Source organism: Marmota monax, unplaced genomic scaffold (genome assembly GCF_021218885.2).
Source record: "Marmota monax isolate L192 unplaced genomic scaffold, Marmota_monax_Labrador192_F-V1.1 WCK01_AAM20220418_F8-fsc00011, whole genome shotgun sequence".
In the NCBI taxonomy this organism is placed as follows: domain Eukaryota; kingdom Metazoa; phylum Chordata; class Mammalia; order Rodentia; family Sciuridae; genus Marmota; species Marmota monax.
In genome coordinates, this window is record NW_026693082.1 from 5,069,928 (window position 1) to 5,142,016 (window position 72,089).

A 72,089-nucleotide genomic window follows, 5' to 3' on the forward strand; every position below is an offset into this window, starting at 1 on the left:
TGCTGGGAGTTAGTTGGCCAAGGACTCTCAGGAGCAGATCCAAGTGACAGCAAAGGAGGCAGGAATGGGGACCTGGGGGCTGTTAGGACGCAGTCATTCTCTGGGAAGAGCCGGCATAAAGTGAACTGGGGCAGACGGGGATGGAGAGGAGGTGCTCAGTGGGCCAGTACCTAGGAGGAGGAGGGGTGGTCCACCAGGAAACATCACTGGTGCTCACAGAGCTCTGCACTTGGGAAGGACTGTGACGGAAACAAGGGGAAGAGGGAGGTGAAGAGTTGGGTTTTGGCCTTGGAGCACGCAGCTTAGTTCCATTCTGTGCTTGGGATAAGAGCACAGCACCAGAGAGTGGGGGCAAGGTGAGGAGGCGGTTCCCACAGCGCCCCTGAGCTGCGTCCCCAAGCTGACCACATGGGTACTGGGCCACTAATGGTCATGAGGTGCATATAGGGCATCTTCCTGAAAGGTCCGTGATGGCTGTTATTTTATGTAAAAACCTTCATTATGAAATTATTTCAATCATTACGTGTTTGATAAAAAAGAGAGAGTAGACTGCAAAATTCATATAAAGTTTAAAGTACCACTCCACATTCAGGAAATTTCCAGTTCAAGGTAGGTGACTGCCTTGGACCAAGAGACTCTAAGAACTGGGCTTTATTCTCCTCTCTCCTCCAGACACTTCACGTAAAGGCACGAGAGACACGATGGCTTCCCACCCCAGGATGGCCACCAAAGGATGACTAATGGATGTGGGTATAAATATTCCAGTTCTCCTGCTCCCTGGCCAGGATTATTCTGAGCTGTGTACACTCCCAGGATTAGACTGGTGGCTGACGGTGGTGGCTGACTCAAGAAGTTCACTCCTTTGTCACACGGCCACCTTGCTCATCCTCCATGAGCCACTTCTGGTGTGGGGCTGGGGGAGAGATCAATTTTAAAAACTACTAGATTTAATAGGAGAGTTTGGGAATATAAATACAAAAGTCTTGTGAAACCCAGACACCAACACCACTAATACCAGTAAGAGAGTCTGGTTTTACATGGGTAGCTGTTCCTTGGTTATCATGCGAGAATGATTCCAGGAACCACAGAGATAGCCCAATCCCCAAATACTCAAATCACTTATAAAAAATGGTCCAGTATTTGTACACAACTGTATACTTTAATTAATCCCTACATTACTTACAATACTTAACACCATGTAAATACTATGTAAATGTTTGTTTTACTGTTTTGTTTAGGAAATAACAAGAAATGTGAATGTTCAGTATAGATGTGATTAAAACAATCTGGGCTAGGCAGTGTGTGGCCTGGAGCCCCAGCTACTCTGGAGGCTGAGGCAGGAGGACCATTTGGGACCAAACTAAGCAATACAGAGAAACCCTATTTAAAAAATTTTTAAAAATAAAAAAAAGGACAAAAAGAAGAAGAAGGAGAAGAGGGTGGGGAGTGCGGGGGAGGGAGGAGAAGAAGACTCCAAAGATACAGAGGGCCAACTGTGCATGTGTGTGTGGGGGGGTGTGTATGTGTGTGTGTGTGTGTGTGGCTATTTTCTTTGTAATAATAAGTACTTAAAATAAAAATCTTAGAAAAAAGCCATGTATAATAATGACAAAAATCTATGAAATCTTTGCTAACAAATGTAATAGGACAGAGGCCCTATGTGAAGACCCCTCTGATGGCAAACTAACAGGCATAAAACAAAAACTGGATAGAGGGAAAGATAAAGCAATAAATACTTTTAAGGAAAATCCAGAGACTATGCCTGACATTCTTAGAACAAACCAGAACAAACATGTGCTTTTAAAAAAAAAAATTAGATATTTGACAATGTTAAAAAAAAACATGCTTTTTTAAAGTGTCAAAAAGTATCATAATAGAGATTGCTAGGGGGACCACTAACTAATTTGGAAATATGTTTGCAATGCAAATAACAAGGACCAAGATCCATATATAAAGAGTGCTGACAGCTCAACAAGGCAAACCAGCCACTGGTAAAATGAACAAAGTCTAAACTATGAGGCTTATAGAAAAGAGTAGCTAATACTTTTTTGTACTTGGTGTATGCACCACTCTACAGACTTTACATATTTTTTAAATATTTCAATAGCTCTATGCAATTTTATGCATAATTTAAATTTTTGTATATGGGGAAACTGAAGCACTGAGAAGTGGCAGAGCTACGATGTTAAGCCAGGTATCTGGGGTTTTTTTTTGGGGGGGGGGGGCAGGCAGGAGTGTGGAGGTCTGGGGATTAAACCCATGGCCTTGTGCGTGTGATGCAAGCACTCTACCAACTGAGCTATATCCCCAGCCCTCCAGGTGTCTGTTTTTGGTGGTGGAGTGGGGAGTGCTGGGGATCAAAGCCAGGGCCTTTTTACACTGTTATACTAAATTACACCCCCAGTTTAGCACCCAGGATATGTGCTGACCTGCCAAATCTAAATGTCCAAAAACTTGAAATGTTGTTCAAATGTGACTGTGGTCAGGGAAACAAAATAAATAACCACAAAAAAATTCCCCCTTTAAATCCATTCAACTGGCAGAAATTATGAAAGAACATAATTACCAATCCCTCTCAGATACCCTGGGAAAGAGAGTACTCTCTGTATTACTGGCAGAAAGGTAATTGTAACTGCTCTTTTAAGACTGTTTGAAAAACAATCTAGCAGCACTTACTAAGGTTTTTTTTTTTTTTTTAAATATGCATTCATTATGAACCAACAGCCTCACTCCAGGGGAATCCAGCCCACAGACATAAACTCATCAATTTGAAGACTCTAGCTATAAGGCAGCTTTAACACATCCGCCTTTTTGGAAACAATGACTGCTCATCAGTAGAGAGAAAAATTCTGAGTGGAACTTCTTTCCAGTAGTTTTCTGGAAACTTCTCCAGAGATGCTGTGCACATCTCTTTCCATCTCCACTGCCAACATGTTTGAAGTTTGAAATTAACCAGAGTGGGAATATTTAGGGCACAGATAGTAGCAAGCACTTGCAGTCAGAGCTGGTAGCTATATATTTACCAGCTCAAAAGTGCCTCCATAAAATAACATAGTCATTAAAAAAAATCACACTAAACCAGTTAAAGTCTTTTCATGAGCTTTCATTGAGTAAAATAAGACAAGGATGCGTACTATTTCATTTTTGAAACAAACAATGAAGGAGACTCTCAGAGGAGTACATATGTTTATAAATATTTGATGATATGAACATGAAGGAAAGCATAAAGGATACATAGAGAAAGGGTGACAAGTGGTAGCGGGGGAGTAGAGGAAAATATTTGTAAAAAATGATCTCGTATTTCACTTTCATACACATATATACATGTATGCATTTATTTTAAAAAATCAAGAAAACGAAGACTAAGCTAAATTTATACCCAGAGATTTATAGAGATATTTATGCTCTATTACCAAATGAAGAAGAAAGTTGCAGGGCCATAAGTTTGGAATGATTCTATTTTAATAAAATGAAATAAACTCCAAACTCCAGTAAATGTGTGCATTCACCTGCAGATGCTTATATGAGCCACATAAAAGCTTATAAGTATAAAGACTCTGGATAGCTCAGAAGGGTAGGACTAAAAGTTAGTAATGGTGGCATTTTTCTTTTTTATGTCTTTGAACTGTTTGAACTACTACAGCCAATGGGTTATACTTTCATGATTTGAAAGACATCAAATTGAAAAAAAAATCCTAGGGAAAAAAATGCTCCTTCGCACACATGATCACCTTTGCCCCACCTGCCTATGTAGGAAGAACAGACACTTTGATCTCCACTTCACTGTTGAGGAATTGGAACTCAGACATGGTAATTGCCTTGCCCGAGACCCCCGTCTCCTATAGTGGTCTCTTGGCCCATGCTCCAGAGGTCCCAGCAGGTACCCCAGAGAATATGGCAGGAGGCAAGCTGTAGCACCTGCAGAAGGTGGCTGCCATGTTTGGATGTTTGTCCTCTCAAAGTTTCATGTGTTGGCAGCTTGGTCCCCAGTGTGGCAGTGGTAGCAAGTGTTGGGAGCTTTAAGAGGTAGTGGGGCCCTAGTGGGAGGTTCTTGGGTCAATTGAGGACCTGACTCTGGAAGGGACTGTGGGACCTCAGCTATCTCTGGCTTCCTGTTTTGAGTTATAATCTCTCCCTTGCATGTGCTCCCACCATTGCCATCCTCCATGATGTGATGCAGCCAAGAGGACCCTCCCCAGAGCCTGTGCCATGCTACTTTGAACCTCCAGAACTGTAAGCTTAATAAACCTCTTTATAAAGTCAGCCTGCCTCTGGTATTTCGTCGTAGTAACATAAAACAAACTAATACAGTGGCCAATGGTATCTTCTTGGCAGAGACAACTACAGTTGGGAATGAACCCTGCCTCTGACATAAAACAAAGATGAACGCACAATTATCAATATTTACCATGGGTAACTAAGAAGACTGTTTGTCTGACTTGAAGCACCCAGTGTTTGCCAGTGATCTTCTTACATCATCTGGGCCTTCTCATGGGGCTGTTCTAGGTCACATTGCCAAAAGAATGCTCATAAACATCATCTGCTGTGGGGAAGAGGGAGCGGTGCCTGATGTGTCGTTTCTCCCTATCAACAGTGTGCCTTCCTAAGCCCTTTCTGCTGGCTCCACAGCAGGGGATCAAGGTGAAGACCTTGCAAGCCCCTACCTGCAGGAAATCCTTGAGGCCCGGATGTGGGTAATGTTCCTTTGCTGTATCAGCATCTTTAACAAACACACACCCTGTGCTTACTTGAGAGATGTCCAAGTCCCTGAAAAACTAAGTGAGAATTGTGACATGGTCAAACAAACCACAGCGGTAGCTCCAGGTGGAATCAGATCAGTTGGCTCTAACTTTCACATCTTATCATCCTCAATGGAAGTCAGTGCACGCTTGGCTTTCCTGGCAAACTTGTCTTTTTTTTCCCCCTCCTGTTCTGGGGATTGAACACAGGACCTCATACATGCAAGGGAAACACTCTAGCACTGAGCTACATCCTCAGTCTTTTTAAAAAAAAAATTTTTTTTAATTTTTTTTTTTTTTTAATTTTTATCTTGAAACAGGATCTCACTAAATCACAAGACTTGCAATCCTCCTGCCTCAGCCTCCCAAGTATCTGGAATCAGAGGTATGTGCCACTATACCTGACTCAAATCCTGTCTTTTGAAGATGGATTGAGAATTCTGTTTAGAGGTTCAGAAATGTTCTTTCAATATTTACATTAAGTTGGGTGCCTTTGACCAAGACTAATGGGTTTTAATAGAGCTAGTGGTCAGAGTGAGTGGTGAGCCGAGCCCTGGATTTGGAGACCATATATCTGCAGACAGACGCAGCTGTGTTGCCCACTGTGGGATCCCAAATAAGCTAGAACAACTTTGTGGGTCAGAGTCCCGAACGGTAATATAAGGACTATAAAATTTACTCTACCTCCCCAGTGGATCATTGTGAGACTCAAACTAGAAAATTTATGAGAACCTGCTTTGCAGACCATAAAGCACTTTAGACACACGAGGAGTTGTTATTGATTTGCTATGTCATAGGAAATGAGAAGCCTCCTCCCTGGGGCTCTCTATTTTAGGAACATATGAAAAAATACATATACATATACATATACACATGAATATACGTCTTCAATTGGGAATCATTCATGGTCGATTCAAGTTTCCTGGTAAATCTTTTTGCAATATTGAAAGAAGAGATTCTGTTGATAAATGTCCAAGGAGCGGGGGAAGTAATATTTGCCACCAACAAATAGGAATTTTTAAGTGATGCCTTCTTGACCGTAGTTACTTCTTCTTGACACTATGCATATGCCTTTATTTCCACAATGTTTTCTCCTTGTTTCTTAAACGAGAGCTTTGGGAACAGGCTTAGTACAATGTGTAGCTGGAGACTTTCAAAATGCAAATAAGTCTTTCAATTCAAAGTTCAGAATATTCTCTAAATTTAAATGAGATCCACTTAAAATTTTTGGAAAGCAATCTGGCTATGATTATTAAAATTAAAAATAATCATCTTTTCGGTTATAAATGTGGCAGAGCATACGATGAGGCTAATGTTCCCTGCGTGTTTCCCCGGGTGCCAGGCCTGAGGCCATATTATACGGGATCGTATCATTTAATCCTCACAAGTCAAAGAACAGGTATATTATTAGTTCTGTTTTGCAAATGAGGAAAACTGGGCTACTAGATTCAACAAGATGTCACTTTTCCCCCAAATGTGTTCATGGAAATGTCATTGTTAAATGAGTATCTGTTAGATTTAGAACACTACCAAACCCTGGCAGATAGAGAACCCCAGAAGAGCTGTGTTCTGTGCCCACCAGACTCCATGCTAGACCCTTGCCACAAACTCTCCGGCCCCAACTTCCCACTGCCCTAGTGGTTCCCAGAGGAGGAATGAGGCTCAGGCAGGAGGCAAGCTAGTATTGTTGAGGCTGTTGATGACTGCCAGACCTAGTGCAAGGCCCTTGTCAATGACTTCCTCCATTACCCATGAACAGACAGGGCACAGAGAAGAAACTTTAGTGAATTCATATTGTAAACAAACACATGGGGAAAATGGTCAGCGTCCCGAACAATAAAAAAAAATTACAATTTACAGCATCCATGAGGGACCAGCCTCCCTGATCACATTAGCCAAACAAAGTTAAATGCCAGTAGTAGTGACTTCATGCTGAACTCCTTTATTTGTATATTGCTGGTGACATGTTTATGACCAAATGCGGTGAAGATGTGGAATACAAATGGATATAAACTCAAAGATCATCCACGCACATGAAGGGAACACAGCGAAATGAAAACAGCTGTTGTGTTAGGGTGGAATGAAGTTTTTAATCTCTCCAATTGTCTTCCCTATTTTAGAATATTGTTTTTACAATAAATAAAATGGGGAGGGAAACTGAATTTTATTATCCCGTGGCGCCACATAGGGTAGAGGGTTGCCTTCCCGACTTAAATAAATCTTGGATATGACCAAGCAATTATGAAGAAAACCAAGATTCAGTCATTTGAAACTTCTGCCTTCACCTGGGAGATGGAAAGTAGGCTCTAAAGCATAGAGTTTTATGATCCTCATTCAACCCCGTCCTTTTCTTGATGAAGAATAGAGACCCAGAGACAGAATTTTTTGTCAAGGTCAAACAGTTCTCTGTGAAGCTACAGCTGACACCTGTTGCTTCATTTGACAAAAATTCCATAAAATGAAAATGCATATGCTACTTTTATTAAAAACACCAAAAATTCAGCAAAGAATGGATAGGTCTTGCCATCCAAATACGCAAGCAAGTATGTCCCTAGGGTCCACTCTGGGACTTCTGGTTGGGGCATACCGGCCGCCGGTCTCAAGGCATCAGCTTACTCTAAGGCAGTGGTTGTCACCGTGGGGTCCCTGGGCCGCATCCATATCACCCGGGGACTTGTTAGAAATATGAATTCTTGGGCTCCGTCCATGGTGAGGTGAATCATAAATTCTGAGAGTGGGGTCTAGCAATGTTGTTTAACAAGCTCTCTGGGTGTTTCTGATGCAGGCTAAATTGAGAACCAGGCTCTAAGGCGGCGCATCTCTGAGTTCAAGGTGCAAAGGAATCCCATGGGGACCTTGTTAGCCTGCAGGTTCTGATTCAGTCTGGGGGATGGGGTCCGGGAGCTGCATTCCTAACAAGCTCTTAGGATGTACCAATGCTGCCCCTTTGGGGACCACACTGGGAGTCACAAGATTGTCCTAAAGTTGTGTGCCCATGGTAGATTGTGAATGAGCTCCCCACCTGCCTAGATTATGAACCTCAGCCCTCTGTGTCCTTTCCACTCAAAATGTGGTCCGTAATCCACATTCTGGGGATCCTCTGAAGCTTGTTAGAAATGCAGAATCCCAGCTTCCACCCCAGATCCCTAGCATCAAATCTTCATTTTAAGAAGATCCTGATTTTAGTTGGTAGGGAACATGAGTGACACTGCTCCGGGAGATCACCTGATGTGAAGGGACAACCAATATCTTAGAGCCAGTCACCTTCATCAGACGGCCTCGTGACCTCATGCCAATGCAGCTTAGAAATGTTGTTCTCCCTACATTTGGAAATGGCTGACAGCCCAGGTGGGAGAAGTGGGGAGTGAGAGCCTCACAAGACAGAAACCAACAAAGGGGGGCAGGTGGAAGAGGCTGGGGGACAGTAGTCCTACAGAAGCATTTTTAAATGAAAGAAAAGTGTTTAAAAATAACATTCCCTCTCACCCCAACAAAAACAAAATGACAACTGTTGTGGAAATGTTTCCAAACTGTACAACTTCACCACAGATGAGGGAGTGGTTGGCCAGCACCAAGCGTCCCCTCATTACCTCCAAAGCCTCTCCTCCCATGTCCACCCTGCTCCAGACACCAAGGGAGAAATGCAAAAAGTACACAGTCTGAAAAAAATGTTTTCATTAGAATCACTTTAGATCAAGCGCCTTCTGTATGAATTTCCTATGGTTTCTATAACTATCTCAAGTTGGTGAGTGGCTTAAAACAACACAAACTCATAATCCAACTGTTCTGGAGGTCAGAAATTCTAAAGCCACAGTGTCTCTAGGGCTGTTTCATCTGCAGGCTTTAGGGGAGGATACACTGATGCGCCTTTTCCAGTTTTATTGGAAGCCTGCATTTCTGGCTCATCTTCAAAGTCAGCAGCGCAGCATCTTCAAATCTCGCCTCCCTTCAAGCTCTGCTGCCCTCCTCACGTCTCTGACTCTCCTGTCCCTCTCTTTCCTTTATAAGGACCTAGAGATTAACTGGGGCCACTCAAACAATCTGGGATCTTCTTGGGAGAATTTTACATCTGTAAAATTCCTTTTGCCATGTAAAGAATATTTTGTTCCCAGGCTCCAGGATTCCAGTGAGGACATCTTTGGGGAACGGGGTCATTATTTTTATGTATGGTGCACCTGCTTTGGAAAGCTCCCTTTCATGGGTCTCATGGTAAAGGATCTGCCTTCCCAGGGGGCTTGCTGGACTCCTGTGGACCCTGCCTTCGAAAATGGGAAGATAATGTGTATGTCACTGCCTTGTTCAGAAGGGAGGACAATACAGTATTTCCTGTCAGGTGTCCCACTGTCAGCAGGACTCAGCTTGAGTTATTTATAGCCACAATGGCCTGCCTTTTACATTAATGTAACCATCTGCATCGAATGCATTTTTAAGATAGGCTCTGCTGAAAGCCAGGCTGGGGTGGCCTCTGTTTTGTGGGATACCATGACTCACAGGGAGAATATAATGAGACCTAATGAGTATGATTATTTATCAGGCCCAGCTGCCCCCACCCCCCCACACCCCACCCCCATCTTGCCAATGCCAGTGACATCTGAAATACACTTATTTCAAGAAGCTTCCATTGGGGATCACCTTTTCTTGCTTGCTCGAATGAATTTAGAGCCAGTGAAGGGTACCAGGGGACTGATAGCCATAGGCCACCCCATAGCTTAGGAGTCAGTCAATGAGGCTTCCAGCTGCTCAGAGCACTGTGACCTTGAGCAGGAAGCATGTGGATTCTGGATTCAGAGCCCCCTCTAGCCGCTGGCTGGTCTTCACTGTAGCTGATGGAGCTCCTTCTGGGAAGGAGAAGTAAGGATAGAGATGGTCTTTGAGGCCAGGGCTAGAAAACATCCTTATTCCCTCAGCAAACTCAGATAATAAAAGCCCAATCCCCAACCTCAGGAACTTCCAGAGAAGAAAAAGAAAACAGCAACAGTCCAGGGTGGAAGAGCCGCACTAAAATTAAGTAAGGGATGTTAGGGACACAGAAGACAAGCCCTCCAGCCTCAGAGGCAACACTAGAGCAGGAATAGAACGATGAGGAGGAATTAACCAGGCCAAGGAGTGAGGGCCAAGGAGGCTTTCTGGGCACAGAGAGAAACAGGACACAAAGCAAGCTCTGGGTAGGTATTGGCTATTAGCGCCTGTGCTGTTGCTATTATTAATGTATTCTCGCACAGAAAGGGCACTGTTACCATGACATCGAACAAAACCTAGTGCTTACCAAATGCCTTGTCCATGGGCTTTGAATACGGTAGCTCTCTCCTCTGATGCCCATGAACACCTTACGAAATAGCAACTCTCAGCCTATCAGAAGGAAACCAAGGCAGAGAGAGCTGAAGACCAAGATAAGGTGACCAGAAGAGGCAAAGCTAGGAGGTTCTTCTTCACAGCCTGATTCCAGAGCCCTGGCTCACAGAAGATTAGCTGTTCTGAAGCTCTGAGTCCCCAGTGCCATGGAAGATACACATGGGGCAGGGGGCAGCACAGTGCAGGACACGGTTCCGATTGTTCCCTGGAGAGCCATGGGACTTGAAAAAGTCCAATAGGGTTCGCCTCTATTTCTGGTGAGTGGCAAGCTATGGAGGGAACGAGGAGCAGGCTGGTGGCAGGAGGGGACACCATCAGGCCCTCCCCAGCCTCAACTGCTCTGTGCTGCAGTTGTAATGGCTCCAACGCTGTCCAATGAGCCGAGCCCCTGGCTTAGACCACACACCCCCCCCCCAGCAGCTCCCAGACCTTTCAGACCACAGAAGCTTTCACTTTCCAGAAGCTGCCCCTGTGTAGAATATCAGGCACTCCCACAGGCTAAGAGTGAGGGTCCCTGTGCCCTGTGGCTCAGGGGAGGCCTGGCTGCCAAGTCCACTGCAAATAGTCCAAAAGGAAATGCTCTAGTGGCCCATGAAGGGTGGGAGACAGAGCCGAGAGCCAGGGCCTGGATCCCAGGATACATCTGTAGATGTTTATCAAATGAGCCCCACATGGCTTCTCCTCCTCCAAAGCTCTTCCTTTGCCATCCCCAGATAAGCTCCAGCCAACAGCACTGGCCCTGCCCGCCCCAGGCCGTGCAAGACCTTCAGGTCCTCTACAACTTGGCAGCAATTCTCTTCTCTCTCCCATGGATCCAGCTGGGGCCCCTCCCCCCAATGCCCACCTTGTCCCTTCAGCCTTTTGGTCAGCAAGGATGAGGCACGCGACTACCCTAGGACGAACTTCCTGTCCACACAGCTCAGCTGGGTAAACCGGTGACTTGCAGAACATCTTGGCTCTGACGACCTGGGTGTTGCAAATAACTGAGGCACACACGCAGGCTGAGGCCAGACTGGGGAGGGAGCTGGGAGCATTTCAGGCCATTTTGAAAAATCATCCACAATCAACTTCTTGGCCTGAAATGACCTATGAAATAAAGATTCTTGGTGATATTTGAGGGAACATTAAGTGCTTCAGGCAAATTATTCCAAGTACCCTGCCAAGTATCACTAGCTGGGATTTTATTTTCTTAGTTGTTGTTAGTTGTTCTGATTGTGCTTCAAGGACACCGAAAATTGAGTTAGACTCCTCAGTCCTTAATTGTTGTCAGTAGCTGTGATTAAGAACCTTCCGTTTCAAACCCTGGCTCTACCACTTGGTGTTAGCTCGGTGACATGCTTGGTCTCTGTTAACAGAAGCAACAGTGATACTAACACCAGCAGCCTGCTGTGAGGGGGTCAAGTTAGTTATTACACACGAACCCTAAGCACTCTGGCAGGTGCATAGTAGGAGCTGTGGGTTTGCTCTCTCGTTACTATTTTTGTGATACTCTTCTCCTTCTCTGATCTCTACTTCCCTTTCCCTCTCCAGAAAACCAGTCTAAAGGGTTTGATATATGACCTGTTATCCTTGTAGACAGGCTTTCAAAGTCAGAATTAATTCCAGGCCACAAGTCACAGCTAACAGCCAATGGTGCTGTGTTAACAATTCCCACGAGCGCCGTGTGAATTATGGAGAGCTACAGTGATCGCCATATTCCGGGATAACAATTCAATTTACCCATAAAATAAATTCTTTATAGGTCGATCATTTTTATTGATGCTATATAAGTCTGAATTCTAAGTTGCAAGCTCTAGAAATTGATCCTGCCTGAGAACCTCACAGAATGCCCAACAAGAGGGTGTCAGGGACTCTAATCCAGACTATTTTACAAGGATCTAGGCTAAAAAAGACTCCATCATCTTCAACATATAACCTTGAAGGTTGCCCAGGGCATCAACATTCAGAGACTGAGGAAGAAGGTAAGAGAGGGGGTCATGTGTGGGAGGTCTTATTGGTCTGCCCTATGAGTGGCTTCATGCCATTGGCCAGGATTAAAGCACATGACCGAATAGCAAAGGGGGGCTGGGAAATGGGTTAGTAGTCAGCTATGAGTCTTTGCTACAGAAAGCAAGTATTTGGCCTTTCAGTTACCCAGACCCACGCGGGAAGGAATTCCCTTACAAAAGGGTCTCAAACACTCAGCAGCCACAACAGATGACAAATGTCCAATGTAGACATTACAAGAGAGACTTGGGGATCTCTCCTGAGGTTGCAATCAAGATGTTGGTGAGGGTTGCAGTCTTAGCTGAGAGTTGATTAGAGCTTCTAAGGCAGTAGAGGAGGAGAGGTACCTTCATTTCCCCCGGCAGACTTCTGCTGAGCGTTCCCCATCCTCTGTTTAAATCATGTGTGATTTACAGTGTGACTTATTCACCCAGTGGCTAGGAAAGTTTTCTGGCATTAAAACTTTGCATATAACTGCCATATAAAATGATCCAGGATTTGCAGTGACAGGTATACTAGGTCATCAGCATTAGAGTCCCTCTTTTCAGGCTTAAAACCATGTGTCCACCCACAAGTCACAAACGAGAGGTCCCAGGACTGTGCGAGTTTTTACTTTACTCTTAGAGAAAAACCCCTAAAGAGCTTTGGTGACTACAAAGTGAATGCATGTCAGTAAGTGGCTGCAAGACGCCTTGAATCATGGGATATATCAAGGGCTTTGGTGTCATTTTAGTAGGAGCCTCTCTCCATGCCTGACCACGGGAGGACTGCTGAGGGCCATGTCACCTGCCAGGTGGACATCTCTAACCACTCTCTCTGGGTTCTGGAAACATGGCAGCCCTTGCTCCTTCAGGTCTCAGGCAGTACCAGCTCCCTCTGTTGCTAGCCTTGGAGCCTTCCCCAATTCTAGCAGGTTTCTCTTGAGCCTTTTGTGAAGAGCCCCTTTATGAAACATTCCTTGATCTGTCCTAGTACCATTTTTTTTCCTCTGCCAGGACACAAGCCTGTCAAGAAGACACTTACCTTGGACATGATAAAGTCATTCCAACCCCTGTTCTCCTATTGTCTTGAGATCAATCCAACACACCCTTGGTGCCAGGGTGTGATCTGCTCCAAACTCCCTGTCTTCACTCAGGTGGGTTTTGAGCGGTGAGCCCTGGGGGTCTTTCTTGCAGAACCTGCATGCTGTGTTTTTCACCTGCAGCCTCAAAAGAGGTTACAAAAGTCTAAACAGCCTTCAAAGACATTGAAATTTGCGTTCTCACTGTCATGTTGAGCCCTGCATTTTAGCAGAGCTGCTTGTTTGTTCATTGGTTCATTCATTCATTCATTCTAGTTCGTGTTTTGTGGGCACCTACGTACCGGGCATTACTGTAGGTTCTGGAAATGCAGCCATTAAAAAAAAAAAAAAATGTCTTCTCCGTGGAATTTACAGTCTCCTTTGGTTTCAGGGAAACCTCATGATTCAGGTTCGCTGCTTTAATACGATTTATTTCATTTCATTTTTGTGGTGCCAGGAATTGAACCCAGTCCTTCGCAGGGCAAGTGCTATCACTGATCTACACCCCAAGGCTTTAAATGCCATTTTAAAGTTCAAAGTGGTGTGATCAAGAGGTGCTTCCTGTTAGGATCCCCTCCCTCCCCCACCCACCCCCACACATACTGGGATCGACAATGGGCACATCATAGTTTCTGGAGTCTCAGATGAAAGCGGATGAGGAGTCTCTGGGCAAGGAACACCTTCACCCTCCCAGGCTGATTCTGCTTATGACATTAAAAGATCCCAGGAGCAACAGGTGTGCCCATGGACACGGGCCTTCCTTCATCTCCCAGTGCACTGCCCCCGCCCCCCACTGTGGCACTCCTGGAGGGGCCGTGTTTTTAATGTGTGTCGCTCATCATCGACAAATGTCTTCACCCCCACATGGTCTTGAAGCACCAAGGCCTGGGGCTTAGAGTGAAGGGACAGAAGTAATTCCCATTCTCAGGATGCTTTGCCTGGACAGAGGGGGCTCTCGGCTGTCTCGATTGTTTCACTCAGCAAGCACGAGGCTTCCGGGCTTGGGAAGCGCATGCTGTCAAATGAACCGAGTCAGGCTCTTCCGCATTCCCTAAGGCATCCCGCCAACACAGGGCTCTGTTTCCAGTACAACCTGGATTTATTTCTGCGTGGCTCCCAGGGGGGCCTCTTCTGCTGACCTAGTCCAGATTTTAAATCCCCCTGTGGCTGCAGAGCCACACAGATGGCTCCAGCCCCACAGCAGCGGGATCTAAATGGGTCAGAAACTTGAGGGACACCGACCCCCAGCACTCTGGCTGTCCCTACAGTTTCCTTCCTGGTAGAATGCAAGGTTGGACCTGGAGATATGGAAATGACAATGGCTTTGGTGGACAAAGCATCTTGTCAACTCTTCCTCAAAGCTATGCCCTCTGGGGCAGGGACGACTGGGATCCATTGCTCTATTACTCCACACATTAAGGAATGCCTGTCTTCTCATGGGTGACATCCACGTGATAGGTAAGCCACTTGCTCTTCCTTCCACGTTACAGTTCAGACCCAAAGAGCCGAGGCATGGCGAGATTCTCACATGGGATGGAGTGATTGGGTGGGCGCACCAGCAGGACCACAGTCTGGGTTGGTGAGAAAAGCCAAAAAGAAGAAGGGGGTCCTACCACCTGCCTCGCTCTCTCGCCTTCACCAAGGTTTCCAGCACCTTCTCTCTCATCCTCACGGGCACTGTGTCCACCACTTAAAACTGAAGGAGGGGGAGCTGGGGCGTGGGATAAGAGTTGGCAGTTAGTGGGACAGAGAATCTGTTTGAGAAGATAAAGTCCTGAAGACTGATGGTGGCTATGGCCACACAACAGTGTGAATGAGCCTAATGTCACAGAACTACACACTTTAAAATGACTAAAATGATAAATTTGAGTATTGAGGCCCCAAATAGGGGACAAAAAGAAAGAAGCTATTGAAAAAAACACAACAGCCAGGAGCAGCGGAGCACACCTGTAATCCCAGCTACTCAGGAGGCTGAGGCAGGAGGATTGTAAGTTTGAGGCAAACCTGGGCACTTAGTAAAATCCTGTCTCAAAATAAGATAAGAAGGGCTGGGGGTGTGGCTCAGGCGTAGAGCACTTGCCTCGAATGTGTGAGTCCCTGGGTTCGATCCTAAGTACCACAAAAACAAAAGAAAAATAAATGAACTTCAAAAGTGTCATGCTACAGGAAAGAAGCTGGATACAAAAGGCTCTACACTCTGTGGTTCCATTTATAAGATTTCTGGAAACGTCCAGACCACAGAGGTGGGGGTGGGGAATGAGGTAGTGATTGCCAGGAGCTAGGATTGTTCAAAAGCTGTTGACTGCAGAGGGGGACAGGGTTTTTTTTTTTTAGGGTGATACAAATGTTCCCTATGGTAATTGTGTTGGATAAATAGCTGATTTGGTTCATCAAACTCATCATAGCCAGGGTTGGCAAGTGTCGGTAGTCCCAGCACTTAGCTAAGGCAGTAAGACTCCTTGAGCTCAGGAGCTCCAGGCCAGCCTGGGTACCAGAGACCCTGTCTTTAAAAAAACAAAAATAAATAAACTCATTGTATACCCTCTAAAAATGATTGTTTGTCTTATGTCAATTCTACTCCTACGAGTTGATAATGGTGCCTAGGAATTGCCAGAAAGGAAGATCCGTTCAGTGGGTGCTTCTCCCTGGTCCCCCTTTTCTTGGTGCCTCTACTAGGGACGTGAGGGACTCAACACACTCATAGTGTCCTAAATGAGACAGAAAAGTACAGGAACTCCCTAGACCTCCCCAAACAGCTGGAGAGATGCAGGTGGGAGGACGGGAAGGGGCGTGAGGACAGGTCACTACAGGACTGTTTCTCATTCTGCCGGGCCCTGGCCACTGGACTGCCTGACCTTGCTGACCCTGCTAAATGAAGCCAAGCTGGATTGGTTTTCCCACCCTCCCCCCGCTCACTTTCACTTCCATCATCTCTCACAGCCCCTCCCGTTCTGAATTCCATCTGATGATGCATCCAAAAAAGCAGTTGGGGGTTCACCTGAACCTTTCATTTTTCTTTAATAAGTTTCCTTGTCACACCTCAGATACTGACCTCAGGCACGTTCAGGCGCTGGATAACTTGTTCAAGTGGGAGATGTCAAGGAGGCCATTTATGGACCTTCACGTGCAGGGTGCCAAGACAGCCCCTCGGGCTCTGAGTGCGTCTCTCCTCTGCAGCCCTCCTGCTGCCCATCCACAAGGTCAGAAGGAACTTGGTCCATGACCATGAGTTCCTCAGGCATGGTGACAAAACTATTGTTTTAGGAAGGAACTGTAGAGGGCCAGAAGGAGCACATAGTAAGTAAGTCCCTTCTGATCCGCCATGTTGGCCTTGGATTCTGTGAACTGGATGACCCATAGCAGTGATTGTGTCCCTCCCGACAGACATAGAGCTTATTAACTCCCAGTACCTATAAATGTGGTTTCATTGGGAAACAGAGTCTTTGTAGGTGTAATAAGCCAAGGAATTCAAGATCAACTACGGTACCAGGAGGAGAGAAAGAGCTTTGTGGCAGAAGCAGAGGAGCAGCCCCAGAAACAAAGTCAGAGGCAAGAGATTGGCCTCCGATCCAGGGAATGGCTGGAGCCACCAGAGATTAGGGGAGAGGCGTGGGGCTCTCTCACAGCCTCCAGAAGGAGCTAATCTCGCCAGTGACACTGATTCCAGATTCCAGAGCTGTGGGAGAATGAATTCCTGTTGTTGGGGGGCCATAGTTAACGGCAGTCCTAGGAAACCTCTCCTGGGGTTCGGGGGCCTGTCTTGGAGAAGGCCCTGGATGTGGGAAGAGACCAGGCTCTAGGCCCTTCCTCCAGAGGCTCTATCAGGGGAATCTGATGCCAACTTCTAACCTACGAAGGTGATCAAAGCAGAGCTCATTTTCTGGGTGGCCAGGATCTGCCTTATCGCAGGGTAGCCAGCACCCTGCCAGGGTGAATTTTGCCTGCTCAGAAGGGGGTAAGCCACCTGAAAAAAATGAAGTCTGAAATAATTAGTGAAGAAATAAGAGTCAGAGCCATACAATAGATTTATTAAAAGCAGAGTACCTGATAGTTTCTTCCAAGCCCATACAGGAGCTGGAACAGAATAGCTAAAAAATGGCTCCAGTTCTTTATTTAAGGGAGTACATCAAAGGCAGGGATAAGGTTTCAGTGGGTGGAGTCTTGCTTCCTGGTGTCTTGCAGTCAACAGGTTGATTGGCATGTTGGCAAGCCACACCATCTCTGAGAGGCTGTGTCTCTGTGCCGATGCAGCAGGTTACCCCGTCTCGGGTGGTGTGTGGGATCTTTGGCAGAGCTGGGTGGGAATCCACATATATTTGGGCCACCTCATCAGAAGAAGTGCTGATCTGAGTTCCCAGGCACCAGACTTTCCCACTCAATGGCTTCTATGCCTACCTTGTCCACGCACATTTCACGGATAGCTCTCAACACTGCCTGGCCACTCAGGGACAGAAACCCCACTCTCCCAGCCTCTCCCTTCCCAGGACTCCCTCGAATTCCCCACTCCTGACTGGAGGCTCCTCCATGAATCCCAGAGGCTCTGTAAGATAGCCTGAAGCCCCCAGAGCTGAAGAAGACCCAGGCAGAGGGGGCTCCACCAATGTCTCTGGTGGCCTAGGCAAATAGCTGTTTCTTTGAGTCTCAGTCTTCTCGTGTATAAAATGGGGATCCTAATTCCCACATCCTCTGAATTATGTCTCCCCAAACTCTCTAGGCTAAAGCCCTAACCCACCATGTAACTGTATCTGGAGACCAGGTCTTCAGAAGGCAATATGGTTAAATGAGGTCCTAAGGTGAGACCCTAATCTGATAGGCATGAAGCCTTATAAGAAGAATCTCTCTCTCTCTCTCTCTCTCTCTCTCTCTCTCCCCCCACGCCCTACCTTCAGAGGCCACATCAAGAACCTGGTCGTCTATAGGCCAGGTAGAGGACTGTGTTACTCAGTTTCACGTTACTATAACAAATAACTGAAATGATTAACTTATAAATAGGAAGGGTTTATTTGGCTCACAGTTGTGTAGGTTTCAGTCCAGGGTCTCTTGGTCCTACTGCTTTGGGATTGCAGTAAAGCAGCACATCATGGAGTGATTACGTGATAGAGCAAAGCTGCTCACTTCATGCCCAGGGAGCAAAAGAGACTGAGAAAGATAAAGAGGAAAGACCTGGGATCCCACTATGTCCTTTAAGGACACTACAGACCTAAAGACCTCACATGGGTCTCGCTTCTTAAAGGTTGTACCCCCTCTGGACAGTGCCTTTTTAAGAAATCAAGGCTTTAACACAAGGACCTTTGAGATGCACCTGACGCTTAAGATCCAAACTACAGCGAGCACCCTCATCAGAACCAGAACCAGTTGGCATCCTGACCTTGGACTTCCAGCCTCCAGAATTTGGGGTTCCAGAACTATGAGAAACTATGAGAAATAAATGTCTGTGTGTTGAGTCCCCCAGTCCACGGTTATTGGTTGTACAGCCCAAGCTGACAAAGACATCATCTTACCCAGTTGTTTGGAGGGTGAAATGAGAAACCTGGATACCTTCAGTAGCCCACATTAGAAACTGAGTAACAAGCGAAGGTGACTTCCAGTCTCCACTTTCCCTACTCCATTGTCCCATTGTTCCTGCACCTTTTTATGTCATGTCAAAAGACCCTTCACAGCTCCATGTTGTGGTTGGGGTGTCATGTGGCACGGTTTGGTCAATGAGCTACTGGACGCCAGCAGTCCTCCTTGATAAGAGAGAGTTGTCACGTGAGGTGAGGTGTTTGGCCCTGCCGTGGTCGTGCTGTTACAATGAAGGACCTGAAGAATCTCAGAGACACCAATCCACTGCTGAACCCCTGGCACGATTCTGGGATCACTTCCCTACGGGCTTCTTGTCAAGTTAGATAATAAATGTCTCGATTGTTTAAGTCACTGTAAGAAGAATTCTGCTGAATGTAGGACCTGCCTCCCAGAATTGTTATGGGGATTGGGTGGATTAATTCATGCCAACCACGTGGCCCCTAAAGCCATCAGGTCACTGTGTCCAGCAGTGAGGCTGCCCATAGCACCTGTCTAAGGAACAGTGAAGGAGCCATGGGCACTGATGGGCAGGGGGTGCTGATTGCTAACTGCTGGGAAAAAGCACCAGGGTCGCTTATAGTATATATACACCTGTGACAGAATAGCCTACCATCTCATCCTCATGGTAACCCTTGAAAGATTGGTAAGGTACCTACTGTGCAAGGGCTGTCATGTTTGGCCTGAGTCAAGGTTTACCAACTCTGCTAGAAGGTAACCTCGGGTTTGGTCAGTTCAGGCAGCTATAACAAATGACCACAGGCCAGCAGCTTAGAAATGACAGAAAGCATTCCTCACGGTTCTGGAGGCTGGAAGTCTGGGATCCAGCATGAGTGGATTTGGGTGAGTCACCCCTTCCTGTTGCAGAGGGCAATCTTCTTGTGTCCTTATGTGGTAGAAAGGGACCTCTCTGGGGTTCTTATATAAGGGCACTCATTCCGTCCACAAAAGCTCTACCTTCATGACCTGGTCACTTCCCCAAGTCCTAGTATCACCTCCTCGTATGATATTAGAGTTAGAATTTCAACATAGGAATTTGGGGGGAACACAAATATTCAGGCTATAACATTTCAAATGCTTGCCTCATTTTTTTTTAATTTTTATTTTTCTCCTCTCTTGTGTTCTTTATGTTAAACTCAATATGTGTTAGAAGGATGGACACCAGTCTAGTGATGGATGCTTAAGGAAAAGGAAAATAAATGTTTTTCCTTTGTTCTCATTTACCACTCAATACAATACTTCCGATGCACGGAGTCCCACACACCGAGCAATCAATGCTACAGAGGAAGATACCTGGGTGTCCAATAGTTCAGGCCAATCCAGACCTCATCTACCTGGAGATGGCATCAGATCTCACAGCCTGAGGACTCTGTCCCACAAGACTGACCTCTCCTTCAGTTATTAATTGGAAATGTGAGGTGATTTTGGATTCTGACCAATTGGGTATAAATTGAGGTTCCCACAATCCCTTGCTCAAGTCCTACTGAGCTGCTGGGGTAGCTCAATAGCACTCAGGGAAGCACCTTACTTATGTTTATCTACCACAAGGGACATCACAGGGATGCAGGTGAACTGCCAGATGGAGGAGAAGCCCAGGGCGGGGTCTGCCGGGAGGGCCACTGTTGAGAGCCACAGCCAAAGGGGCCCCAGCAAACTTCCAGCTGCCAGCAAACTTCCAGCTGCTGGCTGATGATTGGCTCACAGCGGCCCCAGCAACATCTAGCTGATTGGCTCCTCTGCGGTGATGCTCATTGGACTGTTTCCCTGCCCTTTCAGACCACGGAGCTGCTCATTGGGGGACTTTTTTGGCTCCGCCCACGTGACCCAGCCAATCGGCCTCAAGAGCAGGAGGATTGTGGGAGGTGGAGAGAAGCTTGGTGGGAGAGAGAGGCTTGGGGAAAGCCGGTGGTGGCAGTTGAGGCTCTGAGGGTTTTTCCTGAGAGACTATTTTGTTTGTCGTGTGTGGTTCTAAAAATAAAGTTAGTTTCTTTTGACAAGTGGCTCCTGATTGTGCCCAGCCAGACTGCGGCAGGCCACAGAGCTTGTGTGTGCTCAGCTGCACAGGAGCTCCCCAAACCCACCCTCTGGGGTCTTCAGGGAGGCTTCATTGCTTAGGCATGCGTGATCACAGCACTCGCCACGGCTCAGTTCAGAGGTTGGGGTTGGGGTAAAGGTGAAAGTCTCAACCCTCTAATCCTGCCTGTGACCAGCACTCGCCCTGAACCTACCTAGTGGTGGCCAGTCCCTGACTTCTCTTCTGGTCTAAAGATAAGGGCATCCAGGGTAAATGTGCATTGGGTAACACAGAGCAGACCACTGACTGAATCATGAACCCCAGGTTTGGGTTATGACTTGTCACTAATAAACTGAGTCACTTTGGGAGGGTCCCACAACCTCCCTGCAGCTCCTTCCTCATCTGGAAAACAGGGGCCTGCATTATAAATCCACTACTGACCTGTGACTTTGTAAACTGACTCCGCCACTTGCTAAGTATATAACTTCAAGCTAGTGACATATATGTAAACCCTCCCAAGTTCCAATTTTTCTTACTTATCCAATGGGCACGATTGCAGTCCTTTTTAAAGTTTAGAAATAACACATATAAAGCATCTAGCACAGTGCCAGCCACACAGACAGACATTTAAGTAACAAAAATTCTTATCACTGTTAGTTTTATGCGTCTTCGCCTTGGGATAAAATTGTGAAACAGGCCGATTCTATCACTTTTCAAACTCAAGGCTTGAAAATGCCTCGCCTGATAGCGCTGGTAAAGCACATCAGGAGCGTATTTGGCACAAAGCCAGTGCAGCGAGACCTCGCCCCTGCAACTCTTGTCCAGACCAACTTCCTGGTAAAATGAGTTTGAAAAAAATGTCCAGGGCAGATCCATAATTAGAAATGACTGAAGGCCTTAAGCGAAAAACAGCAAGGTTTTGCTGATCAATACTTGCCATTTATTTCAAAGAGAAGGAAGGCAGGTTTGGAAAAGCCTTAGAATTGGCATCCTGGGTCTTCCCTTGGTGCCAAGTGGGTGTTACAAAGAAGCCTGACACTCAGAACCAGAAAACCTTTCCTTCATGCCAAGAGTCACCTCCAGAGAAATGCTTCTACCTGCCAAGGACCCTCCTCACTGGTGATTCTCAGACTCTGCCCAGGCACCCTGGCTCCCTCGGGGAGAGTCCCAGCACCTCAATAGCAGACCAACCTTTCACTTTTCTGTTCTGGAACCCAGGTGCCTCTGACATGAAGCCCCTGTGGGATAAAGAAAGTTGTAGGAAACTCACAAATCAGAGTTTGGGGCCTCGAGTGCTAACCTCACCCACACTCCAATGCAGTCACACAAAGGTGAACACCTGTCAAAGCGACTGCACAAACGTGCAGGAATATACTTTGTTTTCTGCCTTGAGGCTCCGTTCTGGTTTCCAGTTGGCAGGGGCAGCAGCAGGGTGGGAGAGGTTTCAGTTCATTTATCTCCTTTTCTGTCCTCCAAAAGGGGAACATGAGGGTTGCCTCCATGGGAGATGTGGACTGTTTCCAAATCTCTACCGTAAAAACTCTGATTTTTTTTTTCAAGGCTACTTTTTAAAAAGATTTCCCTCATGAATACCCTTGCATTTGCATGAACCCATTCACGGGCCCAGGTACTTTTCTGTTAAACTTCAACAGAGACACACTTGAACTCTTCCAAGACCTGCTGGGCACACCCTGCCCCAGTTAGAATGGGGTCATGTGACTAGTGCTGGCCAATGAAATGTGAGCATCGGCCACCAGCTTCTATTTCCAGGCTGAACCAGGTAAGAGCAAATGGGACTCCTCCAGCTCCCTCTTTCTCTGCCCTGAAGGACCCCTCCTCACTCATCCTCCTTAGACAAACCCTCTAGCTGCAAGAAAGGCTGGCCATCTGACCCACATCAGACCCTGTGAGATACAAACTTGAGACTTGAAGTTTTATCTGTTGTAGCAAGTAGCCTTAGTACCGGGACTCATCATAGGATTGGTTTTCAGACATTTCACATTCTTAGAAGTAGATCTAAGGTATAAATTCAGGGATATAGGGATACAAATACAAATTCAAGGAACACTGAGTTTCTGAAGAAAAATATCCCTATTAAAATACAAGAACAAACAACTCGTAACAGTTTGTGAGCTGGACAAAGGAACCTAAGGGACAGAAAGGGCCAGAATGTAAGGATGCACAGAACAGCTCATAAATTACTTTGTAACTTTCCAGTTCCCCATAAGTTTTGTGGAATGTAGCAAAACAGAAACAAGTCCTGGATAGAAAAAGACCATTAATCTCGTGAGGCCAGGGGCCAATGTTTGATTGGACCATGACCCTGTGGCCACATCACTGGATTCATCACCTGACAGCCAGAGATGTTGATATAAACTGAAACCTACATACCAGACCCCCTAACGGTGAAACACAATCTTGCCCGATAGTTTCCAACCCCTAAGGAAGTCCCGCCTCTTGGGTCATACATATTCTACCTAATCATGAACCCTAACAGTTGCCTGGTTGCCAGCCCTGGAGGAGTACCCTGCTCTTGAGATTGCCCGCCCCCCAGGTATGTGAACCTCCCCTTCACAATGAATCTCTGCTCTGTTTCTCAGATCTGACGTCCTTAAACTCTTTTCTGAACCTTCTTTTCTCCTCAGTCTCTGGAAAGGCCTCCTCAGACCCCCACATGATAACTGGTTATTGGTGTCACTTATTATCCGAGGCTCATTTCTCCATCTTGTATGAAGCCCTACTATGTGCAAGCACTCCTGAGCCCGGAAGTAGGAAGTGAGTGAATTCCTCCTCATACCTGTTAGAAAACAATGAGTATTTCTGAGCAGACCTGTCTAGGTGGTGAGAGTAAAATAATGATCCCTGCAGAATTGCCTCAAAGCCCTTGTTTCAGCAAATTAAAAGGAGTCATAGGTGCTGACGGGAAATGTAAGTATTAAAGACCATATTTTCTTTGGTCAGACTTAATTGGACAGATGTTCCATGAAATAAAATTCAATTAGGTTGTTAATTAATCTTTTACTTCATCAAATGAGCACAGACTAATCCAGGCACCTCCCAAGTGGGAGCAAGACCCCACCTCAGGACATACACAGACAAGCAAGAGTTCAATAAGCAAACAGACTCCCGGGCAAGCATTCATTCTCTCAAGTTATGTAATAAAAAAAAAAAATCAAATCAGGATTAAGGAGTCATTGGACACCCACTAGGTTGGGAGGAAAAAAAAAAAACAGTTTATTGCACAACATCTGTACAAGTTTGCTTACCTAGCTGCCATAGTGAAGTGCCACAGACTGAATGGTTTGACTCCAGAAATGTGTCTCATGGTATGGAGGTCAGAAGTCCTAGATCAAGGTATTAGCAGGGTTGGTATCCTCTAGGCCTCCTCTCCCAGCTTCTGGGCATTTGCTGGTGGACTTTGGCCTATCTTGACCTGCAGGTTGCCAGGTTGCTCTCAACTAAAACACTCAGGGTCACTCCAGGGGAACTGGGCTGCAGGAAATAACCACACAAGAGACAGAGATACCTTTTTCTTTGGGGGGTGCTGTAACGGCTCCTCTGACCCTAAGAGTCTACAGAAAGAAAGAGAGAGGAAGCATGTGCTGATCCCTTTTATTGAGGAGAAGCCATTCAAATGAGGCAAGGGGTCAGGTTTCAAGGGGCTGAGTCCAGTTTCATGATGTCTGAAGTCAGCAGCTTGACTGACATCTAGGAAGGCCACATCCAAGGGCAGAGTAAGAGAAGGGGACTTCCATGGAACATTCTATCCCAAGCAGGGCAATATCACAAAGGAACAGGTGAGCGTAGCTCGACCCATGGGGCTAAAGGAAGGCACACCCATGCACGAGACACAGTCACTGGAATCCTAGAAGACCGGGGCTATCCAGCAGCATGGCCGCCAGATGCCACATCACTCAGCAGGGGAGTCAGACCCAGTCAAGGGCTAGTTCAGCCTCCCACAGCAGGTGCTACACCAGATCTCTGCCTTTAGGTACACATGGTGTCTTCCCTGCTAGTCACCTGTCTTTGTATCCAAATGTCCCTACATTATAAGGACAGATATTGGGTTGGGGACTACCTTCTGACCTCATCTTAACTGGCTCATCTGAAAAAACCCTATTTCTACATTGGGTTGTCGTCATGGGTCCTGGTGATCAGGACTCCAGCATGTTTGGGAAAGACAATTCAATGCATCTTGAACCTGTTGTGTAGACCAAAGTGAGGCACTACTCTCTTCAGGGATGTGCCAAAGTCAATAGAAAAGACGTAATACTGTAATTACAAACATTTTCCTGGACCACATCATTTTAATTATATTTAAATACTTGTGTATTTTGTAGCCACCATTGACAGCCCCCCCTCATGCCTGCCCCCAAGTGTTCAATTTCTATTGCTGCCGTGAGAACTTTGATGAGCAAGTTTGAAAAGATCTGTCTTCGGGAATCATTCAACAGAAGCCTCTAGGTACACAGATGATTGTTGCTGTGTTAGTGCTATTCCCAAACTAGAAACAAAGTGCCATTTCGGCTAATATTTACTGAATATTTGCTTCTGTCCGTTGGGCATGGTACCGGCGGCTGGGGATGCAGTGGTGAGAATCATTCCCAGGGTCTGTTGGCAGAGACAGTGGTCCCAACTGGTGAATATTTTAATAAATTCTTTTCTTAACATGTTAGCATACCATGTGGGCATTAAGTAATTTAGAAAAATGTAAATACCATTTAAAATTCCTAAAGATTAAAATGGCATATTGTATGCTTAACTATTTGAAATATGCATGTTTGTTGACTTTGGTCCATTTTGCTATTGTCTGTATCCCTGGTTCTGAGAACAAGGCCTGGTATGTCCTGAGTACTTCATTAGAATTTGGTGAACTGGATTAATGTATTAAGGACTAGAAGGTTATATGCAAAATATTTTTTAAAAAGATATCATTGTTCTTGGGTCATAGACTCATGAATATGTTTCCTTCCAAAAAAAAATTTTTGTAGTTATTATAGTTTGTGGAAAATAAGTTAATAAATTGAAAATGAGACTCCTATATGCTTCTAGTCCACATAGGTCAATGGAATGAAAATCTTCAAGAAATTTTCAAAACTAGGATGCTAGGATGTCCCCAGGGCTGAGAGGTTGTCTGCCCTTGATGGTTCTTGGACTACGATTCTTCCTTCAGTTATCCCAGGACTAGAGGCCCTGGACAAAGGAGGCAACGATTCAGGGGTCTTGCAAAGAAAGTGACAGGGTGGCCAGACGTCCTCCCAGCCCCTCCCCTCCAACCCCCTAACGCTGCACTGGCTTCCTGCCTCCTTTATCTGCCTGCTCTTCCAGGAGAGCAATGAAGTGTGCCATCCCACTCTTGCCTGGCTTCTAGACAAGCTTAGAAAAATCTGTCTCTGTAAAGGGTTGGGATCTGCCCATCAGCTGAGACAGGAAGACGAAACTTCCACCTGGCCCAGCAGAAGGACACGTCCACACAGACAAAGCTCAAAATGAACGTTCAACATCCAAGGGGCCCTTCCCAGTCTGTCCAATGGCTCAGGGCAGAAGGCTGGTGGTCCTCCCTGACCCTCCCTCCCACCTGCCACAGAACACAGAGCCACTCTCCTGAGCCTCACAGATGCCACCTGAAAGTGGATGTCTCCACTTTCTCCCACTACAGCCCCCACCTGACTCCTAGTCCCCAGAAACTCACCTGGATTTCTGCAAAACTCCCAACTAGTCTCACCAGTTCCACCCTTGCCTCTTGGATCCATTCTCTGCACAATAAACCAAAGAGATCTTTTTAAAAACACAACTCAGAACATGTCTCTCTCCTGCTTTGCGATATCACCTTCAGTGGCACCCATTTCCCTTAGGCTAAAATATAGAGCTTCTCCCTACCCCCCCCCAACCCTGTGCCCTGCAGAGCTTCCCCTCATTCATTCACTGGCTATACAAAGCAGTCAAATGAGTCAAGTTCGTATACACCTCAGGGCCTTTGCTCATGCTTTTCTTCCTCCTTGGAACATTCTTTTCCTCACTCTTTGCCTAATTAATAGCAATTCCTTCTTCAGCTCTCAGCTTAAAGTGATCTCCTTAGAAGGATCTATTTTAGAAATCCCTGCGATGCTCTCTATGTACTCAGTGCTGGTCTTTTATACACTTATCTAAGTGTATAAATGCCTTGTTTATCTGTGTGAATATTGGTTACTGGTTTAGTGTCTATCTTCCCCATTAGCCTCTAACCCCTATGAGGGTAAAGAGCGGGTCTGTTTTACTTACCACTCTGTCTACACCCAGGGCCTAGCAGGGATTCCAGCTCACGGTGAGTCCTCAACACATGGCTGTCAAATGAAGTGATTCAATGAACAAACCCAAATATCAGTTAAATCACAAGCAATATTTCTTGGTTATGCCCTTAATCTGTCGAACCCAAATTTATTCAAGAGTTACATGACAAAGGGTAACCAGAGAGCATAATTCTTTCACTGGCATGGAGGCTGCATCCCAACATCATCCTTCTCGGTTTGACAGATCATTTCTAGAGGTAGAAATATAGCAGGCAATCAGATAGAGCCCAGGGTGCCAGGCGAGGGTTTATCTTGGAAACATCATTAAATACTTTATAAATTAGGCAATTTCAGGCTTCGAGGGATAAAGACATCCTCAACTTGTCTCAGTTAATGGAAGTCTATCATTCAGGACTCTTAATGTTACAGGTGACGAAGGACCGAACTCGAGCTGCCTTAAACAACACAGAGGATTTATTGGCTTCATAAGTGAAAAGTCTAGAGACTTCACCTTTGGGTGAAGCGTGCTTCTGTGGCCCAAAAATGTCACCAGGGTCCCTGTTTCTCTGTCACCACCCATTGCTTGTCCTTAGGTTGTGGAATCACCACCAGTTTTGTTTCAGAGAAGCAAAAGGGCTACAGTGAGCCAGACCTCACATCTTCACACCCCCTGGGCCAGAGAAGAGAGTGGTCGGGTTCCAGAAGCTCCTGTAGTGACTTTCAAACCTGACCCATCAGCAAAAGCTCAGGACAGGCTGAATACCATTCCTTCCCTGCACCCCCACCGGCACAACTCAGGATTCCTGGCCTAAGAATACAACTCTTGAATTTCATTTTATATGGAAAACTCTAGGGAGAAACCAGAATTGTCCCCTGATTCCACCATCCAGATGACACTTATTGAACTTTCCCAGTAAATGTAGTCAATGGTATAAAGTAAGAAAATCAAACAGTATCTAATAAAACGTAAGAACTTCTCTTTCTGTCCCTTTTTCCAAAGGTGTCACTGTTATCAGCTTCTTGTCTATTTTCTACCAAAATAAATGTGTGCATTTACCAAAATATATAGCGTCTCATTTTTTTAAATTACGGGAGATGGATCACACTGTTTACACTGTGCTGGTTTCTGCTCTTCTCACTCCATAATCTAACTCAGAGGTGGCTTTATCTTGGCATCAGCAAATGGAAGCCCTCTTAAATCTTTGGAAAAGGTCTAAGAATGTTCCATCATTTATTTAACCAGGTTTCTCTTGGCAGACATTTGGGTTGTTCTGCTACGCAAACAGTGGTGCCATGGGCATCCTTCTTTATCAACCTTGATGTCCCCTGTGGGGGGTCCTGGAGTCATCTCCTGGCAGTGGAATTGCTGGGTCAAAGGTTACTCTGGAGTCCATCGCTGCTTCTTGCCTGCCCATAGACCCTGATTAACACAGAGCAGTAGGAATTTAGCTGCTTTTCCACGGGCTTGAGTGGGAGGGGACATAAAGTTTCATGGAGAGAGACGGATTTGCAGCATGGAGCCTCTGGAGGAAAAGAACTGGTTCTTACTCAATGTGGCATCCCTTGCAGCGTCTAGACCAGCGACCTAGACTAGATAGATACCGAATCAGTCCATCGAGAATGGGAGATTTGAGTGGAGTCTGAACAGACAGGACAAGGACCATCTCTTTCTTTTCTCTGTGTAAAGTAAGGCCTGCCACGAAGCAAGGGCTGGGGGGGGGGGCACTTTCAGAGAGAGGGTCAGGACACAACAAAGGTTGTCACAGGACAGGAAGGTGGCCTATGTAGTGACAGAGGAAAGCACAAATGGAATGCCCCGGGTAAAGGAATGTGGATCTTGGTCTAGGGGGGCGGTGGACCTCTTTGTCAGTGTGCTAGGGAGACTTTCACGGTGACAGTTAAGCAGGGAGGATGAGAAATTGGGAAGAAATTCGAAAACAGCCAGACAAGGATCTGGTTAGGATTTGGACTAAGGTTGGAACACAAGAACACCCCAAGTCACCTGGTGGCTGATCTGCCATGAAAGGGGATGGGGGTGGGTGCAGACAGGCCTGAGTGATATAGGATTAGTACTTGAATGCTCAGTTTACCCGCTGCCCCATCATAGTTAGTCCTTATTTTATTAGGCAGTGCCTAGAACCTTCTTCCTCTTCTTTCTCTTCCTTTTCTTCCCAGGGCTTCAAAACTGCTAAGCGCACACACTATCACTGAGCTACACTAGTGGCCACAGTAAGGTCTTTGTAACCCCTCCCCAGTCTCACGCTTTGCCTTCTCCAAGCATCTAGGATGCCAAAAGAAAACAGGCAAGAAGACAACAGACCAAGAGATAATTGTGCAAGCAGGAGCCAGGCTCTGGGCCTGGGCACTGAGCCAAGAAGGATCTGCAAAGAGATGAGACCCACTGGGCACAGAGAGGCCCACTGGGAGCCAAGTCTCCCTAGAGCGCAGAGGGAGACTGGAGCCACAGCCTAAAAGGCCCCCAACACTAGCTGACAGGGGACTCGTCTCTACAAGGAAACGGGCAGAGCCTGGAATATTTTGAGCAAGAGAATAAAGCTGATCTCCCTCTCTGGGTACGTTTTGGATGGGGAGGGACAGCCCAAAGGTAGGGAGATCCATCATTCAGGAAACTGTGTCACTGAAGGGGCAGGAACCCCTAAGGACTGAGAGAGGGTGGTGGCATCGGGAAGGGGAGGAGTTTGACTGGACCAGGAGGATGGTCAGTGCTGGCTTGGTGGCACTGTGGCCTCTTCTCTGTTCCTGACACTTGCCAACCCTCTCCACAGCAACCCCTGAGGTGTGACCAGTGGGGACTGAGGGGAGCAAAGGCGAAGGGGCCCTTCCTGCCGGCTCTTCCCCTCCTGTTTCTCAGCACCCCTCACAGGGCTGACGAGAAGGTCTACAGGCCTCAACCTCAGGACTCAATCTCAGTAGAAGGTTCAGAGCCATGTAGTTTTCCACTGGAGACCCAAGCATTAGTACTTCTGTGGTGGCATTCAATGACAGTGTCTGCCAGGGAGGCAGCCCCAGTTGTACTCAGATCTGTGTCACTTAATGGACCAGAGGCCCATGCAGGCCAAGAAGGTGACTCTGCCCAACTTGCTTATTTGACTTACCTAAACTCACCAGAACTGATGGAAACTCCAGGAGTCTTAGAAATGTGTCCAAATTAGGACTTTCTGCTTTCCCTTCTCCTAAAAGTTAACTCTTCAGAACTCAGTATTCTTAAAAAGATTGGCTCCTTATCATGAATAAAAGCAGCAACTTTCCTGAGATGCTAGTTATCATTTTAAAATAATAATTTAAAAAAAAAAAAAAAAAACCTGAGCCCAGGACAGTGTCTCATGCCTATAATCCCAGCAACTCAGGAGGCTGAGGCAGAAGGATCACAAGTTCAAGACCAACTTAGTGAGACCCTGTCTCAAAATAAAATAAAAAGGGCTGGGCATGTTGCTCCGTGGTAGAGCACTTGCCTAGCATGTGTGAGGTCCTGGGTTGAATCCCCAGTAACACACACACACACACACACACACACACAACACTCACACACTCAAGTAATATGCAGCATATTCAAGAGTACCTGATAACATTTGTACTATTATGAATTCAATAATATTATTTGATTAAGAAGCTCACCACCCAATTTAAGACTAGGAATCTTAACAATAAAACCTATATCTATGGGTTACACATCCATGAATTCAACTAATCAATCGTGCATATCAAAAATATTTTTTAAATTGTCCGTACTAAACATGTGCAGACTTTATCCACCTGTCATTATTCCCTAAACAACACAGGATAACATGGCATTTACATTACATTAGATATTATAAGTAATCCAGAGATGCTTTAACGTCTATGGGAGGATGTGAGTAGGTTATAAGCAAATACGACAGCTTTTTATTTAAGATACCTGAGCATCCACAGAATTTGGTATCTGCAGGGGTCGAATCCAGCAGCCCACTGGGCCGATGGTACCACTGAAGGTACCTGGGCCCAGTCCTCTTTTGGTGTGGGTGTAATTTCTACATGGGTCCTTTCTCCTCCATTTGATTCTAGTCTTTCTGAGGCCTAGGAATAGCTTCAAATTCCAATTCCACAGCACCTGATCTGGAGTCCTCCCCACAACATTAAGTACACAGCTAAAACATGATAAGAATGAGAACCCTCTCCACAGCAATCCCCTGAGGTGTGACCAGTGGGGACTGAGGGGAGCAAATGATGAATAGCAGATCACTCAGGATTTCAAAACCAGTAAGTAAAATTATTAAATGTGGTTTTAATCATGACGACTCATGCACTTTGGGTATAATTAGCCTTTTCTTCTTACTCATATTTTAATTAGGAAACAAATATGCAAACATATGCTAATAGTACAGCCAAGCAAATTATCCATTGCGTTTGAGGAAGCACTCAGGCAAATTTTTTAAATGGGATCATAGTTCTACAAAGAGTCCCAGAAATGGACTTAGAAAAATGGGCAGAGGCCTCTAAATGCACAGTGGAGTTGGCTCCAGACCCAGCCTTTTGGAAAGCTTGCATGAATGTGTTGCTGAGAGTTTCCGAGGGAAACAAATGTTTTCCCCTCAGTTCCTGCTGGACTGAGATCAGAGCCTGTATCCCAGGGTCTGTGTGTGTGCTAAAGCTCTCAAGGATGTAGACTAAGCCAGAAGAGCTCCATTGCCAGACTCTCACAAAAGACAGGGAAGTGTTGGCTACTGTCCAGCCTTCGTGATCACGTTGCCTCCACATACTCCATGTTCCATGTGGCCCAGTCTCAGACCAGTGCTGTGGCAAAAACCCTCAAAATGACCGTCTATATTTTTATATATACATCTCTTAAACACTGTGACAGAGACACAGGGCTCACGGCAATACTTCTTTAAATCTCCTTCCCTTTTTCCCCATCTAGTTCCCTTGTACTCTAGCAACTCTGTCCTAAAATCATCCCAAAGGACCCCTGGCCAGCCACAGCTGAGCAAGCAGAGAAGCACCCTAAACACGGCGGCCCCTTCCCAGTGGACAGGACGGGGAAGGCCAGTCAGCTGAGATGCAAAGCTCTCTGACGGGCAGGGAGGGAAGCCTGGAGACACTCATACACAGCTCATTTTCATTCCCTTCCCTGTCGCCTTCCATGCCGGCGTGAGCCTCTGGGCCTCTGCGACAGAGAGGCGGCACACCTGCAGAGGGAATCCCAGCCACAGAATCCCAGGCTGCACAGGCCCGCTCTGCCTTGGAATGTGGCATGTGTAAATGGCTGTGGGGCTTCCTGTCCTCAGCTCCAGTGATGAAATCTTCCTGTCACCAGAGGTGTAAAGAATCATCAGATCTCAGCGACCAGCAAGGTCATAAACCCAAGCATCACCAGCAGATGCTGCTTTTAGGAAATCTGAGACATACCCACTCCTTTGCTGGCACAGGGCCCTAATCAGGTTCTCTTCAGCCTGTGGCTACTCCACGGTCCCCCCTACTGCTGCCGTCTCCTACTTGGTGCCCTTCTCCCCTCCCACTGTGCCCTTTTATAGAACCATTGTCTGTAGAGCCACCGAAAGAGGCTCAGAGTAATCCCTTGGATATCTCTTTTTATTAATTGCTTTAATTATTTACTATCATTGATTTAATTTTTTGGGAGCTGGTGACTGAACCCAGGTTCACACATATGCGGAGCATGAGCCTACCACTAAGCCACACCCCGGCCCCCGTGGATTCCTCTTTCTAAATGCACAGGCTGGCTACCCATCTAGTCTTGCCTTCTGCTGTTACTCCACCCACTGTCCAGCTCCTGGCCTGTGCCAGGGTGTCCCCTGTCCATTTTAAGAGCTACAGTAGAAAAAGGCAGCTTCAAGTGGAACAGGAAGGTGGCCAGAGCTAGGAATGAACTTCCTCCTTCACACCAGAGAAGCTGATCTTACCCAGATTGTTATTTCCTCAAAGACAAACTGCTCCAGCCCGGTTTCCCATATTGATCTAATCAACAGTCCAAACACAATTTCAGGACTGTCAAAACAAGATCCGCAGACAATTAGCATAAGTCAAGGCAACCCACCCCCACGTGCCATCTCTCCCCAATGTCTCGTCAAGATTTCAGCAAAAGCCGGTTCCCCCTCTTGTTGCAGGCTGTGATATCACCAGAGACAGGTTGTAGAACTGGGAACCCCTGACACGAGGCTGGAAGCTATAATTACCCGGGGTATAATTTGGTTGCTAAATGGATTGTTTACAAAGGTGTGCATGATGCAATCACAGGCCTGGCAGAGCCGGAAACAAGGCAGGTGGGGAGGAGACAGTCAGGCATTAACATCCCCCCTCCCTCCAGGCTCCCACTTGCCAATCGCGAGGCTGCTGCCACCACCGCCACTGCAGACTCTGACCTTGCTGAGTCACCTGGGGCCTCGTGACGTTTGGGAACTACCTGGCCTTCCTCCCTCAGGTTTCATCTGGTAATAACTGCAGCAGGAGCAGGGTCACCTGGGCACAGAGCAAGAGGTGGAGTTCTGCCGTCACAGGCACCCCCCAGGGCCAGCCTGAAAGGAAAATGAGCCCAGAGGAAGTCCCCAAGATCCCACAGGCCAGGCAGGTGCCTCCTGGGGGGTCCTCACAAAGGGATCAGACCTGGAGCATGAACTACTTCATATCCCCATCCCCAAGGAATTTAAGTAATGAAATTGAGACTTTCCCATTGAAGTTATAGGGAACATCAGTGAGAGGGAGAATAGACACAGATTTTGCCTGAGATGTCAAAAAGACTTCTCGAGCTGGGCATGGTGGCACACGCCTGTAATCCCAGCAGCTTGGGAGCCTGAGGCAGGAGGATCATGAGTTCAAAGCCAGCCTCAGCAACAGCGAGGCACTAAGCAACTCAGTGAGACCCTGTCTCTAAATAAAATACCAAATAGAGCTGGGGATGTGGCTCAGTGGTCAAGTGTCCCTGAGTTCAATCCCCAGTACCCACCCACCCATCCCCAAAATAAAAAGACTTCTCAGAATCACAGAAATGATTTGAAATCCCCTATGGACAAGGTTTGGGCCCATTTGGAACCTGCAAAAAAGCTACAGACCCAAAATGTGAATCATGGGTCAACCGTAAAAAGCCTGGGAGGTCACGTCACATCTCAGATCAAACGTGCCTTGGTAATAAAATGCTATTTTAAGACAAAATAAATGGAAAACTCTAACATAACCTACATGTGTTTATGTCAAAAGAACTTAAGAAATTACAAATGAAAGAATTTACCAGGACATAATTATTCTGTGCTAAGAATCAAACTTTTGGAAAGGAGTGGAAAAATTAAAGAGGGCCTGAGGACAGGGGACACAAGGCAGTCACATGCGGCTCAACCCCAGTGACCCATTCTGAGAACGTGTCATTGGGCAACATTGTTGTTGTGACACACATTAAGACTGCGAGCCATCACTAGGTGAGAGGTCTGCTTGGGCTCCATCCTAACGTCGTGGGACCACGGTCGCACACGCCATCTCTCACTGACTGAACACCTGCACAGGTACTGCTACTGCCACAGGGATGGAAGATGGGACAATGAAGGAAGAGTAAAACATTCTAAATTATCCACTCTACACTAAAAGAGGTGAGAGAGGGTTCCATCCTGATGGTACACTCAGTTTTCTTGGAATTCTAGGTAAAGCAGTGCTGATTTCCATCTGATACTGGGACATCAGAGATTTCGTTAATAAAGCACTGAGCTAACATGGGCGGGAGTTTCATGTGCTAAATGGTCCCGTCCTCCCCATCACAAACCAACAAAAAGGCCGGCGGCTGCACAATCAGGAACCCACTTTCCCCTCTCTGCAGCAACCACGCTTAAATATTCGTGACACCCACCAAGACGGGCTCCAACGCCATCCTCCCAGAGCTCATGCAGATGGGTGCTACAGTGAAGGAAGTCCTCAGAGGATGGATGACACATCTGCAGCAAATTCCACTCAACTCCCGGGATTCAAGGATGGAGAGGACACTTTTGCATCCTGGCAGGAAGGTGGACTATGATCTGCAGGACCTTCACCCCAAGGAGCCAGAGGAGGCGCCTGTTCCGAAGCCCTCTTTGCTCAGGCTGCCCCCCATCTTCCCAGACTACAGGAACACCACAGGGCCAGGGATGCGGCCATCTCATCCCACCATCTGCCGACTTGTTCCACATGACCGTCGGCTGACTCTGAGCTTGGAGGCTAAAACCTTCCAGCCTGCTCCCTGCTGAGATAACAGCTTGAGTCTAGCATTCAAGTTTGGCCCAGCCTCTGAACTGTTACTCCAAAGCATCGGGGACCCAGTCTCAAGCTGCCACTGGGACAGATGAGACCCAAAGGCTGCCCCCTGCCACCAGCAAGGTTCCTGCTGAATGTGGCTGCAAATGGCAATTGGACTTGTGCAGCTTTGACTGGTGGAGGGGCGGGGAGTCACCCAAAACAAGAAGGAGGGGCAACATCAGTTTAGTACATTTCAGAAATAATCAAAGACACATGCTTTGCATATTACTTGGTATAATCCTGTCTGCACCCACATTGTGGGGGAGCGGTCCTATCATTGGCTGCACTTAAGAGCTGAGGAAACTGAAACACAGACAGGTCCCACGGAGCTCGAAAGGGCCTGGGGTTCTACTGCAGGCAGTCTGGCCTCAGAGTCCACGTCCTGGACCATGGTGTGTGCTGGCACTCCCGTCCTTTCTAAGGTGCTTGAGCATCCATCCATTCATAAATCTATCCATTCATGAAAAAAATCAACATAAGTGAATAAAAGCATTGATCAAGTTCCTAACCTGTGGCATTCATTGTGTCAATAACTATGTTTTTATATGAAATTAATATTTTAATGTATCTTGTTTTATAGTGGTTATTATATTTGTTGCTCACAACCAGCAAGGTAGATATTAATGTTCCCATTTTAGAAGGAAACGGAGGCTCAAAAAGGCTAAGTTAGGAACGCCAGTTTGATTGGACAGTGAATCCATGGAAGGCTTCCAGGAAAGAGCCAGTGTCTCCAAGGGCTGGCTGGAGGGAGGCCTGGACAGGTGAACAAACCAACCAGGGGCAGCAGAGCAGAAAGCTGCTTCAAGGGGTGAGGGCAGAAGGTGATGTCATAGCAAGTTCATGAGAGGTCCCAGAAGGGCTGCTAAGAGGAGCATGGCCCCAGAGGGACTTGCCACCATCAGCAGGAGGGGACCACAGGCACAGACATCACTTTTCTCTCCTCCATCCAATGGCTGAGCCCGGCTGGAAAGCCAGAAGTCAAGAGAGTGGGAGACAGAGACCAGACCAGTTCACAAAGAACAGAACAGTCTCTGAGGCCCTGAGAGTGGAGAAAGTTCTCAAATAAATAGGAGGAGGGAACACTGGAGACCAGCCAACACAAATGGTAAAATGTGAAGCTGCAACTGGGAATCACAGGATAATCTGTCTTTTACCATTGAACAAAGAACATGGTGTGAGCACCTGGTGTTGAAATAGAAGCCCTGTGACTTCAGACCTAGCAGACTAGGGACAGTTCAGGAGAACATTATCTAGCCATGCGTATGTCATCTATTGCCCTGCCCTTGCTTCATCCAGCAACATGGAGGGGGGAGCTATAGCTGTGTAATCTAGAGTCCCCCAACCACCCCACAGTAGCCTAGGAGAATAAATGAATGAGAATCCAGGAGAGAAATATACTAGCAACATCCTGATACTTACAACTCCAACCCCAGAACTTAAATTAAGGTGAAGCTCTATAGTACATGGCCTGGGGAATTGCACATAATGAGAACTGCACTTTGCAAACACTTTTTCACCTCCTCTACGGATGCCCCCTTTTCTCCTAACATTATGCTCTAACACTCAATTGATATGGTCCCCTGCATACAGACAGCCAATGTATTCAGCAGAGACATGAATCTGTATTCGCCACTGTGGAAGGAGTGTCTGTACCCAGGAGGCTCACAGTCCTGTGGGAACAAGGGGAGGACGAGATTTGAAAGTGTCATCTCAAAGAGAACACAGAAGATGCCTAACATTTCTGATAGAGAAAAAGAGCTCCTGATAATAATATCTATTACAGTCTGGTTCAATTATGATCCCTAGATTACAGACTGCTCATTAAAACACATGGCGCGCGAGCGCACACGCAAATCTGACTTTTTCACTAGAATCAGAGCAGTAGGTTTCTTTTTGATTGAAAAAAATTCAACTTTTAGAATGATGCATTCTTCATTCAAACCAAATCAAGAGCCTGAACCGAGTGAGCCTGCAGACATTTTGTCTCCTCCTCGCCTCTAACCCAGGCGCCACCTAGTGTCCTAAATCCTGAACTACACTCACCCGCCCTCTTAAGCTTTTTCTTGCAAAGATCTGGTTCATAGAGAATCACAAGACTTGATAGGAGAAAAAAAATTGGCCTCTGTGATAGACATTTTTCAAAAGTGGTTGAGCAATAGACTTCTCATTTATTGGATTTCATACATAATTTTTCTTGAGCCAAACCAAAGACTCATGACTCTTAAAAACAACGAATAGGGAATGTACAGAGTGTTTGAACATTTTTCTCACGGATGTCTGTTTTTAAGGAAGATGTTTTTGTGCACGCATAAAAAAATAACCAATTTGCACATGAAAGTGCACATTTTGCAGGGTGTGCCATCACGCAACTAAAACCTATTTGGGTTATATATGTGTCCCTATATATGTGTCCATATGGCTTCTATTTCAAATGTGTCCCTCCTTCCCCCCAACAAAATCCATGGGTAAAGTCCTGAATCGTTAAATCCTGAATCCATTTGGAAACCGGGTCTTTAAAGAGGTAATCAAGTTAAAATCAGGCCTTTAGGGTGGACGCTTATCCAATTATGACTGTGTTCTTGGGGAAATGTGACAGCACCATGCATGCCCAGAGGAAAGACCATATGAGGACATAAGAGAGAAGGTAGACATCTTCAAGCCAAGGAGAGAGACCTTGGGAGAAATCAACCCTGCGGACACCTTGAACTTGGACTTCCAGTCTCTGGAACTGTGAGAAAGTACATTTCTGTTGTTTAAGCCACTCAGTCTATGGTATTTTGTTATGGTGATCCTAGTAAATTAATATAGCTCCTAACCCCACCCTCACCCCAAGCTAGGCAAATGCTAAGACACTGGAGGAAATACTGATCATGTTGATGCTAACAGTGCCCGAAGCAAGCTCTGTGTCCCTGTTTTGTACACCTCTTGACCCTGGAGTGTAGGGCAATGGATTTGGGACCACTCTTTGCCACCTTCTCACTCCCATCTGTTAGAAGCTGTTTTTCCTTCAGTCTATCCTTGGAACTGGTTTCCTAGAAGGAGGTGTGGGGCGGATCAGGACCCTTCCAGAGTTGGAGTTGGATGCCCCATGTCTGCCTGTGGCCAAGACTAGGTAGGTCAGCTAGCAAGTTACCATGCACCCCTGAGCCCTAATTTTGTCCTGCCTTAAAAGAGAATCATGGGGGGCTGGGGATGTGGCTCAAGCGGTAGCGTGCTTGCCTGGCATGCGTGCGGCCCTGGTTCGATCCTCAGCACCACATACAAAACAAAAATGTTGTATCCGCCGATAACTAAAAAATAAATATTAAAATTCTCTCTCTCTCTCTCTCTCCTCTCTCTCTCTTTAAAAAAAAAAAAAAAAGAGAATCATGGGATTGGCAGGAAAATGAAATGTGTTCATTGTGTGGGGGACCCAGCACAGCATCTGGCATGTAGTAACTGCCCAGTAAATTTCCACCAGCCTCTCCTTACTGAGAAAGTGGACATCAGAACTCCCAAACTTCCTCCAGAGAAAATGTTCAGAACTCCGACCTTCCTCATAGCTTCAAAGTAGAGGGGAGGAGGCTGTTTGGGGCTGTAGCCATTTAAACAGCCCCATCTCCTGGAGCCACAATCCACGGATAAAAGCAAAGTTTACAAAATTGCTTTCCAGTGATCTTTGATCTAAAAATCTCAATGTTTAAGTTATATCCCTTTTTAAAGACAGGGGCTCCTGGCTGGGAATTTGGAAACATTTTAAAAGGGAAAGAGAGGAGTGAAGTGCGGGGACAGACAGGGAAAATGGAAGGAGAGACAGAGAGAGGGAGAAAGAAGGGGGGGAAGGGGTCTGGGAGGGGGATGGGGTGGGGACAGGGCTGCAGGATGGACACGGAAGGGCATCTGGCGCGAGGCGGCTGGACTCCTCAGAACCGCAGCGCCGACTCAGCCACTTCCAAGATCAATGCTAGGCAGGGCCATTTCCTCCGCCGGCGCAGGAACGGGCCATTAGTGACTCGGTGACCCCGCTCACCCGCAGCGTCACCGCCCGCGCGCTCACAGCCCGGCGCCGCGCTGTCCATCATCCGCCCGTCGGGGGCCGGGCCGTCAGTCGCCTGTCACCCGGCTGAGCTCCAGGCCTGGGGAGAGACCGATGCCTCCCTGAGGGCCCGAGTCACCTCGCAGCGCCTCAAACACGCGCGGGACTTCCCTGCGCGGCTGTCTCATCCGCCTGCAGCTGGCACGGAGCTAGGTCGTCCCCCAGACAGCAACCAGGGCTCCCCCTGCTGGACGCCAGTTCCCTAACGCGTCCCAGGTGATTTTTTGGACTTTCCTGATCAGTGGTCTAGGGGCGGTTTCCCTTGGAGACCTCAGAGATCTTGGCAACAGCGAGATTCACGCAGGGTAAGGCGTGAAAGGGCGGAGATGCCAGAGAAAGGCAGAATGGTAAGGACAGAGAAGGCCGTGCCACCACGTGTCGTGAACCGAGTATCAACTGAATGCTCCTCATTGCATTTGTGCTCATCTTCAGGGCAAATATAACACTATTGGTTCTCTTTCCTGGAATTTCATACATTTTGGCAAGGAACCAATGAGTTACAGGTGCAAGTCGTTTTCTTAAATATATTGAATATGTAACATCCATCTTCACAAAGGATTTGGATAGAAACAAGGAATGAATGATGTAGGATCAAAGAATAAAAGTTCAGTTGAAGTACCATAGAACATAGTTTGAGTAAGTTTAAAAGTTTTCATAGATGGCACCTTTTGACTATGTTTATATCTGGTTTGCAAGGGGAGAAAGAAGCTTTCTTCCTTCTCTCCTACAAGGGCACTAATTTCATTCATGAGGGCTCTGTCAAGACTTCACTTTCTAATACCACTATCTTGGTGATTAGGGTTTTATTTTGTTTTGGCTTGGGGGATTGAACCCAGGGGCATTTAACCACTGAGCCACATCCCCAGCCCATTTTTGTATTTTATTTAGAGACAGGGTCTGACTGAATTGCTTAGGGCTTTGCTAAACTGCTTTGGCTGGCTTTCAACTTGAGATCCTCCTGCCTCAGCCTCCTGAATCAGGTGATTTAGGTTTTAACACTGATTTAAAGGAAACTATTCCAACCATGGTATAGACCAACCTTGTGTTTTACTTCCTTACTAAAATGTGAAAATGCCTGGGAATTTCAATCATCAATGAAAGTTAGCCCCTGTGACATGGACCCTCTCCTATATCCTCTGCACCTGGACATCTGTGCTGTTGATTGAAATCTCACAGAAGGTGAAGCAACCATGAGCATTCGAATGATTCTGAATAGCACAGCAAAAAGAAAGAAGATGAGAAAATATGTGTCAATTTCTTACTTTGTAAAGTAAATTTACAGGTAGTTCTATTTTAGATCAAATCAGCAAGGTTGGGATGTGTCCCTCTGGGCTTTGGGGTCTTCAAACCTGGGAAAATTATCCAGAGAAGCTAAGGCAGGTGGGGTCTCCTGGGAGGCCCAAGGCTGAGCCCACCTTAGAGGAACTCCCATCCTCAGGGTTTGGCAACATGAAGATCCCTCTCCAACATCTCCCAGAAGGCCCCCTTTTGAAATTTCCATCACCCAGCTGTCAAAGCAAGGGCCATCCTTCTACTTCGAGGCGGTCACGTCTCATGTGAGTGACTGGCACTCCTGGAGTCAGGGCCTAGTTGGGAGAAAGGCAGTGCCGGGGCCCTGAGCTTAAAATGGATCTAAGGAGCAAAGATGCCCCAGAAGCACAGGTGCAGAATGATCTTCTTGGTTGAAAAACAGCATGACACCATGCTTTAGTGTTTGTGCTCAGCCTTTTAATTCAAGTCATTAAGTGCTTATTCACTGTTTAGCAAATATTAAACACCTGTTTTGGCCAAACGTTTATAGAGAAGCAATGAGAGTCCTGACATCTTTGTTTATGTGAAGATATGATGAAACTGTAGTGGTTCTCAGTGTTGGTTCCCAGGCCAACAGTCTCAGCACCATTCAGAAACTCACAAGAATGTGAATTCTTAGGTCTCTCCCTAGACTGCCAACCCAGAAACTCGGCAGCAAGGACCCACAGTCTGCTCTAACAAGCCCTCCGGGTGATGCTGATGTACCCTGAAGTTTGAGACCCACTGTCCTATCTCCAGTCTTCTTGTAGTGTCAGATGCTCAACGAGTTCCAAAAGTCAGAGTAGATTCAAAATCAAGGTATTTAAAATAGGGTTTGGAATATGGGGAATAAAATTTGATCTGAAATCATTACTCCCAACTCCAGGACATAGATAAGCAGGGATCCCATGAGGAGAGAGGATGGAACGGGAAGAAAACTGACTGAATGGATCTGGAGAGAGGTTTCTGGATGATGTGCCCCAGGGCTCTGCTTTCAGTCTGGCCTGCTAAATATCTCAATCATTGACAAAGCTAACCAAGTGCTTACAAAATTTTAATTTCCAGATTAATTAGTTGGCAGAAATGTTTGATTGATGGCTCTAAGAGGCTATCGACAGAATTGGAACAGCAGTTTAAAGCTAACTGATATTCATTTAGTATAACATCCCATAGTCAGGACCAAATGAAGATCAGCCTTGATGCTAGATAATTAGAGTCAGAGAATACACTCACTATAAAAGTCAATGTCCACCAGAAAGTTAAGGAGATACCAGGTGCTCTCAAAGAAGGTGTAGCCTTTAAAGGGGAGTATGAGAAACAGAAAAAAATGTCCCCCAAGATATCCAGACCTTAATACCCAGAACCTGTGAATTGTCTGGGCTCAGAACACACCACCCCCAAATGTGGAATCTTGTAATCTGAGAAAACAGCAGAAGCATAAAAGTCACTCTCTGACCTTCCCCCAAGAGCTGATCATATGGAATTTCCAAACTGCCTTTCTAGAAAGTAGGTCATAGACGCTCTCATGACGGGCACCTGTCTTGTACCTGGAGGTTGAAGAAGAATCTGCAGACAGCCCTGGCCGGCTTTCTCCTCTTACATTAGCACCTTTGGTCCATACTTTTTATCCAGTCATATTTTACCTTCTTCATCAAAACAACATAAAAACAAAGTTTTTCCTGGATCTTTGAGTCACTTTGGAAGATTCTCAGGTCATGCGAACTTTGGTTAAATGAAAACTTTTTTCTCATCAATCTGTCTTTGTTATAGGGGGATTTATTGGCCACGTCCCTTGTGGTGGGTGAGAAAAAAGTATTGCCTCCCCTAAAGAATATTACCTTATATGGAAAAGCAGTGTGTGGGGTGGGGAAGGGCACATATGTAATTGAATGAAGGTTCTTGAGAAGGAGAGGTTATCCTGCCATATCCAGGTGGATCGTAAACACAGTCACATGCATTCTTATAAGAAGGAGGCAGAGCCAGGCACAGTGGCACTCACCTGTAATCCCAGTGATTAGGGAGGCTGAGGCAGGAGGATTGTGAGTTCAAAGCCAGCCTCGGCAAAGGCAAAGTGCTAAGCAACTCAGTGAGATCCTGTTTCTAAATCAAATACAAAATGGGGCTGGGGGATGTGGCTCAGTAGTTGAGTGCCCTGGAGTTCAATCCCTGGTATCCCCCCACCAAGAAATAAAAGAGAGGCAGAGGATGATTTGACCTCCTGCAAAAGAGGAGGTAAAGCCAGGGGCAGTGGTGGATGTCTGTAGTTCCAGAAAGTCGGTAGGCTGAGGCAGAATTGCAAGTTAGAGCCTAGACAAATTAGTGAGACCCTGTCTGAATATTTTTTTAAAAAATTTTATATATATATATATATATATATATATATATATATATATGGCATGGGATGTAGCAGTAGTAGCAGTAGTAGAGTACACCTGGGTTCAATCCCTAGAATGAAAGACAGACAGACAGAGAAGGTAAGGGACGTGAAGATGGAACAGAGAGATTTGAAGATGCTACCCTTAAAGATCAGAGTGATTCAGCTCCAGCCAAGGTATGTCAGCAGCTACCAGACGCTGGAAGAGGCAAGGAATGGATTCTCCCCTAAAGTCTATGGAGAAGCTTTAGACACTTTGGTTTTGGCCCCAAGTGTTAGCTTTCAATTACTATAACAAACACCTGATACAATCAATCTAAAAAAGAGGAGAGTTTACTTTAGTTCCGTTTTGGCAGTTCCAGCCCATGAATGATTGACACTATTGCTTTTGGTCTATGGTGAGGCAGCACATCATGGAGGGGGGCACATGGTGGAGCAAGACTGCTCACCTCATGGCAGTCAGGAAGCAAAGAGAGCTAGGAAAGCACTGGAATCCCACTGTCCCCTGTGGGGACACAATCCAGTGACCTAAGACATCCACTCAGCCCTAGTCCTTAAAGATTCCACCATCTCCTCATATCCCCAGGTTGGGAATCAAGCCTTTGGGAGTCATTCTAGGTTTAAACTACAGCACCTAGTGATGCTGATTTTGGAATTCCGGTCTCCAGAACTATAATAAAATTAATTTCTGTTGTTTTACGTCACCAGGTTTGTGGTAAATTGTTCCAGCAGCAACAAGACACTCATACAAGAAGAGAGAAGAGAATTCTATTCCAGTCTTCACTAGGCTGCACTGTGCTTGGTTCTGAGCACCAGACTCCAGGAGATGAATTTCTCAAGGGAGGCATTAAGAGTTTTCTGAATGGTCCCTGGAGGAAAAAAATAGCACTAGTAGTCAGAAGCTGTGAGGTAGGTGACAAGTTTCAAGTACCCTCTGGGCAAAGGGGAATGAATAGCCTAAAAAGATAGTGACTCCTCTGGGGCTGAAGGTAAGCAAACAGTGTGAGCAGCTGTTTGCTAGGAACGTGAACGATGTGAAAGGAGTTCAAGCCCCAAAGGAGGTGGATTAGATGCTGGGTAAGGTCCCTCTGAACCCAGAGATCCTGAGCTGACAGGATTGCACAGCCATTCTTTGCTCTCACTAGAGCCGGGCAGACAAGAAGCAAGAAGGTCCAAAAGGTTGTGAGAGCCTGAGCAGGTGATGATTAACCCCGGGCACGGATGTGGCTTTGGAGATGCGGAGGAAGGAATGCATTTTTAAAAAGGTTTTGGAGGCTTAAGTAATCAGTCTTTGGCAGCAGCTCGAATTTGGAGAGAGAAGAGTATTTATTAGTTGCCTACTGAGAGCATTGACCCAGGAGCCACGGGCAAAATAAATATAGATGGACAACTCTCCCCTGGGAGAGGACAGAGAACACATCTGATAATTAAAGAATAAGATTCTAGTAATGACTTTCGAAAAGATATGGGAAGAAGGGTTGAAAGGAAGGATTCAAAGAAGGCTGGATTCATCAACGTTTTTGGTTTTGTGTTGAGGAAGTGGGCTGTGAAAGATGGCCAGATCCAGCTGAGCAGAGAGAAGCGGGCGCTCTGGAAAGAGGAGCCGGGGTGCCCCACACGGGTGGGGGAGGGGTGCGCACTCTGGGTTGAAGCAATATACTAGATCTCAGGAAGGTCTGTGCGGAAGACCAGGGGAAAGGAGGACAGTGGCCCAGACTCAAGCTAAAGCTCTAGGTAAAGAAGTGACAAATGTCTGGCTATTGTCATGCTCAATTTGGAGGTGGTGGCAGTCCCCAGAGAGGCTCCTGGTGGCCTGGAGGAGGGGAGCACAAGCGTGAAGCTCGATGCCCTTCCTTGGGACTTTCCAACTCTCCGCAGGTGGGGAGGTTGTCCTCACCTGTAGCCAAGCCCCTTGACAGCCAGCCCCCTCCTTCCACCAGCCGGTGCCCCCATCCCCCAGCTTCGTGAACCCTGCTGCTCAGGGCTCACACTTGTGACCTCAGAAGACTGGCTTTGGCTGGTGGGAGCCACTTACCAGAGACTCCTGGGAGAATCCATGCCCAACCCTCAGAGGGCAAGGACTCAGACACAGGCATTCTGCATTTGATTCCTGCACCTGTCACTTACTGGCTCTGTGACCTGGGGCAGGCTTCAGCATCCTAACATATGAATTCCAGACAACAGCAATTAATTTCGAGGGCAGAAGGCAGTATACTGCAGCATGCAAATGCTTGTGACAAAGCCTAGCACAGAGGAGAGAATCAATAAACGATGGTATTGTTAGGCTTTATTCTTCTTATTGTCAAGTCACACAAAGTGACATAAAGAATTGGAGGCATTTGGGGTATGAAATCAAATCTCCAGGGGAAGATTAGAGCTATCCTCAAACGATTAAAGGGATGGTGAACGAAAGAGGAGTTAGACATGCTTAGGGGATCACCAGAGAGCAAACTTAGACCTGAAAAACAGGAATTAAAAGGAGTCAGGCTTCCGATAAATACATCTGACAAAGACACAGGCCATATCAAGAGAAGGGGGGGGGGGCTGGGCAGCCCCTGGAAATGGGGAGCAGAGGCTGGGCAATCTCTGCCTAGACAATGATTCCAGAAGATTCCTGAGTGGGCTGGGAGTAGAACTAGCTTTTAATGTCTCTTCTAGTTTAGATAACAATAGGTTCTTTAACTCCAGAACTTAGGTTGATTGGAGTGAATTCTAAATGGGTGCCTGTATTGTCATGGGGTTTCGTATTTGTTCCTTTAAAAAAAAAAAAAAAGTAAGGAAATTCAGAGCACAGCATACAAAGATACGTACATAAGTGTACAACCATATCCAGCCATTATTTATACTAAATAGTGGGGAATATTCTAAATACCTAAATACCTATCAATAGGGGATTAGTTATATAAATTATATAACTAATATAATATAAATTATGGTATGTTTATATAAGAGAATTATCTCTAGTCACTACACATGATAATGATAAACATTAAAAATGATGTTGTAGATAAAGGGATAATGTCTAAAATGTTTAACAACTGGGAGGACAGAAGTATGGGAAGCTGAACAGACCCAGCCACAGCCTGAAGGCTCTGCCAGAACATTCCAGCAGAACATAAGTCCCACATAGATCTATGTCCACGGACATAGAAGTGTGACATTTATGCAAAATCACATATAATTTACATGCACATAAATTACATGCACATATATTATACATGCAGAAAAAATCTGCAAGGGTGCTCACTGAAAGCCAACAGTGGTTATAACCCACGGGTGCTATGGTCTGGATACGGTTCAATTCCCCATGTTCACTTGCTGGAAGATCATAGACTCCAGTGTGGCGATACTGAGAGGTGGTGGACCCTTCGAGAGGTGGAGCCTGGTGGAAGGTGATTGGGAGCACTGCCCTCTGAAGGGGTTAATGCAGTTCTCCAAAGTCCCCAGATAGTGCTGTCAAGAGTGATTGATGCAAAGTGGGGCCACCTGGTGCAATTGATCCCTTTTGCATGAGGCCATTTTCTCTCTGCTTCTCTGCCGTGTTGTGATGCAACCAAGGAGACCCTCACCAGACACTGAACAGGTGAGTCTACTCAATCTTGAATCTTCAGTCTGAAAAACAGTGAGCCAAATGAACATCGTTTCTTTAGAAATTATTTAGCCTCAGGTATTTTGCTATTGCAACAGAAAAGGGAATGAGACAATGAGTGATCCAAGATGATTTTTCAAACTTTCTTCTTTGCATTTTCTGGATTGCTTAAATTTTTGAAATGATAATTTGCTCTGTTTTTGTTTTGTTTTCATTTGTTATTATTATTTTTAGTATTGGGGATTGAACCCAGGGGCATTTAGCTTAACCACTGAGCCACATCCCCAGCCCTTTTTAAATTTGAGACAGGGCTTTGCTAAGTTGCTTAGGACCTTACTAAGTTGCTGAGGCTGGCCTTGAACTTGGGCTCTTCCAGGCTCACAAGCAGCTGGAATTACAGGTGTGTGCAACCACACTTGTTTTGACTTTTAAAATTGAATGTTAACTTGCAGAGTGAAGGTACTGCATAGTCAATTAGCAGACTTTCAAGAAAACACTCTGAGAGTTCTACATCAATTTGAAAGACTGTCTATCAGAATCTTGTCAGGAACCCTGCTCTTTCTCTGCCTTCCAGTTCCTGATGAATGACCTTCAAGATTCCTCTTCTCTTGGATACATCCTAGTGCTGAGGGACTCTTCTGTACCTAGTCTAGACCACAGAAAACACGGACACTAGATCCGGTCCTCTCACTAGCCATGGGACACTGGGGAATTTAAAGTCTCTGAGCCTGAATTTCCTCATCTGTAAAATTGAGGTGATTGGGCCAATGGTCTTTCAGCCCTGTGATTTATGAAGTCTAAATAAAACATCCTTACATTTGTTGTGAAAATCATGAACCATAAGCTCGGTTCAAGGAACTCAATTTGTTCCTGAGCCTTTTGAGAATTAACAACCACAGCTGACCTGATGAACCCAGCCCCTGACCCTTTTCAGTGTAATGCCTACAAACAAGAACTCTCACCTGCGAGACCACAGTGCACCCTCCACATCAGGAAAAGTCACACGGATGCTTTAGGACCTCAGCCTCCATTCAAGCTTCACCTGTCAGCCCTTTCTAGAAAAAGGATCTGTCCTGTCTCCTTATTCCCCGGCAGTCTGGGACAACGGCTCAGTCTTTCCTCCACTTTCAGGACCTGGAAACTTTTGAAAATGACAGGCCTGATACTTTGTGTTGTCTCTCAAAGTAGGTCTGTCTGATGTCCCCTCATGGTGACATTCGGGTCAGACATCTTTGGAAGGAATGTCACAGCTGCAAGACTGTGTTTTTGTTGTATCCTGTCGGGTGGCACAAAATTTTGATTTGTTCTACTACTTTTTCTCCCCTGATTAGAGTTGTGTCAACCAGTGTTCTCCTGTGTAAAATAACACATTTCTACTTTGTTAGGAAAACTGTGTTATAAGGAGTTTTTTATTTTATTTTTTTAAGTTTTGGGTGGATGCAATATCTTTATTTCATTTTTATGTGGTGCTGAGGTTTGAACCCAGTGCCTCATGTGTGCTAGGCAAGCACTCTACCACTGAGCCACAACCCCATACCTATAAGGAGGTTTAATATATAAATACCATGTTCCTCATCACTTTCAATTCAATCATTCCATTTCTCTGTTTGTGGTTTCCTATTTTATTCAATAGGGATCTCTTACTCTGGCTTTTTATTTTGGCGCTTATGTTGTCTCTGGAGTTCAGCCGTTGGGAGCTCTTTTAAGTGTCTTTTACAATTCAGATCTGAGTGTTAAATGTGTTCATGGTTATATGAGTGTCATGGCTCTCAGACTGATGTGAGAGACAGAGCAGGAGGTATATGTAGAGACTAGGTATGGATACATCGATATACCTATAGGCATTTGGAGGTAGATGTATAGATAAGGGACATAGCTCTATAGATATGTCTGTACAGATATGTTCATAAATTTATATAAGCAGAGATATAGACAGAGATCATCATAGATTATTCTTATGGATTCACAGGCATGATACAGATATAGACAGATCCACGCACACAGTTATAGGTATATTTATGTCCATATTCATGAGGCACCAGATCGACAGGTTTCTCTCCTCCTCACCCCACTCACCATCTCCCCTGGCACAGAGGAAAGGCCATGTGATGCTGCAGAGAGAGGGGAGCTGTCAGCTAGGACAGAGCCCTCTCTAGAAGCCACATCTGCTGGCACCTTGACCTGGGACTTTCCAGCCTCCAGAGATGTGAGTAATAAATGTCTGTTGTTTAAGCCCCCCAGTCTGTTTTTTTTTTGTTGTTGTTGTTTTTTAGGGCACAGTATCTACTGAAAACTGTGAAATTCTCACAAATTATTCCAAACTAACTACAAGCTAATTACAAATTCTAGTTTTCCAATTTTGTGGTGCCTCTGTGTTATAAGGAGATGTTTTAAAACTCGTATTTATATACCATGAGCTTATGGTTCATGATTGTCACAACAAACGTAAGGATATTTTATTTAGACTTCATAAATTCCAAACTAATTACAAATTCTAGTTTCCTCCATTCTCATACTGAACCTCCCTTCGCTGACAGTAGGAAACTTGGTTCCGCTAGGCTCAGTATATTCACGTGTTTGACCAAACTCCCTACTTAGGCCACCCCTGTGCCCATGTGGGGACACGCTTCTCAGGCCCTCTGTGCCTGGTTGGGCTGAGTCCCGGGCTGGTTTCCATTGGCAGGGACTCCCCTCACTGTGCTTGCATTCTGATCCTTCACCTCATTCAGAGTCCCCTCGGCCTAGAGGTTTCCCCTAACTGATTTGAACACTCCTACGCTAACAGAGAGAACATGAAACTATCAATTACTCTAAAAGCATCACATACTTTACCTCCTTATTTTCGTAAGTTAAAATCATAGTTCTTTCCGCCCCCATAGCATTAAACGTTCAGAAATTCTCCACCTCTGAAAGGAACAAAAGGATGGGCACAAAGTCAAGTGTATTAGCCCCTTTTCTGTTTCTAAAACAAAATACCAGAGTCAGACTAGCTTTATAAAGTAAAGAGGTTTATTTTGGCTCCTGGTCTGAGATGCAAGGGCATGGCACTGGAATCTATTGGGCTCTGATCATCTGGGCTCTCATGGCAGATGGCTGGAGCATGTGTGAGAGGGCAGAGATCACATCACCAATCAGGAAGCCAGAGAGGAATTCAGAGATCACATTTGCTGTTATAACAGCTCATTCTTGTGAGTGCTCAGGGGTCCCACAAGAACAACATTGATACCCCCCATCACCTCCATGAGGCCCCACCTCCAAACACCACGACCCTGTGGACTAAGCCTCCAACACATGAACCCTTGGGGGACAAGCCACCTCCAAACCACAGCATCAGGTTACCAGCAATCTGTCCCCTACCCCCATTGGAACTCCAGCTCCATAAGCCAACTACCATGTGACATCTCCAGGCTCATGAGCACCATGAGGATAACACATGGACTTTGGGCCTCCTTACCTCAATAAATGGCACCATGGCCACAAAACACCACGGACTCTCCCCTTCCCCAGTGCCCCTTTCACATGGACCATATCGACTTCACCTCCCAAACATATTCCCCATCCGGCACTTTCAGTCCATTTCCACACTCATGAGCTGGGCCTAAGTCACCCGCATCTTCCCCTGAACAATCGCAGGCCTCGCCTCACTGGGCCCCTGGCTCCCGCCGTCCCCACTGGGTGGTTGTGTTGCCGTTTGCAGTTACGCGCTCTTTCCTTCTCACTAAGAGTTTCGTATCTCCTGCCTCCTTGACTTTGGCCTGGGCCTCGTGACTTGCTTTGGCCAGCAGAGCCAGGCCTCTGTGCCTGGTCTCAGCTCCTCAGGACACTTCTGGAGCAAGAGGGAAGCTGGGCCCAGCCCAGGCCAGCTGTCGGCCTTCCGAAATGGTGAGCAAGGGCTAAATGTCATGTTAGCCTGGGCAATTTGAGGTCCTAGGATACCCCGGTAAAGCCTACTAATAAGTCCTCTGAAATCTGTTCCATGCAGTGGCCATGAATGAGCACTGAAAATTTTAAATGAACCATATCAAGTCATTCCCCTGCTTAGCACCTTCAGGAGCTTCCACAGCATTTTAACAAAGGGCCAGCTGAGGCAGACCCCTGACCCTGGTGCCCAGAACCCCCTCCAATGTCCACTTCCTGAGACTCAAGGTCCTGGTTAAACATGGCTGCTTCAGAAAGATGTCCTTGACCCCACCTGTGCCAAAGCAGCCCTGGTGGCAGAGCCAGTCTCTTTCGATCACATGAATGCATCTGCCATGAGTCTCTGCCGTTTCCATGGCTTGGTCTGTTCTGCCCTTTGGTTGTCTACCACTTCTCACCAGAAGGAACATTCCATGTGCTCAGAGCCCACCTGTCCTGGTCCCCATGGGTCCTGGGCATAGAATAGTGGTGGAGAAGCGTTCCTATTGTCACGGGAGCTGACACATCCAGTGCTTCATAAAGACAACATGCCTGAAGGGACCATGGGTGGTCGTGCTGTTAAACCAGCCACCTTCTTCCCCTGTGAGATATCACAATGGGGTCAAAAGTGAGAGGAGGAGGACCAAAGAGTGAAGACCAGATGGGACCAAGGGAGACCAGCCTGTGGAAAGTGTGTGGTCTGTCAGAGAGAGACCATCAGACGGAGGCACTCAGGGGACCAGAATCTGGTCCCCTCTGTCAACAGGTGGCTCTGAGATGTTACCCTGGGTCCCACTTCTCTGGATCCTAAGTTTCTTCTCATGAAAATTTGGGGTGATTTTGAAATGATCTCTACAGTCCTTTCTGGATTCGCAGTGCTGGATGCATTTCGAACCCACATTCTGAAGACAAGCATCTCGGAAACAGGCCCACGTTTTGTGAGGAAGTGGCTGAAGCCTTTAGGTGCTAGGTTTACTCTCTCCACAGAGAGAAAAATGGAAAGCACTGAGAGGCTGAAATTGATCTGTTCCTTCCGGGGTGTTGCAGACTCTGTTGAGAGCTACAGGCAGAGATCTGCCTCTCAAGAATGCGTGGTGGTGACCGCCTGTAATCCCAGTGGCTCTAGAGGCTGAAGCAGGAGGATCACAAGTGCAAAGGCAACCTCAGCAACTTAGCAAGGCCCTAAGCAACTTAGCAAGACCCTCTCTCAAAATAAAAAATAAAAAGGGCTGGAGATGTGGCTCAGAGGTTAAGCACCCTGGGTTTAATCCCTATTACCAAAAAAAAAAAAAAAATGAGTACCTAGTATGAGCCAGGTGCAGAGCTAAGTCATGTGCACGTGTGTTATCCTATTTAATTTTTTAATCCTGTACCACAGGCTACTGTTATCCCTACTTATACATGAGGATACCGAGGCACAGAGCAGTTAGGCCACTTGCCCAGGGCCACGCAGCCATAATCTGCCTGATCCTGTTGCTCTGCCTCTGTGGTCAACTCGCCCGCCTCTCCATTCCCAGATGTGACAGCTCCATCAGCCCCTGGCACCGAGTCGACACTCCATAAATATTCATTTCTTTCTTCTTGTCCACTTTTCAGTCGTGCATTAACTTCGTCCTCTGGAGGAATGTTTTTTCTGCCTTCCATAAATTAACGCTGCGAGCCAGGTGCTTTGAAGAGTAATGTTGCCCTGAGCCCTGGGTCGATGCGTGTGTGTGTCTGACTTCTACGCGCTCTCAGTCTCTCGTTGATTCTTCCACCCCTCGATACTGCATAGGAGGGTGAAGTGTTCCCTTTGTCAACACAGCTTGGGGGAAAACCTGCAGATGGATAAAAGTTGCTGGCCCGAATGTGAGTGATTCTCACAGGTTTGGCAAAAGTAAGTCAGAGCACAGAGAGGCCACAGGCATGACTGTAAAAACATCTTCGGAATGCTCACAGAAATGCGTCCTGTTCTTGAGTCTGTGGGCCGGGTTGTACAGAACGTTCCCCGGGTTCACGAATTGTAAGGATCCTTGGTGAAACCTTCCTGATTATAGAATTTTAAAAATAACGTTGGAATCCCCAGCACTGCAAGAAGAAACCAAAGGGATCTGGGGAGACTGAGACTGGGCATCATGTGCAGAGGACTTAGCTGAAAGAGTTTACTGGTCATTCTAGAAATTCATGATCCAATGTTTATCATTTTAAATTTTTTTTTTAAAAAAGAGCTCTGATTAAATAGAAAGAAAATGTGAGGTTTTTTTCCCCTATGATTTGTTTTTCCCAGATTTTTACAACTGATCCTGAGATTGGGGAGCTGGAAGGAGCTTTAGAGATCCTGCCACCCCTCCCTGTTATAGTGTGGGAATGAAGCCTGCAGTCAGCAGTCCCAACCAGAGTCACACAGGGTGCTAAAAGTCTTGAGATGCCTTTAATCATGACCTCTCGCAGTTTGGAGATTTAAAGACTGAATTTGTTCAAATCCCCTAAAATGCATGTCACTTTTATAACCCGACCACCTTTAATGCTTCAGTCCACCCAGCCCAGGATGTGCACTAGCTCTCCGGGGGATCTGCCCATCTCTCATGAGTACTGGGTGTTACCCAGAAAAGTCTTTTTATTGATCAGAATTTGAATGATCTCACGTGGCTCCTGCCCATATCAATGTCTCTTTATTTGCCTGTGCCTAGGGCCTAGAGAATTCAGCCTTGCTTTCTGGCCATCCTCTCCTGCCCATGGACTAAATGCATAGTCAGAAGAAGCTGTAAAACATATCAGTTGAACTCCAAGTTCTCAGATGCCTGTATGTTTCCCAGCTCATCCTGACCTCCCCAAACACCACCATCACCTGAGTTTCACCCTAGCTCCTGCTACTGATGACATTTCCCTACCCCGGACAAAGGGTGCAGCCCAAGGGAATGATCTCTCCACTCCAGCCTCCCACCTGCACTCTCCTGACCCTGCTTCCACAACTGAGCTCCTGGAACATCCTGTCCTGCAAGGCTTCATGCTGTGAATCCAGCCAACCCCTAAGCCACAGCCAACCAGAGGCTGGTAATACACCAGAGTTTCCATGCTGCACCCAACTCAGTAACTACTTCTTAGGTTTTTGCCAGTTACACTTTGGAAGCTAGGTCAGCACTCCGGGAGGGGCTGAGGCCTTGCTGATCCTCCCTAGGGAGCAAAGTTGAGCAGCCAGAGTTTACAAAGGAGTGGTCCCCAGCTACCAGGAACACAGAGAGGCAAAGCCAGGTGAAAGAGGGTGGAGGATAAAACTACAGGAAAACAAACACCATCAATGGGGACTAGGGATGTGGCTCAACGATTAGAGGGCATGTTCAGCATGCTCAAGGGCCTGGGTTCAATACCCAGCCCAACCCTACTCCCCAAAAATGCCATCATGAATGAGATTCCTTAAAATAAGTCAGTAATAGCTACCATTTATCAATTACTGTGCATCTGTCTGTATGTGAAGTTTTTTGTGTATGTATCTTATTAAATTGCAATTCCTCCATAGTAGAATCTAACGTAAACACTATGGCCTTTTTTAGTTTACAGACAGGAAAACTGAGGCCAGGGAGACTGAATCATTAGTAAGGGCATATCATTAGTGAGCAGCTGAGTAGAATTCAAACCCAAATGGACACTCTTCTCCACCTCTACCTCACTTGGCTGCACCCTGTGTACATGGCCCTGAAGCTGAGGGAGGGGGCCACTCCCTCCTCCCTCACCACAAGGTGGGAGCTCCCAAGTGAGGTGTCTTTAGCATTTTTGGCCATTGGTCCTCAGCCTGAGTGTGAAGTGCTGCACAGGCCAGGGCTGAAGTCAAATGGCAGACCCAGCTCATTCCCTTTCCACACATAAGCCTCCCCAGAGACCAGGTGGCCTGTTCGTGACTGAGGACTCAGGCCATATCTGGGGCATCTAGGTACTTGAAGGCTTTCCGGGACAAATGCCCCAAGCAAGCCACCAGCGCTAGGAGTTAAGGGGGCTTCCCCATCAGGAGCCACACTGCATTAAAGCCACTTCCAGAACACAGGTGACCAGAGACTGAGACCCAAGGCCATGCCAGTCCATCCAGGACAGCTTCCTAGCCCCACAAGCCTGGGGACAAACCTCTGTCCATAAGAGAAGTTCCTCAATGCTAATCAATGATTACCTCATGATAACCCTGCTGCTGCCTTCCTGGAGACCCTCCGCTCACCCTTTGTTGCCCACTGAGCAGGGTCAGAACTCTCTTTACGACCTGCTTCTCTGGCTTCCTTTCTCTCTGACTCACATTCTCCCTGCTCTCCCTCCACACTGAACCCTTCACTCCCCGAAACCAGCCGAGCTCTTCCTTGAACCAAGCCCCTGGCTCATGCTGCTCCTCTGCCCAGAATGCACTTCCCTGAGCTCCACTGAGCCTCCAGCCACGGAGCTCACATCCCCGCCTCCAGGACCTTCCCTAGCCCCCGGTGTTATTGCCCTCAACCTGTAGCCGATTATTCAAGCCCATCCCCCTAACTAATGGAAGGAAACAGGACTTCTCTGGGTACCTCCCTCCTGGACCCTGAGCTTCTCAAGGTAGCAGTTGCCGTAGTGATGACATTCACTGCCCCTGATTTGGCAGAGAGCTTGGTAGAACACCCTCCTGATTATTAGTGAAGCACCACTGTGTTTATTGGATGGGTGAGAGGCTCTCCCCAGGGTCCATCTTTGCTCATTCCGTAGCCCACATTTCCTACCTTGGAGCCTCCAAGTCAATGCTGCTGGTGGATACTCCACCTGGGTCATCGGTTCGATTCATCCTGCAGTTTCCCTCGTCTTTCTATTCATTCTCCTTTTTTCTCCATGCTGTCGGTACATCTTTGTGAAATTGCACTTTGCTCTTCTGATCTAGTCATAGTCCCTCTTCCAACGAGTGTGTGCCGTCTCTACACCTCTCTGACTTCTCGTACACCACTCCACCGTTTTTAATTGCTTAAGTCTTTGAAAACACTGATTACAAAAAGTTTACAGATGCATATGATTTTCCAAGGAATTGATGTTACCTATTAAGGGTGAGATCTTAATCATGACCTATGTGACCACAGATTCCTGAATGTTCATTGATGAGGACGGTCACAGCACCTCGTGTTCAGCCATCTTTGGGAGATGCACAAGTGTCCCTGTGTGGATGCAGGTACTGAAATCGGCACTCAGCTCCATGGAGAGATGGGGATATGGCCTGCAGGAGTGGTGATAACCCTCCCAGAGTCCTTGCCAGGTGCTGCTATCCTTTACCTTAGGTGCCTCTGAGCACCCCTCTTCCCATCCCTTTTCCCCAGAGCCGGCATGGCGTTTGTGTCAAATGACATTTCCTAGAAATGCTTAAATAACTAGTGAGTGATGGCAGCCTGCTGTCATCTATACATCCAGACATGGACATCCCGGGAACTAAGGGAAAGAACTGGGGAGCACTGGGAGGTAGGTGGAGATAGTGGAGCCCCAACTTCCAAACATGCAGATTCAACAGACACTGGATCACAATTATTCAGGAAAAAAAAATGGCATTTGTACTGAACACATGCAGACTTTTCTTGTCAATTTTCCCTAAACAATGCCAAACAGCAACTACTTACAGAGTTGCTAAGTTGCATAGATTCAAAGTATGCACTGTATTAAATTAATTGTTGTAAATAATGTAGAGATGATTATAGTTAGTATATAGGAGAATGTACATGGCTTCTACACAATACTAGGCCCCTTTACATGGATGACTGTAGCATCCTCACATTTGGGTATCCAAAGTGAGATGATAGGAAGTATAGCCTCTGGAAGTCTGGACAGTTCGACACTTCCCAGACCCTGCAGAGATGTGATCTCTCAAGTGTATGGCCCAAGGAAATATGCTGAGATGTAGGAAGATAAAACCACAAATTCCACTGGTAATTATTTTCTTTAAGAATACAAACCTAGAGCTGGGTGTAGTGGGACATGCCTTTATTCCCAGCAGCTAGGGAAACTGAGGCAGGAGGATCACAAGTTCAAAGCCAGCCTCTGCCACAGTCTGGCTGGGCACAAATGCCGCAGTCTGGCTGGGCACACAATCACGAGCCACCACACAGCTTGTAGATTCAAACAGCAACTCTTTATTCCCGAACTCACACCAGCCGTCTACAAACACGTTCTGGGGAAATCCACGTTCTCTGCCCAAATCCACGTTCTCTGCCCAAATCCACCTCCACTGGGCTTCTGTCTCCCAAAATATACTGTCTGAATCCCGTGAGAACTCAAGGGGAACTCAGGCAGCAGGATACGCCCTATTCCCAGCAGGAATAATCTTAAACCTTAAACCTGGAACCTAAACTGGGAACGCCCTAAACACGATTATCTTAAAACCGGGAACACCCTAATCTGCCTTGGTCCTTGAGCAAGGTCACCTACATTCAATGTCACTGCAACATGTCAGCAACATGGGGTACGCTGGCAAGGAAATTGTCATACCTACTTGGCTAATGGCTCCCAGCAAGCCTCAGCAACAGCAAGGTGCTAAGCAACTCAGTAAGACCCTGTCTCTAAATAAAATACCAAATAGGGCTGGGGATGTGACTCAGCGGTTGAGTGCCTCTGAGTTCAATCCCTGGTACCAAAAAAATAAAAAATAAAAACCTAAAGTTACATAAATATTTGATACATAGACTGAGAGTAGAGCACGTGTGTGTTCTCATGCATGCATGTGTAGTCATCCTTCAGTATCTGGTGGGGGTTTGCGGGGAGGGTTCCAAGTCCTCTTGGGGATACCAAAATCCTCAAATACTCAAGTCCCTATACAAAATGACCTAGTGCTCACACAGAACCTAGGAACATCTTCCTGTTTACCTCAAATCACTCCAGATGACTTATAATACCTGATACAGTGTAAATGTTATGCAAATAGTTGTTATACTCTGTTATTTAGGGAATCATGACAAAAGAGGAAAGTCTTTACATATTCAATACAGACACAATTTTTTCCAAATATTTGATCGACAGCTGGTTGAATTGTGGGTGAAGACCCACAGATACAGGGGAATGAATATATATAAAATCAGGTAGTATAGATGCTCAAAAACATTTACTGATGGAGGAGTAGACAGAATAGTTTGGAGACTACTCACTCAAGGAGAAGCAGCCAGTCCCCTTCATGTCTGGTGCTTGGCAGGTACAGGCACGGGGTAAACTACAATCACCCTGAGATGTTATCAGGCTGTCTTGTAGCACAGCAGGATAAGGTGTCACTCCAGGCAGAAGGAAAGCATCTCTCTGAGGATCCCAACAATATATACTGATATGGAAACAATACTAGATTTTTTTCAGCCAACAGAAGTCCAATCCCCTCTGCCATGGTCACCTCCAACATACACTGATGGTGGTCAGCCAGTGATAACAATGACTGTCCACCACTCACCGAGCTGACCATTGCCTTTCCAAATGACACATCTGATTCTCACACCCATACATACTGATGTTGTATCAGTACCTCAATTTCACAGAAGAGGAACAAGGTTCTAACAAGCTAAAGAAGTGGCCTTAATCCCAGCTGAGATCTGGAGAGAGGGCTGACTCCACAGCCCGCACTCTTCCCACTGATGCACTGATGACACCTCGGCTGGTTGATGTGAAAGGGTTTCCGTCCCCAGATTGTCAGGATTTATCCTCAGGGATCAGATTGCTCTATTTGCAGAAGCAAGTTTGCAGAGATAAGCTAAGACTTTATTCACATCAACTCTTCACACATTCAGGGCACCCTTTGTGGAGTAAGTTATTTGACATGAGCACAATACAGCGTTGATCCAAAGGCTACAATTGGCATAAGGCACAATCAACGTTCTCCAGGACCTCACTGCCATGCCAGCCAGGTGGACCCAACTGGAAGAGCAGACTTTAATCCAAAGACTCGATGTCAACCAAACACACCCACAAATAGGAATACACACACCTTTCTGCCTACTATCAGAGTTTTTAAAAATATTTTTATTAGTTGTTAATGGATCTTTATTTTATTTATTTATCTATATGTGGTGCTGAGAATCAAACCCAGTGTCTCACACATGCTAGGCAAGCGCTGTACCACGGAGCCACAACCCCAGCCCCCAACTATCAGTTTTTAATAACTACATTTGCACTTGTGTTGGAGAGAAAAAAAATACCTCCCAAAGATAATAGTGTCTCTGTTGGAAATAAATAATCATTTCTAAAAATTCATAGCCCTAGTAGCTTTGAGATTTAAAATTATGTTTTCATTTCCTTTCCTGGAGTTGTTAACTGATCTTTTCTAAGATAAAAAATTACGTCCAAAACAGGCTGTTGACTTTCAACTGGCATTCACAGGGTCAATTGTTGGAACTGGAAGGACCAGGAGTCAGGTATGGGGTGATGGGACACTAGGAAACAAATAAACAGAAAAAAAAGAGGAAGAAAATCAAAGCTTTTAAAACCTAAAAATCTGTATCCAGTCCTATGAGCCTGGGAGAGTTCTCCTGGCCTTACCGTGTGTGGCGTTACCGACTGGAGCCAGCAGAGGGCAGCTTCTCCCTGTTCAAGCAGAAAGCCTCACAGCACTATTTTTCAGAGAATGCAGGTTTAAATGGAGTGTGCCTAAGCACAGGCTCCCCCCCACGAACTGTAAATCTTTTTTTAATTTTTTTCAAGAATTTAACCTTTATTTGTTTTTATGGGGTGCTGAGGATCGAACCCAGTGCCTCACAGGTCCTAAGCAAGCGCTCTACCACTGAGCCACAGCCCCAGCCCTGTAAATCAATCTTTTCTCAGCCTTTGCCTCTGTAGGAAGGATGGCAAGGCAATGCCCCTGGCCAAGGTCCTCCCTCAGCACCCGGGTTGCTCTCAGTTCTCTGGAGCACTCTCTGAGACTTGGACCTGACATTAGGCGTTGATGACAGCAAAGAATACCACCCGTTCTTGCTCTTTGGGAGCAGTCTTTGGATGGGAGGCCCATGGGCAGAGCAAGGGGAGCCCAAAGGCAGGACAGACAGCCCAGGAGAGCCAAGTGGCATCACATATCCCTTGTCCCCTGGCGTGGGCTGCACTTCGGGAAAGACCCAAGGGCCTCTCTTAGGCCCCTGGTGCAGCCTCCCCACTTCCCCCTTTTAATAAAGCCAATGGGCCGGGGGTCTTGGTTTGACCTTTTTCTCCTCCCATTCCACGAGGCCAACCACGGGACTTCCTCTGCTACTAGAAGGACATTTCTCATAATCCCACTTCTCTTCCTGGCCACCTAAAGCAGCCGGTTACCCATGAGTGGCTGTCCACCGTTCCAGGCTACCACCTGGTGCGAGTGGTTTTGCAGTTGGGGCCACTCATATACAAAGTCCTTTGTGCGGCTGCCGGCTGCCCAGGCTGAGGGTCTCCCTTCTTTTCATTGTTTTGCTCTTTCGACCCAGCCGGGAGCCCGGAGGGCCCGCTGAAGGTGCGTGGCCCTGTGGTTCTGGGGCCACATTAGCACCTGGGGAGGAACTGGCCCTCGTCTTGCCCCTGAGGCAGGAACACAGACCTGTAGCTATTTAATGGGGACCTTGTGTGGCCTGTGCCTGTGCAGCCAGACTGTGGGCAGTGCTGATTTCCTTCCTGTGGAGAGTCCACCTCTAAATGGCGACCTTCATCTTCACCTGTTGACACCCGGCAGGACCAAAGAGCCAGCACACACGGCAACATGCATCCAGGGCCTACCAAGGAGGTGCTGGCCCTGGTTCACCCACTCTCTGTGACACTCGCCCCCTCCAGCTGCCAGGATCCCGGGCTGGGACCCGCTTAGTGGAGGCCCCGATTCCTGAAGGTGTCTTCAGACAACTGGAGCTGGACCACAGAGGTCCCTTAACTCCCTCAGATCCCCTGGTTACAGTGACGTGGGCTTTGGCTCCCCATTCTGGGCTCACCCGACCGTCCTGTGCTCTCTCTGGTGTGTCATTTATTCAGCGTTTTAAGTTGACTTGTGCGCTTTAAAAAAAAAAAAGAAGAAGAAGAAGAGTGGGAGAAAATAGGAAATTCCAAGGTTGTTATGAAGCCAGAAATCTAAAAATAGCTCCTGTTCAGAGAAGCAGATTCAACTGTGGCTTCTCTTTATCTTGAAAGAACTGGAGCTAGTGGCCAAAACAGGCTGGCTTCATGCAGGCTGGTGACAAGACACCAAGCAATGACTGCAGAGGAACTTGGGATCTCTTGGTCTCCTGGCATAGAGGGACACTCGTCCCTGTGACTCCTTCCATCGGAAGAGTCTAGTGGGAAGGGTCCTGGATGCTGCCAGTGCTGTGGCGTGAGGGGACTTCAGGTGGGGCCTCAACTTCCTCCCAAGGAGCAGAGATGGACACAGGCACAAGGTCAACTTCAGAGATTTTAAAGCAGCGATCACAAACAGGTCCATTGATCACCCCAGGAAGCCAGTCACTGGCCCCTTCCCCCAACCCCCCAGATCCTATAATAACAGAAAAAATTCAGTGGCCCTTCAAGATGCTGGACCCTGTGCTAGGCACTCTGCTTAAGTCATTTTATGGAATTGTAGGATCTTATGTGACAGCCAAGGAAATGGAGACCTTAAGAGGTTAAATCACTTCCTGAGATTTGCAAAGCTAGCAAGTTGCAGAACCTGGATTTAAACCCAGATGTGAGTGTCCTCCAAAGCCCAGCACAGTCTAAACTGCATTGCTATGTTGCTTCAGCTGGAAAACCACCACACGCTAAAAACAAAGATGAGCCCAGCCAGGCAGAAAATATTTCCTAATTTGGAGGGTGGGGAAGCCTTAAAGCAGCTTCTTAACAAAGACACCAACCCATCTCCTAGGACAGCATTCAGTCCTCTTGGAAGAAGAACGGCCATGGGCAGCATTTTCCCTGACAGCCACTCCGCCCCTAACAAATGTTTAATTGAGCACCTACTTCTTGCCAGGAACAGGGAACAAGACGAAGTCCTTATTCTAATGAACTATTCTCTAGGAGAGGAATAAGCATGCCATTACCATAAGCAAGTCAGTGAATAGATGAGCAAAATAAATCACTAAGTGAGAAGGGAGGTCAACTTAGGGTGATGCTGAAAACTTAGGGCGATTCTGGGATGGGCTGGGGGCAACTCTGGTTTGGGTGCAGCACAGTCTTTCTGGGAAAAAGACTCAGAGCTCAGTCTGAACCTACTGTTGGGAATATTGCTCAAGAAGGAGAGCTCTTAAGCCATCTCAGGCGCAGTCCAGGCCCAGCAAAGGCCCCACGTGGAAATAGACTTGAAGTTGGCAAGCAACGGGGCCTGACTGCTGTCCTTCAGAGGTCACACCTCTGCTGGCTTCAGGACCACTGAGAGGCAAAACCAGAGGTCCAGTGGGCATCAGTGACCCAGCAAGAGAGGAACGTGACCCCCCTTTGAGAACAGCATGGGAGGAAACACCCTCCATGGCTCAAGCTCCCAGAAATAAAGGAGAGAATGTTCTGGAAAGGCACTTCCAGCCCAAGGGGGAGCTGGAAGAACCAGAAGGTACAGGAATGGATGACTGCACAGCTTAGTCTCACCTCTGTCCCCGGGGAGGGCAGGCTCTGTCCCTGGGGCTGGTGACTGGACTATGTCAGATCGGAGTTCTGGTCTAAGAGAGTGAGTCTGCCTGATTCGGGGGAGAAGCTCATTCCACAACCCAGCCTCAGCTGGCCAACTACCAGGATGGCTGCCCTCCAGCCACCACCTGCCTCTGGAGGGAAAGAGGGGGCCCTAGGTATCCAATAGAAGATGACATAGTTGGGGAACTTTTTGGAGGAAGAGCCAGCTAGCACTTACCAACCTGTTCTTATCGTGGCTGATGAGGAATGTGGGTGTTGAGGACAGATACCTGTGAGGTTGGGTCCTGCTCATTTTGGATGAGAGTCCTCCAAAGGTGCATGTGTTAAAGGTTTGGGTCCCAGAGGGGCGCTATTGAGAGATGGTGGGAACTTTAAGAGGTGTGGCCTAATGGGAGGCCTTTAGGTCTTTAGGGGCGTGGCTTCAAAGGGGATTGTGGATCCCTGGCTTCTTCCTCTCTCCCCACCTTCTGTTTCTGGCTCATGGTTTGCTTCTGCCAAGATGTGCCGCCCTCCCTAGATCTTTGCTGCCTTTCTTGGACAGGAAGCCAAGAGCCAAAATAAACTTTTTCTCTGCATAAGTTAATTGCTTCATGTATTCCATTATACTAATGCACAGCTGCCTATTGTGGGGCTTAGAGAAGAGCATGATTAGATGGCCATTCACTGAGACAAGTCTGGTGGGCACTGTTGTGGAGGAACATTGTAGTTCTGTTCAAGTCTGTGATGCCTGTTGACCTCCAGGAGGAGATGTCAAGTAGGCAGTTGGAGAAAATACTGAAGAGATTTGTTAAGGACTTCCAGCTTAACATCTAGAGCACCCTCGAGGCACAGGCGACCTTCCTGCCTTTCCTGTCGCCCTCCCCCATCCCCGCTCCGGGCTCAGGTGTCTCTCCCACTGTTGGCAGCTTCGAGTTCCACCAGGGCGCAAGGAAGCTCCAGAACTGCTTTCTCTCTTCAACTTAATTAAGAAGTAATTAATTTTTTAAAAAGCCACTGGCTCGGTTCTGAAGGGACTGACCTGATTAGGGAGAGGCAGAGCCCTGCCAAACAAGCTCTGTGCCGGCGGGTCTTCCTCTCCTTGCTGCTGGCTGCTGCCTCCACCGTCCTGAAGTGGCCGTAAGGGCAGATGACATTCATTCAAGCAAGTACAGTGGATCAGGCCCCGTGCCAAGCGCTCCCTATGTGTTATCCTCTCCTCCCAGCAACCCGGGGAAGGAGGTAAAGACTGTTACCCCATTTTTCAAATGAGACAATCGAGGCTTGGAGAGGTGAGTGAGTGATCAACTCAACATCTTAGAGATAACAAGAGACAGAGATGAGGTTCAAGCCTGCATCTGTGAACGCTGGCACCCTGAGTGCCCACCCTACAGCCCAGGGTTCCTGTCTCCCCACACAGATGTGGGCATTTCAGTCCTCAGAGCAGGCCTAGGGGGAATAGGCTCAGTGACCCACTCCCTGTCCTTCCTGGCTGAGACAAGGTCCCCAGCATGCTGACACAGTCCTGTAGGGGCTCTGGCCAGGACCCAGGATCAGGCTCTGTCTCTGTTGACAACCTAAGGCAGATCACGTACCCTCTGGGAGCCTTGGGTCCTCCCTTCTGTGCAGTGGGAACACAGATCTTTGTAACTTTTCAAGATTAGTGATAACGAATATGAAGGAGGAGGGACCAGCCCCATCCCAGTCCCTCAGGATACAGGCCGCAGTTAGGAAAGTGCGTTCAGGAGCCAGGCACCTTGCATCCTGATTCCAGAAGATTCCTTAATACTTTCTAGCTTGGTTTATTGAAGCGTAAAGTGAGATAACCAAAGTCCCTATGTTACAGACCTGTTGTGGGAATCAAATAAAATGATGCGATGAACAGCTGGGCCTTCAGCTACTCACATCGTAGTTATTTTCTAACACTATCAAAGGGCCTAGAAGCAATGACGTCCCTATAACAATAAACACAATAAACACACCAACACCCACGTTGTGCTATCTCAACTCCATTCCCCACTAAAGAATGTCAGGACTTCTTAGAGGAGTGGCCAGTCCAGGCTGGGACAAGATAAGCACCAGGTGACCTAGAATATTTGCTGTTCTAGAAGGTGAAGAAAGGCTCAGATTAAGGGAAACAGGTCACACTATACATAGGACCCAGCTTGAGGAGGACCCCCTGACCAAATTTGGTACAATAAGGCCACCAAAAACAATAAATATGTTTAATAAGTGATAAGCACACTTACTGGTTGGTGGTCACAGCATCAATGCTGTCTATCATTCAAGGTTGGTGGGGAACAGGGTATCACATCTCCTGACAGCCACTGCCATGATTTGGATGTGGTTTGTTCCCCAAGGTTCTTGAATCTCTAGGGTGCAGGGGGCTCCCCAGCATAATGTTACAGAGTGGTGGGATCTTAAGAGGCAGACCTGGGAGAAGGTGATTATGTCAAGGGATTAACACCCATTTTATGGGACTGGGTTAGGTCTCCCAGGACTGGATTGATCACCAGGGCAGCTGGTTCTTATAAAGCAGGTCTGACCTCGCCCCTTGCTCTCTCTCACACATGTGCTCTCCTAATGCACTCACTTTCCCTCTCTGCTTTTCCACGGCAAATTGAACCTCCATGAGGCCCTTATCAGGAGTCGGACAGATGTTGGTGCCATGCTCTTGAATTTCCACACCTCTGAAACAATTAGCCAAAATAAACCTCTTTTTTTTTTTTGTAAAGTATCCAGCCTCAAGCGTTTTGTAACAGTGACACAAAACAGACTAAGATAGTAACACTCCACTAATTTCTCATTAATCACACAATGTAAAAGATGCCTTTACCATGGAAAGATTTGGCTGTCATTACTTGTTATCAAAGTCAGCATTACCAATAATGGCATTAGGAATCCTCTTGAACCTCCTGGAGTGTTTCTGTAGAGAGAAGGGTGAATGGGAAAAGGGAGGAAGTTTACAGAAGGAGACAGAGATCAAATGTGGCAAATGTTAATTGGTGAAGGCAGATGGTGGACACATTCATTGTGCTGATTTTCCAACTTTTCTGTAGGTTTAAAATTGTTTAAAAACAAATAAAGTGTGCTGGGGCTGGGGCTATAGCTCGATGGTAGAGCGCTTGCCTCGAAGGTATGAAGCCCTGGGTTCAATTCTCAGCACCAAATAAAAATAAATAAATAAAAATACTGTGTCCATCTACAATTAAAAAAAATAAAGTGTGCATGAGTGTGCAATTAGGAGGGAGATATTGTTGTGGGACCAGCTTTGGGTTGTGCCACCACTGGCCCTCCCTGACCTCGTCCCAAGCCCCAGCCTGGCCTGAAGCTCTTCTCTAGAGAGTAGTAACCTGAGCAGTTGAGAGGCAAGATTCCCAGGCAGGGGAGGCCGCCCTCGGCATCTCAGGACCCAGGAGGTCTTTTGTGACATTCCTGAGTACAGCCTCCATTGAGAATTAGGATCAGGAGCTCACAGGCTGAAGGACGGTGTCGGGTGAGGGTGGGCCACCCGGGCAGAGGAGCCTGTCCCTCCCCTTTGCCTGGCTCCTCTCAGAGCCCCCTCTCACCTCGTGGTGTCAAGTGGTCTTTTGTTGCTGGGCCAGTGTCCTCGCAGGGGGACTGCGTGCCCTTCCTGCTTTCTCTGTCCTGAAACTGGCTCTTCCTCCTCCAAGAAGAGCCCCCTGCACCTGCTGGGCCTGCTCATGCAGACTGCTGCCCGCAGGTCCAGCCCGGGGCCTTCCTGCACACCTCACGTGCTCCTGGAGAAGGTTCACCTTCACCAGCCCCCAGGGCCGTCGGCCCCCAAGTCTGTGGCTTTGGGCCAGCGGGTTTCCCAGGGCAGAAGCACCCCACTGAGCTCTTGGTGGAACATCTCCATGGCGCTCTGCCCAGCCCCTTCCATCCAAGCTCCAAGCTGTTTAGGCGGCAGCCCACTCCAGGCCTCAGCCTCTCCTCTCTACTCCCCTCCACAGGTCAGTGGTGACTCCGTGCAGCCCGCTGCCCAAACCCTGGGAATCACCCCCTCCTTCCCCTTCCCCCCAGCCTCCCTTCACGCTGGCTGTGTACCCCGCAATCCTTCCCTGCCACCACCTCATCCAGGTCTTCGTCTGTTCCCAAATGGTTCCTGTAGCCAACCAGCCCCGGGTACCTGGCCTCCACGCTTTAGTCTTTCTTATGACCTTAGACTCCAAATCTAAGGGTATCACTGCGGTGGAGCCCCAGGTCCCTCTGGACTTAGCCTCAGATTCTGGTTCATCCTTCTTCACAAGAAGCTACTTGCAGAACCCCAAAACACTTCCTGTTCCCTTTCATCTTCCAGCACTCCACATCGCCCTGTCTAGGGTGCTCGTGACCACCTGGAGTCTGCCCGACTCTCCTTCTAGACTTGGGCCACGTGGCCCACCTGAACCTCATGAGATTCGCAGGACACCCTCTGTTTTCTGTTGCTGTAAGAGAATATCTGAGGCTGGGTAATTTATTTTAAAAAGAAGTTTATTTTTGCTCACATTTCTGTAGTCAGGGAGCCCAAAAGCATGGCACCAGCATCTGATGAGGGCCTCTTTCTGCATCGTGACATGGCAAGACAGCAAGCTTGTCACAGAGAGCTCACAATAAAGTGATTTACACTAATCACTCCTGTGATAACCTATTAAGCCATTCACCCAAGAAGGGGTCAATGCATTCATCAGGGCAGAGGCCTCATGACTCAATCACCTCCAGATACCATAAGCACATGAATTGGGGGCTTAAGTGTCCAACACATAAAAGTTGTAGGACTCTCTCTGAGACTTCTGAAGCAACTTGTATGTAATTCCAGAATGTCCTTAATCTCATTGTATGCCAAGAATCTCCTTCTGTCCCCACTGGGCTCTAATGGAGGGACAAGGTCTCATTCACTGTGTATTTCCAGTACCTATCATAGTGCCTGACTTAGATATTAAATTGTTTCATGTATTCAATTTGAAAAACATCTTAAGGTCATAAAACATGGAGAACTAGGAGAGAAACCATGGAGTACCCAGTCCAACACCCTCATTTCTACCTGAAGAAACAGACCAGAGAGGTCAGGAGATCCACCTGAGGTAAAACAGCTTATGATTGCTAGAAGTGAAATGGTATTTCCCCTTTGGTCTGTATAAAGTTAGCTGTGCAGATAAACAGACCACATGTGGGGGTGGCAGGCTTGTGCACCCCAAATCTCACAATTTTGCAGATATTTCAACTTATGAAAAATAGTACAGGTGGTATCTCATGGTTCCTCTTTTTACTAGCACCCTGATTTGCCCGAGGACTGATCTCTCTGGCCTGGCCTGATTTCTTTCACACCCTGATTTCTTCCAGCTTTTAGAGGGCGGCCTGCCTACGAGATGACTCATTCGTTCACATGTGAAATCCTCTGTCAGGCTCAGAGGACATCTAGAGGGCGGATGTTCCTTTTGATCATCGTTTCATACTCTCTCAGCCTCATCAGGGTTATTAAGCCACTTGGTATCCCAGGCAACCTAAGAGCAGCTCCTGGACATTTCAGCCCCAAAACGACATTTCCCAGGGAAGGAAGGAGCGGTTCTCACTGGGTGCCATCTGCAGGAGGGGGGCTTGCAGGTGGGAGGGGAGGACCCAGGTGGAGAGGGCTCCTGAACAGGAGCAGAGCCTTTTGTTCTAGCCAGGGAAACAGGTTCCTCTGTTCAGGAACCCGAGCTGAGCCCTGTAGAGTAATCCACAAGTTTCCCCATCAGCCGGAACCCAAGTTAGCCTTGATGAAAAACAGCCAAAAAGCCGCGAGGTCCCTTCAGTGGTTTCTAGAAATATTCAGAGAATTCCCCCAACCCCACCCTTGACCAGGAGCCACAAAAGTGCTTCCAAACCCACCTGCTTGCCAAAGCCCCCAGCGCAGTAACCTTCTGCGGGCTCCCTTTGAACCCAGGCTCTGGAAGGCACAGCCGGGATCTCTGCACCTCCTCAGCTGGGAGAGGCCACTCGCCACTTTCCAGGGCCTCTCTCTATTCCTAAACCACTGGGCCATTTCCATGGGTGTCTTGTTCCTCACTTGAAAAGAAACAAAGGAAACTGCCAGGCGTGTGTCTTCATGAGTCATTAAGTCCTTTTCCCCAGAGAACGGGAGTGGGGTGGGGCTGCGACCTGCCGGGCCTTACACTCGGGAGGAGAAAGGAAAGGTGGCCCTGAGCCCCCAGGGCCCGCAGAGCCTTTGATAAACAGGCACGTCCAGCCTCCGAGCTGGGAGCCGCCTGGGAACTATTTGCTGTGGACAGGGAGGGGGCGCACAGCTGGCCCCCGAGCCCTGGCGGGAACAGAGCTCCGCTTTGTGCTGGTGGCGCCCAGATGTGAGCCAGAGGTTGGCGCCTGCGCAGACCTTGCCCTGCCAGCTTGCTCTTCTGGCCCTTCTTCCCCAAGCCACAGCCTTGGGGCTCCGTGTCTCTCTTGCTCTGGTTCCGCCCCTTTTCCGGGGGTCCTGGGATGCTTCCCTCTGATGACTTGGGGGGCACGTAAGGCTGTCTGGCCAGAGCTTCCTGGAGCGCCCGGGCCCTGAGCTCTCGTTGCTCCTCCTGTTACTGAAAGCCGAGCAGCAGCTGTGGTCCCGAGGCTACCACCACTACGTGTCGAGGGCACAGGTCCCTCGTGGGGACACTGTGGTGGAGGACACTGTCTCTATTAGCACAGGAAATGTGGACCCTCTTTATGCATCCAAGTGTGGCCCCATCCTGAGCACTACTGAAAGGATCTGTCCCCAACCCGTTCCCTCTGCCTTGTTTTCTTATTTAGCGTCCAGTAACTGGGATGGGACAGGGGTGGTACAGCTGCAAGCACTCCTCCTGTTGGGGTTTTGGGAACGGGCCCCATGCTTTCCTCCTTTAGGAGAAAGACTGCCCAGAAGGAATCCCAGGCCCTCTGGTAGGCTGAATCCTGGGTGGAACACTGGTTAATCTTAAATTGAAACGTTGTGCTGGATCATTAATAACTGAAAAATCAGCAGCTGAGGAGGTAGACATTTACGACTCTCTTACATTCTCACCAAGGCTGGGCTCCGTAAGTCTCCAGGGGTGCTTAGGTCTAGATGTAGCAATGTCATTGTCCTAAGAGCCGGTCCATCAGAAAGGCCAGCTTAGACCCCTTTTGCTCTCCGCTCTCTTGCTCTCCCATGCTCTGCCACAGGGTGCTGCAGCAAGAAGGCCCTCCCCAGATGCAGGCTCCTGGACTTTGGACTTCCCAGCCTCCAACACTTTAGGAAATAAATCTCCATTCTTTATAATTTGCCCAGTCTCAGATATTCTGCTATAGAAGCCCAAGATGGACTAAGACTCAGGACATTCTGACATACTTGTACTTGCTTTGATCCAAGGACATTTTGATATGGACAGAAACCATCAACTTTTTCTTACCAAGTAATCAATGTCACAGATATTCTCTGCCCACACCCAGGACTCACTGTTTCTCACATCGTGCCAATCCTGCCATGCCAGTTTCTGGGAACTGGGTGCTTAGGGTTCAGGGAGATCTGCTGTACTGACTTCTTGGCAATAAAAATCCAGTTTTATATTTTGCTAAGAGTCTTATACAGAAGAGCTACCAAAAATAACCTCATCAAAATGACTCTCAAAATCCCCTAGATCACCCCAACATCAGAGGGAAGAGGAATAAGGAATGGATATTCCAGTAAGAAGCACCCTGGTGAGTGAGCCCATCTGAGCACATGGGCCCAGGGGAAGGCCCAGCAGGTGGAACCATCATGACCCTGGGTCTCTGGTGGTCGGAATGCGCAGCCTCCATCAGAACCTGCTGCTAAAGCCGCTACCATAGCTCTTTCCAACTTGCTTTACTTTGGCATTTCCCATTTCTTCTAGCTCCAGGGAGAAAGTTCTGGTGATTGATTGCCAAGCAAACCTGTTCATTACTCCTTAATAAGATGAATTTGTGTCACCAACAGTAAGTCATCCTGCCTCTGCCTCTCTCCCAATCCTGACAAATCTCTGATGTCATCCCTTTCTTCCCTTTGTTCAGATGCCCCAGGCAAGGCAGACTGACCATCAGGAGATTGTCGTTTTGTTTAAGGGATTTCTTCATTGTTATTTTGTCTTGTGGTGGGGTGGGCTCTATGAGGCTAAGAGCTGATGGCCGATGCACTAAATTTAATCCAAGGAGGTTATGCAGAACTGAGAGAGTGCAGTCACCACGGGAAGACCCTGGTTGAGTCCCCAACTCTGGGCAGAACAGAAAAATACAGAAGGATTTTGATGATCCTCACAAATGTAATTAGCTAAATTAAAATAATGTCATCCTACTGTGGGGTGGGGCCTTAGTCCAATGTGCCCTATGTTCTATTAAGAAGAGGACTTTGTGAAGCCAGGGAAAATGTCATATAGAAAGGAGGTCATTGTCAGTGAAGGTGGCCCACACCTGTAATTCCAGCAGCTCAGGAGGCTGAGGCAGGAGGATCGCAAGTTCAAAGCCAGCCTTAGCAAAAGCAAGGTGCTAAGCAACTTGGAGAGACTCTGTCCCTAAATAAAATACAAAATAGGGCTGGGGATGTGGCTCACTAATGGAGTGCCCCTGAGTTCAATCCCTGGTACCCCACCCCACCCCACCCAAAAAAAGAAGAAAGAAATCGAGGGCAGCGTTATTTATGCAGCTACAAGCCGAGGAATGGCCAGAAACACCAGGAGCTAAGAGAGGCATGGGACAGATCCTCCCCAGAGCCTTTGAGAGAGCATGGCCTGCAGACCCCTTGATTTGGGATCTCTAGTCTCCACAACTGTGAAAGAGTACATTTCTGCTCAGCCTGCAGCTTGAGGAGCTCCCTGGCAGCTAATACCAACTAGTACAACACCCAGGACCAGGCTGGCCTCCATTTGTTTGTTAAAATGAGGCAAGGAATTGGGGTCGTTGAGAGCACAAGCTTTGGATTCTAGCAGACCTGGGCTTTTCTCCTTCCTATGCATTGACTACTCTGTGATCCAGGTAAATGAGAACCTCAGTTTTCTCATCTGTGGGACAAACATAACAAGACCCAACTTTTTTTTTTTTTTTTTGGTAGCAGGGATTGAACCCAGGGGTGCTAACCACTGAGCCACATCCCCAGCCCCTTTTGTGTGTTTCATTTTGCAACAAGTCTTAGATAGCTTAGTACCTCACCAAGTTGCTGAGGCTGGCTTTGAACTTGTGATCCTCATACCTTAGCCTCCTGAGTCACTGGGATTACAGGTGTGAGCCACTGTGTCCAGCAAGACCCAATTTTCTAGAGCTGTTATGAGCCTTGATACAGATGATGGAGGGAAAGTATCACCTCAGGATCTGGCACTCACAGTCCCACTGGCCTCCAGAGCATAGAGGAAAAGATGGGGCCCACCTGTCCAGGTGTGCTCTGGCTGCATAATGGAAGACAGAGGCCAGGCCAAGTTCCTACCTCCCAGAGATGTTATCAAGGCAAAGAAGATGATGTGTGAAGCCCTTGGAGTGAGCTGCCACATTAGCATCAAATCACTACTATTATTGTTCCCTCTTTGCGTCACTGACAATTTTATAGTTTCAACAAGACAGTTTTCAGTGTGATGCAGAGACTCTGTGCTGGGCCTCGGCTCACACTCCAGGCATCTGGCTGTCACACAGCAATAGCAAACCCATTCGCTTGGGTCTTACTGCTTAATTATTGCAAGTTGGCACAACTCCGGGTACCTTGAGAGCCCTTGGACATGCACCATACGTTTTGGGCAGGAAGGCTCTCCTGGCGCGAGGAGGTGGCTTGTCACTCCGGCAGCTCCACTCTGTTAAGTGGTGGATTCTCTCCAAACTCACGGCTCCAAATGCACAGGAGCAAAAGCCTGGCGCTCAGCAGTGCCAGGGCCTTGCACACATGGGACCGGCTTGTCAGCCACGCCATCCAGCATTTGTCACCAGTGGCAATTCCCTGCCTGGCAATGGGAAGAGGCAAGATGGTGGGGAGCCAGGAGCCAGCCCTGTGTTTCACATTCTGAAAAACAAGAGTACAGAGCTCTGCCCCTCGCCCTCCTTGGCCGGCTTTTGACTATAGGTAGAGTCAAGGAGAGCTCGCCAGAGCCTGAATCACTCACTCATTCCTTCAATCGCCCAAT

At 47.1% G+C, this 72,089-nt stretch overlaps 1 long non-coding RNA gene across 3 annotated transcripts; it reads right to left on the reverse strand.

Moving 5' to 3' along the window:
• Nucleotides 1-20,283: 20,283 nt before the first annotated feature.
• Nucleotides 20,284-39,454, reverse strand: LOC124099264 (uncharacterized). Of its 3 annotated transcripts, none has more exons than XR_006853904.2 (4): nucleotides 39,257-39,454; nucleotides 26,975-27,036; nucleotides 26,406-26,469; nucleotides 20,284-25,324 (listed from the first exon to the last, which is right to left on the reverse strand). It is a non-coding gene; the product is annotated as an uncharacterized LOC124099264 (long non-coding RNA). The 3 variants fall into 3 exon arrangements; XR_006853903.2 differs by lacking the exon at nucleotides 39,257-39,454 and adding an exon at nucleotides 33,357-33,679; XR_006853905.2 differs by lacking the exon at nucleotides 39,257-39,454 and adding an exon at nucleotides 33,032-33,314.
• Between the last annotated feature and the right edge of the window lie 32,635 nt (nucleotides 39,455-72,089).